Raw genomic sequence first — 72,089 nt, 5'->3', positions numbered from 1 at the left:
TGAATTTGTGCTCCCACAAGATTCACGGGACATTCATAGAGAAAAAAAAATATTTTTTTACCTACATTTCTCAAAATTTCTCTACTGATTTACACCAAATCACAAAAGGCACAATCTGTGAACCAATGTCTAGCTTCCTGGCAATTTCCTGACAATTTTGGTGTAATTTCATTCAGCAGTTTTTGCAACATTGCTTCCTAAAGAAATCTATCGAAAATGCATGGAGATTTTGCATTTTGTGACCCCTCTTTTACTCAGCCCTCACTTGTGTGTGTAAGCAACAGATTGACATCAACGTTAGGTGATGGAATAAGACATAAGCAAACATTAAACAAACACCTGCAAACTCTGAAATATGCCATTTATAGTTTAATGATATAACTCAAACTTACAGCCCATCATGTAATGATCATGATCTCACATATTAAATCACTTGAGAAATCTTAAATAACATCATTGATGATGATATCACTGATTATATTTAATTTATTGTGAGATTCTGCTATATGCTTTGTGAACGTGGAGTAATACAACAACCTAAATCGAAGATTTGACTCTTATGAGCCTGTCTGTACGTTTTCAAAGGTGCCAAAGAAATTGAGCACTTTTGATGGATGTCATTGTCTTATACTTGAATTCATCCAAATGATGGGTGCAGTGGAGATAGGTCTCTTGTGGAGAGCTTGCCACTGAACTTCATTTAACAATAGAACCTTGAGTCATCCTTTGCTGTGGAAGGTTGAACACTGAGGAAGTAGTGTTAGCTTGAGTGTCATTCTTGCACCTAACTATAAAGTCACTTTTTGACAGCGATCCTTGATAAGCGCCTTCCAAGCGTCCAACGAGTAAAAAAGAGTTGTCTCTTTTTTACTCGTTCTACGCTTGGAGGATGCTTAATAAACTTACATAGGGAGCTTATCAAGGCTTGCTGTCAAATTGTGTCCATGGGTGGACAGCAGGAGGATACTACTCACGTGGGGAAACCAATACATTGCTTCACCACAAGAGGAGAATACCTATGCTCTTTCGTACTTTTTTTTAAACCTTATGAGGTCTACCATTGGAATTCCACATTTTTGCCTAACACATAGACTGTGTTTGAGTATCCCAACATTGCATCTCTTGTTTTGGAGGAATCTTTTGGATCGCCTTATGAACCAGCAACCGTTACTTTGACGCTTTAGCCCTGAAAAAGTCACTGTCATGACGAAACACGTGTCTGCTGTTGCTTGTACCATCTTGACTGTTGCTTGTACCATCTGCGAAAAGTATATAAACTTAATCTGAATATTATTGGTTTCTGTAGTGTGGAACATTTCTCCGGTTCATAAGGACTTTGTCACAAATTTGTAAATGTAACTGTTTATAGACTGTTGGCAGGAGTGTGTTGGTCTCTAGTTTAATTTACGATTTTTATTTTTACCATGATAGTATTTTTCTGTAGATCTAAATTACAACTGTTCTGTTGCAAACTGTTTATTTTTGTACTATTATTGTTCACTTGGGTATTTTACACAAGTTATTTTCCAGTCTGTCTTTAGCTTTGATTATTTATGAATCCTTCCTGATTTGGAAGTAGATGTATGTGTACAAGACTCTTTTGAGTCAAAATGCATCATTCTTTTTGCCTTTTAAATACATTTTGTTGCACAGCAACCTGCTTCGGTATTGGATGTCATCAGTGATGTTACTGACCATGTGATGCAATATGTGAGGCCATTATCAGTATATTGTGGGGCCTTAAGCTATAGTTAGCTCAGTTAATTCTAACTGCTGAATTTCACTGGTTTTGTATGAATGAAATTTGAGCCTAACTATAACGTCCCTGCAACCTTTGTTTTTTTAAGTAAAAAACAAATAAGATATATATATATATATAAATATGTATATATATATATATATATATATATATATATATATATATATATATATATATATATATATATATATATATATATATATATATATATATATATATATATATATATATATATATATATATATATATCAAGTTCCACAGGTTACCCCAAAGCAGGGCGCACTCACTCATTGGCGCTACATCAGGACAAGGAAGAGTCAGGTACATCCAGCGTCCGCAGCAACCTGACGCGTTTCGAGTATTTTACCCTTAATCATAGGTTTTCACTGCTGCTCACAAACAAACTGCCAGAAAAAATGGTTTCCAGCAATCGCCCTTTATTTGACAATCAATCCACCTCAGGTGAGTAGAATTTTCAAATTGCACGCTGGGACTGGAAGTCCATACACTAATTCCCCAGTGGGCTGCAGGCAGTTCTTGTGTAAATAATGTCCATCACGGATGCGCCAGAACACACCCTTCCAAAATAACCATACACCTGCAAGTTCTGAACCGCCGAGTTCCAGCGTCAGAGCCGCCTGCTTCGCGGCGGTGCGCCCCCCGGCCGGGTCGGCCGTTAACATCAAGTTCCACAGGTTACCCCAAAGCAGGGCGCACTCACTCATTGGCGCTTCATCAGGACAAGGAAGAGTCAGGTACATCCAGCGTCCGCAGCAACCTGACGCGTTTCGAGTATTGCACCCTTAATCATAGGTTTTCACTGCTGCTCACAAACAAACTGCCAGCAAAAATGGTTTCCAGCAATCGCCCTTTATTTGACAATCAATCCACCTCAGGTGAGTAGAATTTTCAAATTGCACGCTGGGACTGGAAGTCCATACACTAATTCCCCAGTGGGCTGCAGGCAGTTCTTGTGTAAATAATGTCCATCACGGATGCGCCAGAACACACTCTTCCAAAATAACCATACGCCTGCAAGTTCTGAACTGCCGAGTTCCAGCGTCAGAGCCGCCTGCTTCGCGGCGGTGCGCCCCCCGGCCGGGTCGGCTGTTAACATCAAGTTCCACAGGTTACCCCAAAGCAGGGCGCACTCACTCATTGGCGCTACATCAGGACAAGGAAGAGTCAGGTACATCCAGCGTCCGCAGCAACCTGACGCGTTTCGAGTATTGCACCCTTAATCATAGGTTTTCACTGCTGCTCACAAACAAACTGCCAGCAAAAATGGTTTCCAGCAATCGCCCTTTATTTGACAATCAATCCACCTCAGGTGAGTAGAATTTTCAAATTGCACGCTGGGACTGGAAGTCCATACACTAATTCCTCAGTGGGCTGCAGGCAGTTCTTGTGTAAATAATGTCCATCACGGATGCGCCAGAACACACCCTTCCAAAATACCCATACGCCTGCAAGTTCTGAACCGCCGAGTTCCAGCGTCAGAGCCGCCTGCTTCGCGGCGGTGCGCCCCCCGGCCGGGTCGGCCGTTAACATCAAGTTCCACAGGTTACCCCAAAGCAGGGCGCACTCACTCATTGGCGCTACATCAGGACAAGGAAGAGTCAGGTACATCCAGCGTCTGCAGCAACCTGACGCGTTTCGAGTATTTTACCCTTAATCATACGTTTTCACTGCTGCTCACAAACAAACTGCCAGCAAAAATGGTTTCCAGCAATCGCCCTTTATTTGACAATCAATCCACCTCAGGTGAGTAGAATTTTCAAATTGCACGCTGGGACTGGAAGTCCATACACTAATTCCCCAGTGGGCTGCAGGCAGTTCTTGTGTAAATAATGTCCATCACGGATGCGCCAGAACACACCCTTCCAAAATAACCATACACCTGCAAGTTCTGAACCGCCGAGTTCCAGCGTCAGAGCCGCCTGCTTCGCGGCGGTGCGCCCCCCGGCCGGGTCGGCCGTTAACATCAAGTTCCACAGGTTACCCCAAAGCAGGGCGCACTCACTCATTGGCGCTACATCAGGACAAGGAAGAGTCAGGTACATCCAGCGTCCGCAGCAACCTGACGCGTTTCGAGTATTGCACCCTTAATCATAGGTTTTCACTGCTGCTCACAAACAAACTGCCAGCAAAAATGGTTTCCAGCAATCGCCCTTTATTTGACAATCAATCCACCTCAGGTGAGTAGAATTTTCAAATTGCACGCTGGGACTGGAAGTCCATACACTAATTCCCCAGTGGGCTGCAGGCAGTTCTTGTGTAAATAATATCCATCACGGATGCGCCAGAACACACTCTTCCAAAATAACCATACGCCTGCAAGTTCTGAACCGCCGAGTTCCAGCGTCAGAGCCGCCTGCTTCGCGGCGGTGCGCCCCCCGGCCGGGTCGGCCGTTAACATCAAGTTCCACAGGTTACCCCAAAGCAGGGCGCACTCACTCATTGGCGCTACATCAGGACAAGGAAGAGTCAGGTACATCCAGCGTCCGCAGCAACGTGACGCGTTTCGAGTATTGCACCCTTAATCATAGGTTTTCACTGCTGCTCACAAACAAACTGCCAGCAAAAATGGTTTCCAGCAATCGCCCTTTATTTGACAATCAATCCACCTCAGGTGAGTAGAATTTTCAAATTGCACGCTGGGACTGGAAGTCCATACACTAATTCCCCAGTGGGCTGCAGGCAGTTCTTGTGTAAATAATGTCCATCACGGATGCGCCAGAACACACCCTTCCAAAATACCCATACGCCTGCAAGTTCTGAACCGCCGAGTTCCAGCGTCAGAGCCGCCTGCTTCGCGGCGGTGCGCCCCCCGGCCGGGTCGGCCGTTAACATCAAGTTCCACAGGTTACCCCAAAGCAGGGCGCACTCACTCATTGGCGCTACATCAGGACAAGAAAGAGTCAGGTACATCCAGCGTCCACAGCAACCTGACGCGTTTCGAGTATTGCACCCTTAATCATAGGTTTTCATTGCTGCTCACAAACAAACTGCCAGCAAAAATGGTTTCCAGCAATCGCCCTTTATTTGACAATCAATCCACCTCAGGTGAGTAGAATTTTCAAATTGCACGCTGGGACTGGAAGTCCATACACTAATTCCCCAGTGGGCTGCAGGCAGTTCTTGTGTAAATAATGTCCATCACGGATGCGCCAGAACACACCCTTCCAAAATAACCATACGCCTGCAAGTTCTGAACCGCCGAGTTCCAGCGTCAGAGCCGCCTGCTTCGCGGCGGTGCGCCCCCCAGCCGGGTCGGCCGTTAACATCAAGTTCCACAGGTTACCCCAAAGCAGGGCGCACTCACTCATTGGCGCTACATCAGGACAAGGAAGAGTAGGTACATCCAGCGTCCGCAGCAACCTGACGCGTTTCGAGTATTGCACCCTTAATCATAGGTTTTCACTGCTGCTCACAAACAAACTGCCAGCAAAAATGGTTTCCAGCAATCGCCCTTTATTTGACAATCAATCCACCTCAGGTGAGTAGAATTTTCAAATTGCACGCTGGGACTGGAAGTCCATACACTAATTCCCCAGTGGGCTGCAGGCAGTTCTTGTGTAAATAATGTCCATCACGGATGCGCCAGAACACACCCTTCCAAAATACCCATACGCCTGCAAGTTCTGAACCGCCGAGTTCCAGCGTCAGAGCCGCCTGCTTCGCGGCGGTGCGCCCCCCGGCCGGGTCGGCCATTAACATCAAGTTCCACAGGTTACCCCAAAGCAGGGCGCACTCACTCATTGGCGCTACATCAGGACAAGGAAGAGTCAGGTACATCCAGCGTCCGCAGCAACCTGACGCGTTTCGAGTATTTTACCCTTAATCATACGTTTTCACTGCTGCTCACAAACAAACTGCCAGCAAAAATGGTTTCCAGCAATCGCCCTTTATTTGACAATCAATCCACCTCAGGTGAGTAGAATTTTCAAATTGCACGCTGGGACTGGAAGTCCATACACTAATTCCCCAGTGGGCTGCAGGCAGTTCTTGTGTAAATAATGTCCATCACGGATGCGCCAGAACACACCCTTCCAAAATAACCATACACCTGCAAGTTCTGAACCGCCGAGTTCCAGCGTCAGAGCCGCCTGCTTCGCGGCGGTGCGCCCCCCGGCCGGGTCGGCCGTTAACATCAAGTTCCACAGGTTACCCCAAAGCAGGGCGCACTCACTCATTGGCGCTACATCAGGACAAGGAAGAGTCAGGTACATCCAGCGTCCGCAGCAACCTGACGCGTTTTGAGTATTGCACCCTTAATCATAGGTTTTCACTGCTGCTCACAAACAAACTGCCAGCAAAAATGGTTTCCAGCAATCGCCCTTTATTTGACAATCAATCCACCTCAGGTGAGTAGAATTTTCAAATTGCACGCTGGGACTGGAAGTCCATACACTAATTCCCCAGTGGGCTGCAGGCAGTTCTTGTGTAAATAATGTCCATCACGGATGCGCCAGAACACACTCTTCCAAAATAACCATACGCCTGCAAGTTCTGAACCGCCGAGTTCCAGCGTCAGAGCCGCCTGCTTCGCGGCGGTGCGCCCCCCGGCCGGGTCGGCCGTTAACATCAAGTTCCACAGGTTACCCCAAAGCAGGGCGCACTCACTCATTGGCGCTACATCAGGACAAGGAAGAGTCAGGTACATCCAGCGTCCGCAGCAACGTGACGCGTTTCGAGTATTGCACCCTTAATCATAGGTTTTCACTGCTGCTCACAAACAAACTGCCAGCAAAAATGGTTTCCAGCAATCGCCCTTTATTTGACAATCAATCCACCTCAGGTGAGTAGAATTTTCAAATTGCACGCTGGGACTGGAAGTCCATACACTAATTCCCCAGTGGGCTGCAGGCAGTTCTTGTGTAAATAATGTCCATCACGGATGCGCCAGAACACACCCTTCCAAAATACCCATACGCCTGCAAGTTCTGAACCGCCGAGTTCCAGCGTCAGAGCCGCCTGCTTCGCGGCGGTGCGCCCCCCGGCCGGGTCGGCCGTTAACATCAAGTTCCACAGGTTACCCCAAAGCAGGGCGCACTCACTCATTGGCGCTACATCAGGACAAGAAAGAGTCAGGTACATCCAGCGTCCACAGCAACCTGACGCGTTTCGAGTATTGCACCCTTAATCATAGGTTTTCATTGCTGCTCACAAACAAACTGCCAGCAAAAATGGTTTCCAGCAATCGCCCTTTATTTGACAATCAATCCACCTCAGGTGAGTAGAATTTTCAAATTGCACGCTGGGACTGGAAGTCCATACACTAATTCCCCAGTGGGCTGCAGGCAGTTCTTGTGTAAATAATGTCCATCACGGATAGGCCAGAACACACCCTTCCAAAATAACCATACGCCTGCAAGTTCTGAACCGCCGAGTTCCAGCGTCAGAGCCGCCTGCTTCGCGGCGGTGCGCCCCCCGGCCGGGTCGGCCGTTAACATCAAGTTCCACAGGTTACCCCAAAGCAGGGCGCACTCACTCATTGGCGCTACATCAGGACAAGGAAGAGTAGGTACATCCAGCGTCCGCAGCAACCTGACGCGTTTCGAGTATTGCACCCTTAATCATAGGTTTTCACTGCTGCTCACAAACAAACTGCCAGCAAAAATGGTTTCCAGCAATCACCCTTTATTTGACAATCAATCCACCTCAGGTGAGTAGAATTTTCAAATTGCACGCTGGGACTGGAAGTCCATACACTAATTCCCCAGTGGGCTGCAGGCAGTTCTTGTGTAAATAATGTCCATCACGGATGCGCCAGAACACACCCTTCCAAAATACCCATACGCCTGCAAGTTCTGAACCGCCGAGTTCCAGCGTCAGAGCCGCCTGCTTCGCGGCGGTGCGCCCCCTGGACGGGTCGGCCGTTACCATCAAGTTCCACAGGTTACCCCAAAGCAGGGCGCACTCACTCATTGGCGCTACATCAGGACAAGGAAGAGTCAGGTACATCCAGCGTCCGCAGCAACCTGACGCCTTTCGAGTATTTTACCCTTAATCATAGGTTTTCACTGCTGCTCACAAACAAACTGCCAGCAAAAATGGTTTCCAGCAATCGCCCTTTATTTGACAATCAATCCACCTCAGGTGAGTAGAATTTTCAAATTGCACGCTGGGACTGGAAGTCCATACACTAATTCCCCAGTGGGCTGCAGGCAGTTCTTGTGTAAATAATGTCCATCACGGATGCGCCAGAACACACCCTTCCAAAATAACCATACACCTGCAAGTTCTGAACCGCCGAGTTCCAGCGTCAGAGCCGCCTGCTTCGCGGCGGTGCGCCCCCCGGCCGGGTCGGCCGTTAACATCAAGTTCCACAGGTTACCCCAAAGCAGGGCGCACTCACTCATTGGCGCTACATCAGGACAAGGAAGAGTCAGGTACATCCAGCGTCCGCAGCAACCTGACGCGTTTCGAGTATTGCACCCTTAATCATAGGTTTTCACTGCTGCTCACAAACAAACTGCCAGCAAAAATGGTTTCCAGCAATCACCCTTTATTTGACAATCAATCCACCTCAGGTGAGTAGAATTTTCAAATTGCACGCTGGGACTGGAAGTCCATACACTAATTCCCCAGTGGGCTGCAGGCAGTTCTTGTGTAAATAATGTCCATCACGGATGCGCCAGAACACACTCTTCCAAAATAACCATACGCCTGCAAGTTCTGAACCGCCGAGTTCCAGCGTCAGAGCCGCCTGCTTCGCGGCGGTGCGCCCCCCGGCCGGGTCGGCCGTTAACATCAAGTTCCACAGGTTACCCCAAAGCAGGGCGCACTCACTCATTGGCGCTACATCAGGACAAGGAAGAGTCAGGTACATCCAGCGTCCGCAGCAACCTGACGCGTTTCGAGTATTGCACCCATAATCATAGGTTTTCATTGCTGCTCACAAACAAACTGCCAGCAAAAATGGTTTCCAGCAATCGCCCTTTATTTGACAATCAATCCACCTCAGGTGAGTAGAATTTTCAAATTGCACGCTGGGACTGGAAGTCCATACACTAATTCCCCAGTGAGCTGCAGGCAGTTCTTGTGTAAATAATGTCCATCACGGATGCGCCAGAACACACCCTTCCAAAATAACCATACGCCTGCAAGTTCTGAACCGCCGAGTTCCAGCGTCAGAGCCGCCTGCTTCGCGGCGGTGCGCCCCCCGGCCGGGTCGGCCGTTAACATCAAGTTCCACAGGTTACCCCAAAGCAGGGCGCACTCACTCATTGGCGCTACATCAGGACAAGGAAGAGTAGGTACATCCAGCGTCCGCAGCAACCTGACGCGTTTCGAGTATTGCACCCTTAATCATAGGTTTTCACTGCTGCTCACAAACAAACTGCCAGCAAAAATGGTTTCCAGCAATCGCCCTTTATTTGACAATCAATCCACCTCAGGTGAGTAGAATTTTCAAATTGCACGCTGGGACTGGAAGTCCATACACTAATTCCCCTTTGGGCTGCAGGCAGTTCTTGTGTAAATAATGTCCATCACGGATGCGCCAGAACACACTCTTCCAAAATAACCATACGCCTGCAAGTTCTGAACTGCCGAGTTCCAGCGTCAGAGCCGCCTGCTTCGCGGCGGTGCGCCCCCCGGCCGGGTCGGCCGTTAACATCAAGTTCCACAGGTTACCCCAAAGCAGGGCGCACTCACTCATTGGCGCTACATCAGGACAAGGAAGAGTAGGTACATCCAGCGTCCGCAGCAACCTGACGGGTTTTGAGTATTGCACCCTTAATCATAGGTTTTCACTGCTGCTCACAAACAAACTGCCAGCAAAAATGGTTTCCAGCAATCGCCCTTTATTTGACAATCAATCCACCTCAGGTGAGTAGAATTTTCAAATTGCACGCTGGGACTGGAAGTCCATACACTAATTCCCCAGTGGGCTGCAGGCAGTTCTTGTGTAAATAATGTCCATCACGGATGCGCCAGAACACACCCTTCCAAAATACCCATACGCCTGCAAGTTCTGAACCGCCGAGTTCCAGCGTCAGAGCCGCCTGCTTCGCTGCGGTGCGCCCCCCGGCCGGGTCGGCCGTTAACATCAAGTTCCACAGGTTACCCCAAAGCAGGGCGCACTCACTCATTGGCGCTACATCAGGACAAGGAAGAGTCAGGTACATCCAGCGTCCGCAGCAACCTGACGCGTTTCGAGTATTTTACCCTTAATCATAGGTTTTCACTGCTGCTCACAAACAAACTGCCAGCAAAAATGGTTTCCAGCAATCGCCCTTTATTTGACAATCAATCCACCTCAGGTGAGTAGAATTTTCAAATTGCACGCTGGGACTGGAAGTCCATACACTAATTCCCCAGTGGGCTGCAGGCAGTTCTTGTGTAAATAATGTCCATCACGGATGCGCCAGAACACACCCTTCCAAAATAACCATACACCTGCAAGTTCTGAACCGCCGAGTTCCAGCGTCAGAGCCGCCTGCTTCGCGGCGGTGCGCCCCCCGGCCGGGTCGGCCGTTAACATCAAGTTCCACAGGTTACCCCAAAGCAGGGCGCACTCACTCATTGGCGCTACATCAGGACAAGGAAGAGTCAGGTACATCCAGCGTCCGCAGCAACCTGACGCGTTTCGAGTATTTTACCCTTAATCATAGGTTTTCACTGCTGCTCACAAACAAACTGCCAGCAAAAATGGTTTCCAGCAATCGCCCTTTATTTGACAATCAATCCACCTCAGGTGAGTAGAATTTTCAAATTGCACGCTGGGACTGGAAGTCCATACACTAATTCCCCAGTGGGCTGCAGGCAGTTCTTGTGTAAATAATGTCCATCACGGATGCGCCAGAACACACCCTTTCAAAATAACCATACACCTGCAAGTTCTGAACCGCCGAGTTCCAGCGTCAGAGCCGCCTGCTTCGCGGCGGTGCGCCCCCCGGCCGGGTCGGCCGTTAACATCAAGTTCCACAGGTTACCCCAAAGCAGGGCGCACTCACTCATTGGCGCTACATCAGGACAAGGAAGAGTCAGGTACATCCAGCGTCCGCAGCAACCTGACGCGTTTCGAGTATTGCACCCTTAATCATAGGTTTTCACTGCTGCTCACAAACAAACTGCCAGCAAAAATGGTTTCCAGCAATCGCCCTTTATTTGACAATCAATCCACCTCAGGTGAGTAGAATTTTCAAATTGCACGCTGGGACTGGAAGTCCATACACTAATTCCCCAGTGGGCTGCAGGCAGTTCTTGTGTAAATAATGTCCATCACGGATGCGCCAGAACACACTCTTCCAAAATAACCATACGCCTGCAAGTTCTGAACTGCCGAGTTCCAGCGTCAGAGCCGCCTGCTTCGCGGCGGTGCGCCCCCCGGCCGGGTCGGCCGTTAACATCAAGTTCCACAGGTTACCCCAAAGCAGGGCGCACTCACTCATTGGCGCTACATCAGGACAAGGAAGAGTCAGGTACATCCAGCGTCCGCAGCAACCTGACGCGTTTCGAGTATTGCACCCTTAATCATAGGTTTTCACTGCTGCTCACAAACAAACTGCCAGCAAAAATGGTTTCCAGCAATCGCCCTTTATTTGACAATCAATCCACCTCAGGTGAGTAGAATTTTCAAATTGCACGCTGGGACTGGAAGTCCATACACTAATTCCCCAGTGGGCTGCAGGCAGTTCTTGTGTAAATAATGTCCATCACGGATGCGCCAGAACACACCCTTCCAAAATACCCATACGCCTGCAAGTTCTGAACCGCCGAGTTCCAGCGTCAGAGCCGCCTGCTTCGCGGCGGTGCGCCCCCCGGCCGGGTCGGCCGTTAACATCAAGTTCCACAGGTTACCCCAAAGCAGGGCGCACTCACTCATTGGCGCTTCATCAGGACAAGGAAGAGTCAGGTACATCCAGCGTCCGCAGCAACCTGACGCGTTTCGAGTATTTTACCCTTAATCATACGTTTTCACTGCTGCTCACAAATAAACTGCCAGCAAAAATGGTTTCCAGCAATCGCCCTTTATTTGACAATCAATCCACCTCAGGTGAGTAGAATTTTCAAATTGCACGCTGGGACTGGAAGTCCATACACTAATTCCCCAGTGGGCTGCAGGCAGTTCTTGTGTAAATAATGTCCATCACGGATGCGCCAGAACACACCCTTCCAAAATAACCATACACCTGCAAGTTCTGAACCGCCGAGTTCCAGCGTCAGAGCCGCCTGCTTCGCGGCGGTGCGCCCCCCGGCCGGGTCGGCCATTAACATCAAGTTCCACAGGTTACCCCAAAGCAGGGCGCACTCACTCATTGGCGCTACATCAGGACAAGGAAGAGTCAGGTACATCCAGCATCCGCAGCAACCTGACGCGTTTCGAGTATTGCACCCTTAATCATAGGTTTTCACTGCTGCTCACAAACAAACTGCCAGCAAAAATGGTTTCCAGCAATCGCCCTTTATTTCACAATCAATCCACCTCAGGTGAGTAGAATTTTCAAATTGCACGCTGGGACTGGAAGTCCATACACTAATTCCCCAGTGGGCTGCAGGCAGTTCTTGTGTAAATAATGTCCATCACGGATGCGCCAGAACACACTCTTCCAAAATAACCATACGCCTGCAAGTTCTGAACCGCCGAGTTCCAGCGTCAGAGCGGCCTGCTTCCCGGCGGTGCGCCCCCCGGCCGGGTCGGCCGTTAACATCAAGTTCCACAGGTTACCCCAAAGCAGGGCGCACTCACTCATTGGCGCTACATCAGGACAAGGAAGAGTCAGGTACATCCAGCGTCCGCAGCAACCTGACGCGTTTCGAGTATTGCACCCTTAATCATAGGTTTTCACTGCTGCTCACAAACAAACTGCCAGCAAAAATGGTTTCCAGCAATCGCCCTTTATTTGACAATCAATCCACCTCAGGTGAGTAGAATTTTCAAATTGCACGCTGGGACTGGAAGTCCATACACTAATTCCCCAGTGGGCTGCAGGCAGTTCTTGTGTAAATAATGTCCATCACGGATGCGCCAGAACACACCCTTCCAAAATACCCATACGCCTGCAAGTTCTGACCCGCCGAGTTCCAGCGTCAGAGCCGCCTGCTTCGCGGCGGTGCGCCCCCCGGCCGGGTCGGCCGTTAACATCAAGTTCCACAGGTTACCCCAAAGCAGGGCGCACTCACTCATTGGCGCTACATCAGGACAAGAAAGAGTCAGGTACATCCAGCGTCCGCAGCAACCTGACGCGTTTCGAGTATTGCACCCTTAATCATAGGTTTTCATTGCTGCTCACAAACAAACTGCCAGCAAAAATGGTTTCCAGCAATCGCCCTTTATTTGACAATCAATCCACCTCAGGTGAGTAGAATTTTCAAATTGCACGCTGGGACTGGAAGTCCATACACTAATTCCCCAGTGGGCTGCAGGCAGTTCTTGTGTAAATAATGTCCATCACGGACGCGCCAGAACACACCCTTCCAAAATAACCATACGCCTGCAAGTTCTGAACTGCCGAGTTCCAGCGTCAGAGCCGCCTGCTTCGCGGCGGTGCGCCCCCCGGCCGGGTCGGCCGTTAACATCAAGTTCCACAGGTTACCCCAAAGCAGGGCGCACTCACTCATTGGCGCTACATCAGGACAAGGAAGAGTAGGTACATCCAGCGTCCGCAGCAACCTGACGCGTTTCGAGTATTGCACCCTTAATCATAGGTTTTCACTGCTGCTCACAAACAAACTGCCAGAAAAAATGGTTTCCAGCAATCGCCCTTTATTTGACAATCAATCCACCTCAGGTGAGTAGAATTTTCAAATTGCACGCTGGGACTGGAAGTCCATACACTAATTCCCCAGTGGGCTGCAGGCAGTTCTTGTGTAAATAATGTCCATCACGGATGCGCCAGAACACACCCTTCCAAAATACCCATACGCCTGCAAGTTCTGAACCGCCGAGTTCCAGCGTCAGAGCCGCCTGCTTCGCGGCGGTGCGCCCCCCGGCCGGGTCGGCCGTTAACATCAAGTTCCACAGGTTACCCCAAAGCAGGGCGCACTCACTCATTGGCGCTACATCAGTACAAGGAAGAGTCAGGTACATCCAGCGTCCGCAGCAACCTGACGCGTTTCGAGTATTTTACCCTTAATCATAGGTTTTCACTGCTGCTCACAAACAAACTGCCAGCAAAAATGGTTTCCAGCAATCGCCCTTTATTTGACAATCAATCCACCTCAGGTGAGTAGAATTTTCAATTTGCACGCTGGGACTGGAAGTCCATACACTAATTCCCCAGTGGGCTGCAGGCAGTTCTTGTGTAAATAATGTCCATCACGGATGCGCCAGAACACACCCTTCCAAAATAACCATACACCTGCAAGTTCTGAACCGCCGAGTTCCAGCGTCAGAGCCGCCTGCTTCGCGGCGGTGCGCCCCCCGGCCGGGTCGGCCGTTAACATCAAGTTCCACAGGTTACCCCAAAGCAGGGCGCACTCACTCATTGGCGCTACATCAGGACAAGGAAGAGTCAGGTACATCCAGCGTCCGCAGCAACCTGACGCGTTTCGTGTATTGCACCCTTAATCATAGGTTTTCACTGCTGCTCACAAACAAACTGCCAGCAAAAATGGTTTCCAGCAATCACCCTTTATTTGACAATCAATCCACCTCAGGTGAGTAGAATTTTCAAATTGCACGCTGGGACTGGAAGTCCATACACTAATTCCCCAGTGGGCTGCAGGCAGTTCTTGTGTAAATAATGTCCATCACGGATGCGCCAGAACACACTCTTCCAAAATAACCATACGCCTGCAAGTTCTGAACCGCCGAGTTCCAGCGTCAGAGCCGTCTGCTTCGCGGCGGTGCGCCCCCCGGCCGGGTCGGCCGTTAACATCAAGTTCCACAGGTTACCCCAAAGCAGGGCGCACTCACTCATTGGCGCTACATCAGGACAAGGAAGAGTCAGGTACATCCAGCGTCCGCAGCAACCTGACGCGTTTCGAGTATTGCACCCTTAATCATAGGTTTTCATTGCTGCTCACAAACAAACTGCCAGCAAAAATGGTTTCCAGCAATCGCCCTTTATTTGACAATCAATCCACCTCAGGTGAGTAGAATTTTCAAATTGCACTCTGGGACTGGAAGTCCATACACTAATTCCCCAGTGGGCTGCAGGCAGTTCTTGTGTAAATAATGTCCATCACGGATGCGCCAGAACACACTCTTCCAAAATAACCATACGCCTGCAAGTTCTGAACTGCCGAGTTCCAGCGTCAGAGCCGCCTGCTTCGCGGCGGTGCGCCCCCCGGCCGGGTCGGCCGTTAACATCAAGTTCCACAGGTTACCCCAAAGCAGGGCGCACTCACTCATTGGCGCTACATCAGGACAAGGAAGAGTAGGTACATCCAGCGTCCGCAGCAACCTGACGCGTTTCGAGTATTGCACCCTTAATCATAGGTTTTCACTGCTGCTCACAAACAAACTGCCAGCAAAAATGGTTTCCAGCAATCGCCCTTTATTTGACAATCAATCCACCTCAGGTGAGTAGAATTTTCAAATTGCACGCTGGGACTGGAAGTCCATACACTAATTCCCCAGTGGGCTGCAGGCAGTTCTTGTGTAAATAATGTCCATCACGGATGCGCCAGAACACACCCTTCCAAAATACCCATACGCCTGCAAGTTCTGAACCGCCGAGTTCCAGCGTCAGAGCCGCCTGCTTCGCGGCGGTGCGCCCCCCGGCCGGGTCGGCCGTTAACATCAAGTTCCACAGGTTACCCCAAAGCAGGGCGCACTCACTCATTGGCGCTACATCAGGACAAGGAAGAGTCAGGTACATCCAGCGTCCGCAGCAACCTGACGCGTTTCGAGTATTTTACCCTTAATCATAGGTTTTCACTGCTGCTCACAAACAAACTGCCAGCAAAAATGGTTTCCAGCAATCGCCCTTTATTTGACAATCAATCCACCTCAGGTGAGTAGAATTTTCAAATTGCACGCTGGGACTGGAAGTCCATACACTAATTCCCCAGTGGGCTGCAGGCAGTTCTTGTGTAAATAATGTCCATCACGGATGCGCCAGAACACACCCTTCCAAAATAACCATACACCTGCAAGTTCTGAACCGCCGAGTTCCAGCGTCAGAGCCGCCTGCTTCGCGGCGGTGCGCCCCCCGGCCGGGTCGGCCGTTAACATCAAGTTCCACAGGTTACCCCAAAGCAGGGCGCACTCACTCATTGGCGCTACATCAGGACAAGGAAGAGTCAGGTACATCCAGCGTCCGCAGCAACCTGACGCGTTTCGAGTATTGCACCCTTAATCATAGGTTTTCACTGCTGCTCACAAACAAACTGCCAGCAAAAATGGTTTCCAGCAATCACCCTTTATTTGACAATCAATCCACCTCAGGTGAGTAGAATTTTCAAATTGCACGCTGGGACTGGAAGTCCATACACTAATTCCCCAGTGGGCTGCAGGCAGTTCTTGTGTAAATAATGTCCATTACGGATGCGCCAGAACACACTCTTCCAAAATAACCATACGCCTGCAAGTTCTGAACCGCCGAGTTCCAGCGTCAGAGCCGCCTGCTTCGCGGTGGTGCGCCCCCCGGCCGGGTCGGCCGTTAACATCAAGTTCCACAGGTTACCCCAAAGCAGGGCGCACTCACTCATTGGCGCTACATCAGGACAAGGAAGAGTCAGGTACATCCAGCGTCCGCAGCAACCTGACGCGTTTCGAGTATTGCACCCTTAATCATAGGTTTTCACTGCTGCTCACAAACAAACTGCCAGCAAAAATGGTTTCCAGCAATCGCCCTTTATTTGACAATCAATCCACCTCAGGTGAGTAGAATTTTCAAATTGCACGCTGGGACTGGAAGTCCATACACTAATTCCCCAGTGGGCTGCAGGCAGTTCTTGTGTAAATAATGTCCATCACGGATGCGCCAGAACACACCCTTCCAAAATACCCATACGCCTGCAAGTTCTGAACCGCCGAGTTCCAGCGTCAGAGCCGCCTGCTTTGCGGCGGTGCGCCCCCCGGCCGGGTCGGCCATTAACATCAAGTTCCACAGGTTACCCCAAAGCAGGGCGCACTCACTCATTGGCGCTACATCAGGACAAGGAAGAGTCAGGTACATCCAGCGTCCGCAGCAACCTGACGCGTTTCGAGTATTGCACCCTTAATCATAGGTTTTCACTGCTGCTCACAAACAAACTGCCAGCAAAAATGGTTTCCAGCAATCGCCCTTTATTTGACAATCAATCCACCTCAGGTGAGTAGAATTTTCAAATTGCACGCTGGGACTGGAAGTCCATACACTAATTCCCCAGTGGGCTGCAGGCAGTTCTTGTGTAAATAATGTCCATCACGGATGCGCCAGAACACACCCTTCCAAAATAACCATACGCCTGCAAGTTCTGAACCGCCGAGTTCCAGCATCAGGGCCGCCTGCTTCGCGGCGGTGCGCCCCCCGGCCGGGTCGGCCGTTAACATCAAGTTCCACAGGTTACCCCAAATCAGGGCGCACTCACTAATTGGCGCTACATCAGGACAAGGAAGAGTCAGGTACATCCAGCGTCTGCAGCAACCTGACGCGTTTCGAGTATTGCACCCTTAATCATAGGTTTTCACTGCTGCTCACAAACAAACTGCCAGCAAAAATGGTTTCCAGCAATCGCCCTTTATTTGACAATCAATCCACCTCAGGTGAGTAGAATTTTCAAATTGCACGCTGGGACTGGAAGTCCATACACTAATTCCCCAGTGGGCTGCAGGCAGTTCTTGTGTAAATAATGTCCATCACGGATGCGCCAGAACACACCCTTCCAAAATAACCATACGCCTGCAAGTTCTGAACCGCCGAGTTCCAGCGTCAGAGCCGCCTGCTTCGCGGCGGTGCGCCCCCCGGCCGGGTCGGCCGTTAACATCAAGTTCCCCAGGTTACTCTAAAGCAGGGCGCACTCACTCATTGGCGCTACATCAGGACAAGGAAGAGTCAGGTACATCCAGCGTCCGCAGCAGCCTGACGCGTTTCGAGTATTGCACCCTTAATCATAGGTTTTCACTGCTGCTCACAAACAAACTGCCAGTAAAAATGGTTTCCAGCAATCGCCCTTTATTTGACAATCAATCCACCTCAGGTGAGTAGAATTTTCAAATTGCACGCTGGGACTGGAAGTCCATACATTAATTCCCCAGTGGGCTGCAGGCAGTTCTTGTGTAAATAATGTCCATCACGGATGCGCCAGAACACACCCTTCCAAAATAACCATAAGCCTGCAAGTTCTGAACCGCCGAGTTCCCGCGTCAGAGCCGCCTGCCTCGCGGCGGTGCGCCCCCCGGCCGGGTCCGCCGTTAACATCAAGTTCCACAGGTTACCCCTAAGCAGGGCGCACTAGCAACCTGACGCGTTTCGAGTATTGCACCCTTAATCATAGGTTTTCACTGCTGCTCACAAACAAACTGCCAGCAAAAATGGTTTCCAGCAATCGCCCTTTATTTGACAATCAATCCACCTCAGGTGAGTAGAATTTTCAAATTGCACGCTGGGACTGGAAGTCCATACACTAATTCCCCAGTGGGCTGCAGGCAGTTCTTGTGTAAATAATGTCCATCACGGATGCGCCAGAACACACCCTTCCAAAATAACCATACGCCTGCAAGTTCTGAACCGCCGAGTTCCAGCGTCAGAGCCGCCTGCTTCGCAGCGGTGCGCCCCCCGGCCGGGTCGGCCGTTAACATCAAGTTTCCCACGTTACCCCAAAGCAGGGGGCACTCACTCATTGGCGCTACATCAGGACAAGGAAGAGTCAGGTACATCCAGCGTCCGCAGCAACCTGAAGCGTTTCGAGTATTGCACCCTTAATCATAGGTTTTCACTGCTGCTCACAAACAAACTGCCAGAAAAAATGGTTTCCAGCAATCGCCCTTTATTTGACAATCAATCCACCTCAGGTGAGTAGAATTTTCAAATTGCACGCTGGGACTGGAAGTCCATACACTAATTCCCCAGTGGGCTCCAGGCAGTTCTTGTGTAAATAATGTCCATCACGGATGCGCCAGAACACACCCTTCCAAAATAACCATACACCTGCAAGTTCTGAACCGCCGAGTTCCAGCGTCAGAGCCGCCTGCTTCGCGGCGGTGCGCCCCCCGGCCGGGTCGGCCGTTAACATCAAGTTCCACAGGTTACCCCAAAGCAGGGCGCACTCACTCATTGGCGCTACATCAGGACAAGGAAGAGTCAGGTACATCCAGCGTCCGCAGCAACCTGACGCGTTTCGAGTATTGCACCCTTAATCATAGGTTTTCACTGCTGCTCACAAACAAACTGCCAGCAAAAATGGTTTCCAGCAATCGCCCTTTATTTGACAATCAATCCACCTCAGGTGAGTAGAATTTTCAAATTGCACGCTGGGACTGGAAGTCCATACACTAATTCCCCAGTGGGCTGCAGGCAGTTCTTGTGTAAATAATGTCCATCACGGATGCGCCAGAACACACCCTTCCAAAATAACCATACGCCTGCAAGTTCTGAACCACCGAGTTCCAGCGTCAGAGCCGCCTGCTTCGCGGCGGTGCGCCCCCCCCGCCGGGTCGGCCGTTAACATCAAGTTCCACAGGTTACCCCAAAGCAGGGCGCACTCACTCATTGGCGCTACATCAGGACAAGGAAGAGTCAGGTACATCCAGCGTCCGCAGCAACCTGACGCGTTTCGAGTATTGCACCCTTAATCATAGGTTTTCACTGCTGCTCACAAACAAACTGCCAGCAAAAATGGTTTCCAGCAATCGCCCTTTATTTGACAATCAATCCACCTCAGGCGAGTAGAATTTTCAAATTGCACGCTGGGACTGGAAGTCCATACACTAATTCCCCAGTGGGCTGCAGGCAGTTCTTGTGTAAATAATGTCCATCACGGATGCGCCAGAACACACTCTTCCAAAATAACCATACGCCTGCAAGTTCTGAACTGCCGAGTTCCAGCGTCAGAGCCGCCTGCTTCGCGGCGGTGCGCCCCCCGGCCGGGTCGGCCGTTAACATCAAGTTCCACAGGTTACCCCAAAGCAGGGCGCACTCACTCATTGGCGCTACATCAGGACAAGGAAGAGTCAGGTACATCCAGCGTCCGCAGCAACCTGACGCGTTTCGAGTATTGCACCCTTAATCATAGGTTTTCACTGCTGCTCACAAACAAACTGCCAGCAAAAATGGTTTCCAGCAATCGCCCTTTATTTGACAATCAATCCACCTCAGGTGAGTAGAATTTTCAAATTGCACGCTGGGACTGGAAGTCCATACACTAATTCCCCAGTGGGCTGCAGGCAGTTCTTGTGTAAATAATGTCCATCACGGATGCGCCAGAACACACCCTTCCAAAATACCCATACGCCTGCAAGTTCTGAACCGCCGAGTTCCAGCGTCAGAGCCGCCTGCTTCGCGGCGGTGCGCCCCCCGGCCGGGTCGGCCGTTAACATCAAGTTCCACAGGTTACCCCAAAGCAGGGCGCACTCACTCATTGGCGCTTCATCAGGACAAGGAAGAGTCAGGTACATCCAGCGTCCGCAGCAACCTGACGCGTTTCGAGTATTTTACCCTTAATCATACGTTTTCACTGCTGCTCACAAATAAACTGCCAGCAAAAATGGTTTCCAGCAATCGCCCTTTATTTGACAATCAATCCACCTCAGGTGAGTAGAATTTTCAAATTGCACGCTGGGACTGGAAGTCCATACACTAATTCCCCAGTGGGCTGCAGGCAGTTCTTGTGTAAATAATGTCCATCACGGATGCGCCAGAACACACCCTTCCAAAATAACCATACACCTGCAAGTTCTGAACCGCCGAGTTCCAGCGTCAGAGCCGCCTGCTTCGCGGCGGTGCGCCCCCCGGCCGGGTCGGCCATTAACATCAAGTTCCACAGGTTACCCCAAAGCAGGGCGCACTCACTCATTGGCGCTACATCAGGACAAGGAAGAGTCAGGTACATCCAGCATCCGCAGCAACCTGACGCGTTTCGAGTATTGCACCCTTAATCATAGGTTTTCACTGCTGCTCACAAACAAACTGCCAGCAAAAATGGTTTCCAGCAATCGCCCTTTATTTCACAATCAATCCACCTCAGGTGAGTAGAATTTTCAAATTGCACGCTGGGACTGGAAGTCCATACACTAATTCCCCAGTGGGCTGCAGGCAGTTCTTGTGTAAATAATGTCCATCACGGATGCGCCAGAACACACTCTTCCAAAATAACCATACGCCTGCAAGTTCTGAACCGCCGAGTTCCAGCGTCAGAGCGGCCTGCTTCCCGGCGGTGCGCCCCCCGGCCGGGTCGGCCGTTAACATCAAGTTCCACAGGTTACCCCAAAGCAGGGCGCACTCACTCATTGGCGCTACATCAGGACAAGGAAGAGTCAGGTACATCCAGCGTCCGCAGCAACCTGACGCGTTTCGAGTATTGCACCCTTAATCATAGGTTTTCACTGCTGCTCACAAACAAACTGCCAGCAAAAATGGTTTCCAGCAATCGCCCTTTATTTGACAATCAATCCACCTCAGGTGAGTAGAATTTTCAAATTGCACGCTGGGACTGGAAGTCCATACACTAATTCCCCAGTGGGCTGCAGGCAGTTCTTGTGTAAATAATGTCCATCACGGATGCGCCAGAACACACCCTTCCAAAATACCCATACGCCTGCAAGTTCTGACCCGCCGAGTTCCAGCGTCAGAGCCGCCTGCTTCGCGGCGGTGCGCCCCCCGGCCGGGTCGGCCGTTAACATCAAGTTCCACAGGTTACCCCAAAGCAGGGCGCACTCACTCATTGGCGCTACATCAGGACAAGAAAGAGTCAGGTACATCCAGCGTCCGCAGCAACCTGACGCGTTTCGAGTATTGCACCCTTAATCATAGGTTTTCATTGCTGCTCACAAACAAACTGCCAGCAAAAATGGTTTCCAGCAATCGCCCTTTATTTGACAATCAATCCACCTCAGGTGAGTAGAATTTTCAAATTGCACGCTGGGACTGGAAGTCCATACACTAATTCCCCAGTGGGCTGCAGGCAGTTCTTGTGTAAATAATGTCCATCACGGACGCGCCAGAACACACCCTTCCAAAATAACCATACGCCTGCAAGTTCTGAACTGCCGAGTTCCAGCGTCAGAGCCGCCTGCTTCGCGGCGGTGCGCCCCCCGGCCGGGTCGGCCGTTAACATCAAGTTCCACAGGTTACCCCAAAGCATGGCGCACTCACTCATTGGCGCTACATCAGGACAAGGAAGAGTAGGTACATCCAGCGTCCGCAGCAACCTGACGCGTTTCGAGTATTGCACCCTTAATCATAGGTTTTCACTGCTGCTCACAAACAAACTGCCAGAAAAAATGGTTTCCAGCAATCGCCCTTTATTTGACAATCAATCCACCTCAGGTGAGTAGAATTTTCAAATTGCACGCTGGGACTGGAAGTCCATACACTAATTCCCCAGTGGGCTGCAGGCAGTTCTTGTGTAAATAATGTCCATCACGGATGCGCCAGAACACACCCTTCCAAAATACCCATACGCCTGCAAGTTCTGAACCGCCGAGTTCCAGCGTCAGAGCCGCCTGCTTCGCGGCGGTGCGCCCCCCGGCCGGGTCGGCCGTTAACATCAAGTTCCACAGGTTACCCCAAAGCAGGGCGCACTCACTCATTGGCGCTACATCAGTACAAGGAAGAGTCAGGTACATCCAGCGTCCGCAGCAACCTGACGCGTTTCGAGTATTTTACCCTTAATCATAGGTTTTCACTGCTGCTCACAAACAAACTGCCAGCAAAAATGGTTTCCAGCAATCGCCCTTTATTTGACAATCAATCCACCTCAGGTGAGTAGAATTTTCAATTTGCACGCTGGGACTGGAAGTCCATACACTAATTCCCCAGTGGGCTGCAGGCAGTTCTTGTGTAAATAATGTCCATCACGGATGCGCCAGAACACACCCTTCCAAAATAACCATACACCTGCAAGTTCTGAACCGCCGAGTTCCAGCGTCAGAGCCGCCTGCTTCGCGGCGGTGCGCCCCCCGGCCGGGTCGGCCGTTAACATCAAGTTCCACAGGTTACCCCAAAGCAGGGCGCACTCACTCATTGGCGCTACATCAGGACAAGGAAGAGTCAGGTACATCCAGCGTCCGCAGCAACCTGACGCGTTTCGTGTATTGCACCCTTAATCATAGGTTTTCACTGCTGCTCACAAACAAACTGCCAGCAAAAATGGTTTCCAGCAATCACCCTTTATTTGACAATCAATCCACCTCAGGTGAGTAGAATTTTCAAATTGCACGCTGGGACTGGAAGTCCATACACTAATTCCCCAGTGGGCTGCAGGCAGTTCTTGTGTAAATAATGTCCATCACGGATGCGCCAGAACACACTCTTCCAAAATAACCATACGCCTGCAAGTTCTGAACCGCCGAGTTCCAGCGTCAGAGCCGTCTGCTTCGCGGCGGTGCGCCCCCCGGCCGGGTCGGCCGTTAACATCAAGTTCCACAGGTTACCCCAAAGCAGGGCGCACTCACTCATTGGCGCTACATCAGGACAAGGAAGAGTCAGGTACATCCAGCGTCCGCAGCAACCTGACGCGTTTCGAGTATTGCACCCTTAATCATAGGTTTTCATTGCTGCTCACAAACAAACTGCCAGCAAAAATGGTTTCCAGCAATCGCCCTTTATTTGACAATCAATCCACCTCAGGTGAGTAGAATTTTCAAATTGCACTCTGGGACTGGAAGTCCATACACTAATTCCCCAGTGGGCTGCAGGCAGTTCTTGTGTAAATAATGTCCATCACGGATGCGCCAGAACACACCCTTCCAAAATAACCATACGCCTGCAAGTTCTGAACCGCCGAGTTCCAGCGTCAGAGCCGCCTGCTTCGCGGATGTGCGCCCCCCGGCCGGGTCGGCCGTTAACATCAAGTTCCACAGGTTACCCCAAAGCAGGGCGCACTCACTCATTGGCACTACATCAGGACAAGGAAGAGTCAGGTACATCCAGCGTCCGCAGCAACCTGACGCGTTTCGAGTATTGCACCCTTAATCATAGGTTTTCACTGCTGCTCACAAACAAACTGCCAGCAAAAATGGTTTCCACCAATCGCCCTTTATTTGACAATCAATCCACCTTAGGTGAGTAGAATTTTCAAATTGCACGCTGGGACTGGAAGTCCATACACTAATTCCCCAGTGGGCTGCAGGCAGTTCTTGTGTAAATAATGTCCATCACGGATGCGCCAGAACACACTCTTCCAAAATAACCATACGCCTGCAAGTTCTGAACTGCCGAGTTCCAGCGTCAGAGCCGCCTGCTTCGCGGCGGTGCGCCCCCCGGCCGGGTCGGCCGTTAACATCAAGTTCCACAGGTTACCCCAAAGCAGGGCGCACTCACTCATTGGCGCTACATCAGGACAAGGAAGAGTAGGTACATCCAGCGTCCGCAGCAACCTGACGCGTTTCGAGTATTGCACCCTTAATCATAGGTTTTCACTGCTGCTCACAAACAAACTGCCAGCAAAAATGGTTTCCAGCAATCGCCCTTTATTTGACAATCAATCCACCTCAGGTGAGTAGAATTTTCAAATTGCACGCTGGGACTGGAAGTCCATACACTAATTCCCCAGTGGGCTGCAGGCAGTTCTTGTGTAAATAATGTCCATCACGGATGCGCCAGAACACACCCTTCCAAAATACCCATACGCCTGCAAGTTCTGAACCGCCGAGTTCCAGCGTCAGAGCCGCCTGCTTCGCGGCGGTGCGCCCCCCGGCCGGGTCGGCCGTTAACATCAAGTTCCACAGGTTACCCCAAAGCAGGGCGCACTCACTCATTGGCGCTACATCAGGACAAGGAAGAGTCAGGTACATCCAGCGTCCGCAGCAACCTGACGCGTTTCGAGTATTTTACCCTTAATCATAGGTTTTCACTGCTGCTCACAAACAAACTGCCAGCAAAAATGGTTTCCAGCAATCGCCCTTTATTTGACAATCAATCCACCTCAGGTGAGTAGAATTTTCAAATTGCACGCTGGGACTGGAAGTCCATACACTAATTCCCCAGTGGGCTGCAGGCAGTTCTTGTGTAAATAATGTCCATCACGGATGCGCCAGAACACACCCTTCCAAAATAACCATACACCTGCAAGTTCTGAACCGCCGAGTTCCAGCGTCAGAGCCGCCTGCTTCGCGGCGGTGCGCCCCCCGGCCGGGTCGGCTGTTAACATCAAGTTCCACAGGTTACCCCAAAGCAGGGCGCACTCACTCATTGGCGCTACATCAGGACAAGGAAGAGTCAGGTACATCCAGCGTCCGCAGCAACCTGACGCGTTTCGAGTATTGCACCCTTAATCATAGGTTTTCACTGCTGCTCACAAACAAACTGCCAGCAAAAATGGTTTCCAGCAATCACCCTTTATTTGACAATCAATCCACCTCAGGTGAGTAGAATTTTCAAATTGCACGCTGGGACTGGAAGTCCATACACTAATTCCCCAGTGGGCTGCAGGCAGTTCTTGTGTAAATAATGTCCATTACGGATGCGCCAGAACACACTCTTCCAAAATAACCATACGCCTGCAAGTTCTGAACCGCCGAGTTCCAGCGTCAGAGCCGCCTGCTTCGCGGTGGTGCGCCCCCCGGCCGGGTCGGCCGTTAACATCAAGTTCCACAGGTTACCCCAAAGCAGGGCGCACTCACTCATTGGCGCTACATCAGGACAAGGAAGAGTCAGGTACATCCAGCGTCCGCAGCAACCTGACGCGTTTCGAGTATTGCACCCTTAATCATAGGTTTTCACTGCTGCTCACAAACAAACTGCCAGCAAAAATGGTTTCCAGCAATCGCCCTTTATTTGACAATCAATCCACCTCAGGTGAGTAGAATTTTCAAATTGCACGCTGGGACTGGAAGTCCATACACTAATTCCCCAGTGGGCTGCAGGCAGTTCTTGTGTAAATAATGTCCATCACGGATGCGCCAGAACACACCCTTCCAAAATACCCATACGCCTGCAAGTTCTGAACCGCCGAGTTCCAGCGTCAGAGCCGCCTGCTTTGCGGCGGTGCGCCCCCCGGCCGGGTCGGCCATTAACATCAAGTTCCACAGGTTACCCCAAAGCAGGGCGCACTCACTCATTGGCGCTACATCAGGACAAGGAAGAGTCAGGTACATCCAGCGTCCGCAGCAACCTGACGCGTTTCGAGTATTGCACCCTTAATCATAGGTTTTCACTGCTGCTCACAAACAAACTGCCAGCAAAAATGGTTTCCAGCAATCGCCCTTTATTTGACAATCAATCCACCTCAGGTGAGTAGAATTTTCAAATTGCACGCTGGGACTGGAAGTCCATACACTAATTCCCCAGTGGGCTGCAGGCAGTTCTTGTGTAAATAATGTCCATCACGGATGCGCCAGAACACACCCTTCCAAAATAACCATACGCCTGCAAGTTCTGAACCGCCGAGTTCCAGCATCAGGGCCGCCTGCTTCGCGGCGGTGCGCCCCCCGGCCGGGTCGGCCGTTAACATCAAGTTCCACAGGTTACCCCAAATCAGGGCGCACTCACTAATTGGCGCTACATCAGGACAAGGAAGAGTCAGGTACATCCAGCGTCTGCAGCAACCTGACGCGTTTCGAGTATTGCACCCTTAATCATAGGTTTTCACTGCTGCTCACAAACAAACTGCCAGCAAAAATGGTTTCCAGCAATCGCCCTTTATTTGACAATCAATCCACCTCAGGTGAGTAGAATTTTCAAATTGCACGCTGGGACTGGAAGTCCATACACTAATTCCCCAGTGGGCTGCAGGCAGTTCTTGTGTAAATAATGTCCATCACGGATGCGCCAGAACACACCCTTCCAAAATAACCATACGCCTGCAAGTTCTGAACCGCCGAGTTCCAGCGTCAGAGCCGCCTGCTTCGCGGCGGTGCGCCCCCCGGCCGGGTCGGCCGTTAACATCAAGTTCCCCAGGTTACTCTAAAGCAGGGCGCACTCACTCATTGGCGCTACATCAGGACAAGGAAGAGTCAGGTACATCCAGCGTCCGCAGCAGCCTGACGCGTTTCGAGTATTGCACCCTTAATCATAGGTTTTCACTGCTGCTCACAAACAAACTGCCAGTAAAAATGGTTTCCAGCAATCGCCCTTTATTTGACAATCAATCCACCTCAGGTGAGTAGAATTTTCAAATTGCACGCTGGGACTGGAAGTCCATACATTAATTCCCCAGTGGGCTGCAGGCAGTTCTTGTGTAAATAATGTCCATCACGGATGCGCCAGAACACACCCTTCCAAAATAACCATAAGCCTGCAAGTTCTGAACCGCCGAGTTCCCGCGTCAGAGCCGCCTGCCTCGCGGCGGTGCGCCCCCCGGCCGGGTCCGCCGTTAACATCAAGTTCCACAGGTTACCCCTAAGCAGGGCGCACTAGCAACCTGACGCGTTTCGAGTATTGCACCCTTAATCATAGGTTTTCACTGCTGCTCACAAACAAACTGCCAGCAAAAATGGTTTCCAGCAATCGCCCTTTATTTGACAATCAATCCACCTCAGGTGAGTAGAATTTTCAAATTGCACGCTGGGACTGGAAGTCCATACACTAATTCCCCAGTGGGCTGCAGGCAGTTCTTGTGTAAATAATGTCCATCACGGATGCGCCAGAACACACCCTTCCAAAATAACCATACGCCTGCAAGTTCTGAACCGCCGAGTTCCAGCGTCAGAGCCGCCTGCTTCGCAGCGGTGCGCCCCCCGGCCGGGTCGGCCGTTAACATCAAGTTTCCCACGTTACCCCAAAGCAGGGGGCACTCACTCATTGGCGCTACATCAGGACAAGGAAGAGTCAGGTACATCCAGCGTCCGCAGCAACCTGAAGCGTTTCGAGTATTGCACCCTTAATCATAGGTTTTCACTGCTGCTCACAAACAAACTGCCAGCAAAAATGGTTTCCAGCAATCGCCCTTTATTTGACAATCAATCCACCTCAGGTGAGTAGAATTTTCAAATTGCACGCTGGGACTGGAAGTCCATACACTAATTCCCCAGTGGGCTCCAGGCAGTTCTTGTGTAAATAATGTCCATCACGGATGCGCCAGAACACACCCTTCCAAAATAACCATACACCTGCAAGTTCTGAACCGCCGAGTTCCAGCGTCAGAGCCGCCTGCTTCGCGGCGGTGCGCCCCCCGGCCGGGTCGGCCGTTAACATCAAGTTCCACAGGTTACCCCAAAGCAGGGCGCACTCACTCATTGGCGCTACATCAGGACAAGGAAGAGTCAGGTACATCCAGCGTCCGCAGCAACCTGACGCGTTTCGAGTATTGCACCCTTAATCATAGGTTTTCACTGCTGCTCACAAACAAACTGCCAGCAAAAATGGTTTCCAGCAATCGCCCTTTATTTGACAATCAATCCACCTCAGGTGAGTAGAATTTTCAAATTGCACGCTGGGACTGGAAGTCCATACACTAATTCCCCAGTGGGCTGCAGGCAGTTCTTGTGTAAATAATGTCCATCACGGATGCGCCAGAACACACCCTTCCAAAATAACCATACGCCTGCAAGTTCTGAACCACCGAGTTCCAGCGTCAGAGCCGCCTGCTTCGCGGCGGTGCGCCCCCCCCGCCGGGTCGGCCGTTAACATCAAGTTCCACAGGTTACCCCAAAGCAGGGCGCACTCACTCATTGGCGCTACATCAGGACAAGGAAGAGTCAGGTACATCCAGCGTCCGCAGCAACCTGACGCGTTTCGAGTATTGCACCCTTAATCATAGGTTTTCACTGCTGCTCACAAACAAACTGCCAGCAAAAATGGTTTCCAGCAATCGCCCTTTATTTGACAATCAATCCACCTCAGGCGAGTAGAATTTTCAAATTGCACGCTGGGACTGGAAGTCCATACACTAATTCCCCAGTGGGCTGCAGGCAGTTCTTGTGTAAATAATGTCCATCACGGATGCGCCAGAACACACCCTTCCAAAATAACCATACGCCTGCAAGTTCTGAACCGCCGAGTTCCAGCATCAGGGCCGCCTGCTTCGCGGCGGTGCGCCCCCCGGCCGGGTCGGCCGTTAACATCAAGTTCCACAGGTTACCCCAAAGCAGGGCGCACTCACTCATTGGCGCTACATCAGTACAAGGAAGAGTCAGGTACATCCAGCGTCCGCAGCAACCTGACGCGTTTCGAGTATTTTACCCTTAATCATAGGTTTTCACTGCTGCTCACAAACAAACTGCCAGCAAAAATGGTTTCCAGCAATCGCCCTTTATTTGACAATCAATCCACCTCAGGTGAGTAGAATTTTCAAATTGCACGCTGGGACTGGAAGTCCATACACTAATTCCCCAGTGGGCTGCAGGCAGTTCTTGTGTAAATAATGTCCATCACGGATGCGCCAGAACACACCCTTCCAAAATAACCATACACCTGCAAGTTCTGAACCGCCGAGTTCCAGCGTCAGAGCCGCCTGCTTCGCGGCGGTGTGCCCCCCGGCCGGGTCGGCCGTTAACATCAAGTTCCACAGGTTACCCCAAAGCAGGGCGCACTCACTCATTGGCGCTACATCAGGACAAGGAAGAGTCAGGTACATCCAGCGTCCGCAGCAACCTGACGCGTTTCGTGTATTGCACCCTTAATCATAGGTTTTCACTGCTGCTCACAAACAAACTGCCAGCAAAAATGGTTTCCAGCAATCACCCTTTATTTGACAATCAATCCACCTCAGGTGAGTAGAATTTTCAAATTGCACGCTGGGACTGGAAGTCCATACACTAATTCCCCAGTGGGCTGCAGGCAGTTCTTGTGTAAATAATGTCCATCACGGATGCGCCAGAACACACTCTTCCAAAATAACCATACGCCTGCAAGTTCTGAACCGCCGAGTTCCAGCGTCAGAGCCGTCTGCTTCGCGGCGGTGCGCCCCCCGGCCGGGTCGGCCGTTAACATCAAGTTCCACAGGTTACCCCAAAGCAGGGCGCACTCACTCATTGGCGCTACATCAGGACAAGGAAGAGTCAGGTACATCCAGCGTCCGCAGCAACCTGACGCGTTTCGAGTATTGCACCCTTAATCATAGGTTTTCATTGCTGCTCACAAACAAACTGCCAGCAAAAATGGTTTCCAGCAATCGCCCTTTATTTGACAATCAATCCACCTCAGGTGAGTAGAATTTTCAAATTGCACTCTGGGACTGGAAGTCCATACACTAATTCCCCAGTGGGCTGCAGGCAGTTCTTGTGTAAATAATGTCCATCACGGATGCGCCAGAACACACCCTTCCAAAATAACCATACGCCTGCAAGTTCTGAACCGCCGAGTTCCAGCGTCAGAGCCGCCTGCTTCGCGGATGTGCGCCCCCCGGCCGGGTCGGCCGTTAACATCAAGTTCCACAGGTTACCCCAAAGCAGGGCGCACTCACTCATTGGCACTACATCAGGACAAGGAAGAGTCAGGTACATCCAGCGTCCGCAGCAACCTGACGCGTTTCGAGTATTGCACCCTTAATCATAGGTTTTCACTGCTGCTCACAAACAAACTGCCAGCAAAAATGGTTTCCACCAATCGCCCTTTATTTGACAATCAATCCACCTTAGGTGAGTAGAATTTTCAAATTGCACGCTGGGACTGGAAGTCCATACACTAATTCCCCAGTGGGCTGCAGGCAGTTCTTGTGTAAATAATGTCCATCACGGATGCGCCAGAACACACTCTTCCAAAATAACCATACGCCTGCAAGTTCTGAACTGCCGAGTTCCAGCGTCAGAGCCGCCTGCTTCGCGGCGGTGCGCCCCCCGGCCGGGTCGGCCGTTAACATCAAGTTCCACAGGTTACCCCAAAGCAGGGCGCACTCACTCATTGGCGCTACATCAGGACAAGGAAGAGTAGGTACATCCAGCGTCCGCAGCAACCTGACGCGTTTCGAGTATTGCACCCTTAATCATAGGTTTTCACTGCTGCTCACAAACAAACTGCCAGCAAAAATGGTTTCCAGCAATCGCCCTTTATTTGACAATCAATCCACCTCAGGTGAGTAGAATTTTCAAATTGCACGCTGGGACTGGAAGTCCATACACTAATTCCCCAGTGGGCTGCAGGCAGTTCTTGTGTAAATAATGTCCATCACGGATGCGCCAGAACACACCCTTCCAAAATACCCATACGCCTGCAAGTTCTGAACCGCCGAGTTCCAGCGTCAGAGCCGCCTGCTTCGCGGCGGTGCGCCCCCCGGCCGGGTCGGCCGTTAACATCAAGTTCCACAGGTTACCCCAAAGCAGGGCGCACTCACTCATTGGCGCTACATCAGGACAAGGAAGAGTCAGGTACATCCAGCGTCCGCAGCAACCTGACGCGTTTCGAGTATTTTACCCTTAATCATAGGTTTTCACTGCTGCTCACAAACAAACTGCCAGCAAAAATGGTTTCCAGCAATCGCCCTTTATTTGACAATCAATCCACCTCAGGTGAGTAGAATTTTCAAATTGCACGCTGGGACTGGAAGTCCATACACTAATTCCCCAGTGGGCTGCAGGCAGTTCTTGTGTAAATAATGGCCATCACGGATGCGCCAGAACACACCCTTCCAAAATAACCATACACCTGCAAGTTCTGAACCGCCGAGTTCCAGCGTCAGAGCCGCCTGCTTCGCGGCGGTGCGCCCCCCGGCCGGGTCGGCCGTTAACATCAAGTTCCACAGGTTACCCCAAAGCAGGGCGCACTCACTCATTGGCGCTACATCAGGACAAGGAAGAGTCAGGTACATCCAGCGTCCGCAGCAACCTGACGCGTTTCGAGTATTGCACCCTTAATCATAGGTTTTCACTGCTGCTCACAAACAAACTGCCAGCAAAAATGGTTTCCAGCAATCACCCTTTGTTTGACAATCAATCCACCTCAGGTGAGTAGAATTTTCAAATTGCACGCTGGGACTGGAAGTCCATACACTAATTCCCCAGTGGGCTGCAGGCAGTTCTTGTGTAAATAATGTCCATTACGGATGCGCCAGAACACACTCTTCCAAAATAACCATACGCCTGCAAGTTCTGAACCGCCGAGTTCCAGCGTCAGAGCCGCCTGCTTCGCGGTGGTGCGTCCCCCGGCCGGGTCGGCCGTTAACATCAAGTTCCACAGGTTACCCCAAAGCAGGGCGCACTCACTCATTGGCGCTACATCAGGACAAGGAAGAGTCAGGTACATCCAGCGTCCGCAGCAACCTGACGCGTTTCGAGTATTGCACCCTTAATCATAGGTTTTCACTGCTGCTCACAAACAAACTGCCAGCAAAAATGGTTTCCAGCAATCGCCCTTTATTTGACAATCAATCCACCTCAGGTGAGTAGAATTTTCAAATTGCACGCTGGGACTGGAAGTCCATACACTAATTCCCCAGTGGGCTGCAGGCAGTTCTTGTGTAAATAATGTCCATCACGGATGCGCCAGAACACACCCTTCCAAAATACCCATACGCCTGCAAGTTCTGAACCTCCGAGTTCCAGCGTCAGAGCCGCCTGCTTTGCGGCGGTGCGCCCCCCGGCCGGGTCGGCCATTAACATCAAGTTCCACAGGTTACCCCAAAGCAGGGCGCACTCACTCATTGGCGCTACATCAGGACAAGGAAGAGTCAGGTACATCCAGCATCCGCAGCAACCTGACGCGTTTCGAGTATTGCACCCTTAATCATAGGTTTTCACTGCTGCTCACAAACAAACTGCCAGCAAAAATGGTTTCCAGCAATCGCCCTTTATTTCACAATCAATCCACCTCAGGTGAGTAGAATTTTCAAATTGCACGCTGGGACTGGAAGTCCATACACTAATTCCCCAGTGGGCTGCAGGCAGTTCTTGTGTAAATAATGTCCATCACGGATGCGCCAGAACACACTCTTCCAAAATAACCATACGCCTGCAAGTTCTGAACCGCCGAGTTCCAGCGTCAGAGCGGCCTGCTTCCCGGCGGTGCGCCCCCCGGCCGGGTCGGCCGTTAACATCAAGTTTCACAGGTTACCCCAAAGCAGGGCGCACTCACTCATTGGCGCTACATCAGGACAAGGAAGAGTCAGGTACATCCAGCGTCCGCAGCAACCTGACGCGTTTCGAGTATTGCACCCTTAATCATAGGTTTTCACTGCTGCTCACAAACAAACTGCCAGCAAAAATGGTTTCCAGCAATCGCCCTTTATTTGACAATCAATCCACCTCAGGTGAGTAGAATTTTCAAATTGCACGCTGGGACTGGAAGTCCATACACTAATTCCCCAGTGGGCTGCAGGCAGTTCTTGTGTAAATAATGTCCATCACGGATGCGCCAGAACACACCCTTCCAAAATACCCATACGCCTGCAAGTTCTGACCCGCCGAGTTCCAGCGTCAGAGCCGCCTGCTTCGCGGCGGTGCGCCCCCCGGCCGGGTCGGCCGTTAACATCAAGTTCCACAGGTTACCCCAAAGCAGGGCGCACTCACTCATTGGCGCTACATCAGGACAAGAAAGAGTCAGGTACATCCAGCGTCCGCAGCAACCTGACGCGTTTCGAGTATTGCACCCTTAATCATAGGTTTTCATTGCTGCTCACAAACAAACTGCCAGCAAAAATGGTTTCCAGCAATCGCCCTTTATTTGACAATCAATCCACCTCAGGTGAGTAGAATTTTCAAATTGCACGCTGGGACTGGAAGTCCATACACTAATTCCCCAGTGGGCTGCAGCAGTTCTTGTGTAAATAATGTCCATCACGGACGCGCCAGAACACACCCTTCCAAAATAACCATACGCCTGCAAGTTCTGAACTGCCGAGTTCCAGCGTCAGAGCCGCCTGCTTCGCGGCGGTGCGCCCCCCGGCCGGGTCGGCCGTTAACATCAAGTTCCACAGGTTACCCCAAAGCAGGGCGCACTCACTCATTGGCGCTACATCAGGACAAGGAAGAGTAGGTACATCCAGCGTCCGCAGCAACCTGACGCGTTTCGAGTATTGCACCCTTAATCATAGGTTTTCACTGCTGCTCACAAACAAACTGCCAGAAAAAATGGTTTCCAGCAATCGCCCTTTATTTGACAATCAATTCACCTCAGGTGAGTAGAATTTTCAAATTGCACGCTGGGACTGGAAGTCCATACACTAATTCCCCAGTGGGCTGCAGGCAGTTCTTGTGTAAATAATGTCCATCACGGATGCGCCAGAACACACCCTTCCAAAATACCCATACGCCTGCAAGTTCTGAACCGCCGAGTTCCAGCGTCAGAGCCGCCTGCTTCGCGGCGGTGCGCCCCCCGGCCGGGTCGGCCGTTAACATCAAGTTCCACAGGTTACCCCAAAGCAGGGCGCACTCACTCATTGGCGCTACATCAGTACAAGGAAGAGTCAGGTACATCCAGCGTCCGCAGCAACCTGACGCGTTTCGAGTATTTTACCCTTAATCATAGGTTTTCACTGCTGCTCACAAACAAACTGCCAGCAAAAATGGTTTCCAGCAATCGCCCTTTATTTGACAATCAATCCACCTCAGGTGAGTAGAATTTTCAATTTGCACGCTGGGACTGGAAGTCCATACACTAATTCCCCAGTGGGCTGCAGGCAGTTCTTGTGTAAATAATGTCCATCACGAATGCGCCAGAACACACCCTTCCAAAATAACCATACACCTGCAAGTTCTGAACCGCCGAGTTCCAGCGTCAGAGCCGCCTGCTTCGCGGCGGTGCGCCCCCCGGCCGGGTCGGCCGTTAACATCAAGTTCCACAGGTTACCCCAAAGCAGGGCGCACTCACTCATTGGCGCTACATCAGGACAAGGAAGAGTCAGGTACATCCAGCGTCCGCAGCAACCTGACGCGTTTCGTGTATTGCACCCTTAATCATAGGTTTTCACTGCTGCTCACAAACAAACTGCCAGCAAAAATGGTTTCCAGCAATCACCCTTTATTTGACAATCAATCCACCTCAGGTGAGTAGAATTTTCAAATTGCACGCTGGGACTGGAAGTCCATACACTAATTCCCCAGTGGGCTGCAGGCAGTTCTTGTGTAAATAATGTCCATCACGGATGCGCCAGAACACACTCTTCCAAAATAACCATACGCCTGCAAGTTCTGAACCGCCGAGTTCCAGCGTCAGAGCCGTCTGCTTCGCGGCGGTGCGCCCCCGGCCGGGTCGGCCGTTAACATCAAGTTCCACAGGTTACCCCAAAGCAGGGCGCACTCACTCATTGGCGCTACATCAGGACAAGGAAGAGTCAGGTACATCCAGCGTCCGCAGCAACCTGACGCGTTTCGAGTATTGCACCCTTAATCATAGGTTTTCATTGCTGCTCACAAACAAACTGCCAGCAAAAATGGTTTCCAGCAATCGCCCTTTATTTGACAATCAATCCACCTCAGGTGAGTAGAATTTTCAAATTGCACTCTGGGACTGGAAGTCCATACACTAATTCCCCAGTGGGCTGCAGGCAGTTCTTGTGTAAATAATGTCCATCACGGATGCGCCAGAACACACCCTTCCAAAATAACCATACGCCTGCAAGTTCTGAACCGCCGAGTTCCAGCGTCAGAGCCGCCTGCTTCGCGGATGTGCGCCCCCCGGCCGGGTCGGCCGTTAACATCAAGTTCCACAGGTTACCCCAAAGCAGGGCGCACTCACTCATTGGCACTACATCAGGACAAGGAAGAGTCAGGTACATCCAGCGTCCGCAGCAACCTGACGCGTTTCGAGTATTGCACCCTTAATCATAGGTTTTCACTGCTGCTCACAAACAAACTGCCAGCAAAAATGGTTTCCACCAATCGCCCTTTATTTGACAATCAATCCACCTTAGGTGAGTAGAATTTTCAAATTGCACGCTGGGACTGGAAGTCCATACACTAATTCCCCAGTGGGCTGCAGGCAGTTCTTGTGTAAATAATGTCCATCACGGATGCGCCAGAACACACTCTTCCAAAATAACCATACGCCTGCAAGTTCTGAACTGCCGAGTTCCAGCGTCAGAGCCGCCTGCTTCGCGGCGGTGCGCCCCCCGGCCGGGTCGGCCGTTAACATCAAGTTCCACAGGTTACCCCAAAGCAGGGCGCACTCACTCATTGGCGCTACATCAGGACAAGGAAGAGTCAGGTACATCCAGCGTCCGCAGCAACCTGACGCGTTTCGAGTATTGCACCCTTAATCATAGGTTTTCACTGCTGCTCACAAACAAACTGCCAGCAAAAATGGTTTCCAGCAATCACCCTTTATTTGACAATCAATCCACCTCAGGTGAGTAGAATTTTCAAATTGCACGCTGGGACTGGAAGTCCATACACTAATTCCCCAGTGGGCTGCAGGCAGTTCTTGTGTAAATAATGTCCATTACGGATGCGCCAGAACACACTCTTCCAAAATAACCATACGCCTGCAAGTTCTGAACCGCCGAGTTCCAGCGTCAGAGCCGCCTGCTTCGCGGTGGTGCGCCCCCCGGCCGGGTCGGCCGTTAACATCAAGTTCCACAGGTTACCCCAAAGCAGGGCGCACTCACTCATTGGCGCTACATCAGGACAAGGAAGAGTCAGGTACATCCAGCGTCCGCAGCAACCTGACGCGTTTCGAGTATTGCACCCTTAATCATAGGTTTTCACTGCTGCTCACAAACAAACTGCCAGCAAAAATGGTTTCCAGCAATCGCCCTTTATTTGACAATCAATCCACCTCAGGTGAGTAGAATTTTCAAATTGCACGCTGGGACTGGAAGTCCATACACTAATTCCCCAGTGGGTTGCAGGCAGTTCTTGTGTAAATAATGTCCATCACGGATGCGCCAGAACACACCCTTCCAAAATACCCATACGCCTGCAAGTTCTGAACCGCCGAGTTCCAGCGTCAGAGCCGCCTGCTTTGCGGCGGTGCGCCCCCCGGCCGGGTCGGCCATTAACATCAAGTTCCACAGGTTACCCCAAAGCAGGGCGCACTCACTCATTGGCGCTACATCAGGACAAGGAAGAGTCAGGTACATCCAGCGTCCGCAGCAACCTGACGCGTTTCGAGTATTGCACCCTTAATCATAGGTTTTCACTGCTGCTCACAAACAAACTGCCAGCAAAAATGGTTTCCAGCAATCGCCCTTTATTTGACAATCAATCCACCTCAGGTGAGTAGAATTTTCAAATTGCACGCTGGGACTGGAAGTCCATACACTAATTCCCCAGTGGGCTGCAGGCAGTTCTTGTGTAAATAATGTCCATCACGGATGCGCCAGAACACACCCTTCCAAAATAACCATACGCCTGCAAGTTCTGAACCGCCGAGTTCCAGCATCAGGGCCGCCTGCTTCGCGGCGGTGCGCCCCCCGGCCGGGTCGGCCGTTAACATCAAGTTCCACAGGTTACCCCAAATCAGGGCGCACTCACTAATTGGCGCTACATCAGGACAAGGAAGAGTCAGGTACATCCAGCGTCTGCAGCAACCTGACGCGTTTCGAGTATTGCACCCTTAATCATAGGTTTTCACTGCTGCTCACAAACAAACTGCCAGCAAAAATGGTTTCCAGCAATCGCCCTTTATTTGACAATCAATCCACCTCAGGTGAGTAGAATTTTCAAATTGCACGCTGGGACTGGAAGTCCATACACTAATTCCCCAGTGGGCTGCAGGCAGTTCTTGTGTAAATAATGTCCATCACGGATGCGCCAGAACACACCCTTCCAAAATAACCATACGCCTGCAAGTTCTGAACCGCCGAGTTCCAGCGTCAGAGCCGCCTGCTTCGCGGCGGTGCGCCCCCCGGCCGGGTCGGCCGTTAACATCAAGTTCCCCAGGTTACTCTAAAGCAGGGCGCACTCACTCATTGGCGCTACATCAGGACAAGGAAGAGTCAGGTACATCCAGCGTCCGCAGCAGCCTGACGCGTTTCGAGTATTGCACCCTTAATCATAGGTTTTCACTGCTGCTCACAAACAAACTGCCAGTAAAAATGGTTTCCAGCAATCGCCCTTTATTTGACAATCAATCCACCTCAGGTGAGTAGAATTTTCAAATTGCACGCTGGGACTGGAAGTCCATACATTAATTCCCCAGTGGGCTGCAGGCAGTTCTTGTGTAAATAATGTCCATCACGGATGCGCCAGAACACACCCTTCCAAAATAACCATAAGCCTGCAAGTTCTGAACCGCCGAGTTCCCGCGTCAGAGCCGCCTGCCTCGCGGCGGTGCGCCCCCCGGCCGGGTCCGCCGTTAACATCAAGTTCCACAGGTTACCCCTAAGCAGGGCGCACTAGCAACCTGACGCGTTTCGAGTATTGCACCCTTAATCATAGGTTTTCACTGCTGCTCACAAACAAACTGCCAGCAAAAATGGTTTCCAGCAATCGCCCTTTATTTGACAATCAATCCACCTCAGGTGAGTAGAATTTTCAAATTGCACGCTGGGACTGGAAGTCCATACACTAATTCCCCAGTGGGCTGCAGGCAGTTCTTGTGTAAATAATGTCCATCACGGATGCGCCAGAACACACCCTTCCAAAATAACCATACGCCTGCAAGTTCTGAACCGCCGAGTTCCAGCGTCAGAGCCGCCTGCTTCGCAGCGGTGCGCCCCCCGGCCGGGTCGGCCGTTAACATCAAGTTTCCCACGTTACCCCAAAGCAGGGGGCACTCACTCATTGGCGCTACATCAGGACAAGGAAGAGTCAGGTACATCCAGCGTCCGCAGCAACCTGAAGCGTTTCGAGTATTGCACCCTTAATCATAGGTTTTCACTGCTGCTCACAAACAAACTGCCAGCAAAAATGGTTTCCAGCAATCGCCCTTTATTTGACAATCAATCCACCTCAGGTGAGTAGAATTTTCAAATTGCACGCTGGGACTGGAAGTCCATACACTAATTCCCCAGTGGGCTCCAGGCAGTTCTTGTGTAAATAATGTCCATCACGGATGCGCCAGAACACACCCTTCCAAAATAACCATACACCTGCAAGTTCTGAACCGCCGAGTTCCAGCGTCAGAGCCGCCTGCTTCGCGGCGGTGCGCCCCCCGGCCGGGTCGGCCGTTAACATCAAGTTCCACAGGTTACCCCAAAGCAGGGCGCACTCACTCATTGGCGCTACATCAGGACAAGGAAGAGTCAGGTACATCCAGCGTCCGCAGCAACCTGACGCGTTTCGAGTATTGCACCCTTAATCATAGGTTTTCACTGCTGCTCACAAACAAACTGCCAGCAAAAATGGTTTCCAGCAATCGCCCTTTATTTGACAATCAATCCACCTCAGGTGAGTAGAATTTTCAAATTGCACGCTGGGACTGGAAGTCCATACACTAATTCCCCAGTGGGCTGCAGGCAGTTCTTGTGTAAATAATGTCCATCCCGGATGCGCCAGAACACACCCTTCCAAAATAACCATACGCCTGCAAGTTCTGAACCACCGAGTTCCAGCGTCAGAGCCGCCTGCTTCGCGGCGGTGCGCCCCCCCCGCCGGGTCGGCCGTTAACATCAAGTTCCACAGGTTACCCCAAAGCAGGGCGCACTCACTCATTGGCGCTACATCAGGACAAGGAAGAGTCAGGTACATCCAGCGTCCGCAGCAACCTGACGCGTTTCGAGTATTGCACCCTTAATCATAGGTTTTCACTGCTGCTCACAAACAAACTGCCAGCAAAAATGGTTTCCAGCAATCGCCCTTTATTTGACAATCAATCCACCTCAGGCGAGTAGAATTTTCAAATTGCACGCTGGGACTGGAAGTCCATACACTAATTCCCCAGTGGGCTGCAGGCAGTTCTTGTGTAAATAATGTCCATCACGGATGCGCCAGAACACACCCTTCCAAAATAACCATACGCCTGCAAGTTCTGAACCGCCGAGTTCCAGCATCAGGGCCGCCTGCTTCGCGGCGGTGCGCCCCCCGGCCGGGTCGGCCGTTAACATCAAGTTCCACAGGTTACCCCAAAGCAGGGCGCACTCACTCATTGGCGCTACATCAGTACAAGGAAGAGTCAGGTACATCCAGCGTCCGCAGCAACCTGACGCGTTTCGAGTATTTTACCCTTAATCATAGGTTTTCACTGCTGCTCACAAACAAACTGCCAGCAAAAATGGTTTCCAGCAATCGCCCTTTATTTGACAATCAATCCACCTCAGGTGAGTAGAATTTTCAAATTGCACGCTGGGACTGGAAGTCCATACACTAATTCCCCAGTGGGCTGCAGGCAGTTCTTGTGTAAATAATGTCCATCACGGATGCGCCAGAACACACCCTTCCAAAATAACCATACACCTGCAAGTTCTGAACCGCCGAGTTCCAGCGTCAGAGCCGCCTGCTTCGCGGCGGTGCGCCCCCCGGCCGGGTCGGCCGTTAACATCAAGTTCCACAGGTTACCCCAAAGCAGGGCGCACTCACTCATTGGCGCTACATCAGGACAAGGAAGAGTCAGGTACATCCAGCGTCCGCAGCAACCTGACGCGTTTCGTGTATTGCACCCTTAATCATAGGTTTTCACTGCTGCTCACAAACAAACTGCCAGCAAAAATGGTTTCCAGCAATCACCCTTTATTTGACAATCAATCCACCTCAGGTGAGTAGAATTTTCAAATTGCACGCTGGGACTGGAAGTCCATACACTAATTCCCCAGTGGGCTGCAGGCAGTTCTTGTGTAAATAATGTCCATCACGGATGCGCCAGAACACACTCTTCCAAAATAACCATACGCCTGCAAGTTCTGAACCGCCGAGTTCCAGCGTCAGAGCCGTCTGCTTCGCGGCGGTGCGCCCCCCGGCCGGGTCGGCCGTTAACATCAAGTTCCACAGGTTACCCCAAAGCAGGGCGCACTCACTCATTGGCGCTACATCAGGACAAGGAAGAGTCAGGTACATCCAGCGTCCGCAGCAACCTGACGCGTTTCGAGTATTGCACCCTTAATCATAGGTTTTCATTGCTGCTCACAAACAAACTGCCAGCAAAAATGGTTTCCAGCAATCGCCCTTTATTTGACAATCAATCCACCTCAGGTGAGTAGAATTTTCAAATTGCACTCTGGGACTGGAAGTCCATACACTAATTCCCCAGTGGGCTGCAGGCAGTTCTTGTGTAAATAATGTCCATCACGGATGCGCCAGAACACACCCTTCCAAAATAACCATACGCCTGCAAGTTCTGAACCGCCGAGTTCCAGCGTCAGAGCCGCCTGCTTCGCGGATGTGCGCCCCCCGGCCGGGTCGGCCGTTAACATCAAGTTCCACAGGTTACCCCAAAGCAGGGCGCACTCACTCATTGGCACTACATCAGGACAAGGAAGAGTCAGGTACATCCAGCGTCCGCAGCAACCTGACGCGTTTCGAGTATTGCACCCTTAATCATAGGTTTTCACTGCTGCTCACAAACAAACTGCCAGCAAAAATGGTTTCCACCAATCGCCCTTTATTTGACAATCAATCCACCTTAGGTGAGTAGAATTTTCAAATTGCACGCTGGGACTGGAAGTCCATACACTAATTCCCCAGTGGGCTGCAGGCAGTTCTTGTGTAAATAATGTCCATCACGGATGCGCCAGAACACACTCTTCCAAAATAACCATACGCCTGCAAGTTCTGAACTGCCGAGTTCCAGCGTCAGAGCCGCCTGCTTCGCGGCGGTGCGCCCCCCGGCCGGGTCGGCCGTTAACATCAAGTTCCACAGGTTACCCCAAAGCAGGGCGCACTCACTCATTGGCGCTACATCAGGACAAGGAAGAGTAGGTACATCCAGCGTCCGCAGCAACCTGACGCGTTTCGAGTATTGCACCCTTAATCATAGGTTTTCACTGCTGCTCACAAACAAACTGCCAGCAAAAATGGTTTCCAGCAATCGCCCTTTATTTGACAATCAATCCACCTCAGGTGAGTAGAATTTTCAAATTGCACGCTGGGACTGGAAGTCCATACACTAATTCCCCAGTGGGCTGCAGGCAGTTCTTGTGTAAATAATGTCCATCACGGATGCGCCAGAACACACCCTTCCAAAATACCCATACGCCTGCAAGTTCTGAACCGCCGAGTTCCAGCGTCAGAGCCGCCTGCTTCGCGGCGGTGCGCCCCCCGGCCGGGTCGGCCGTTAACATCAAGTTCCACAGGTTACCCCAAAGCAGGGCGCACTCACTCATTGGCGCTACATCAGGACAAGGAAGAGTCAGGTACATCCAGCGTCCGCAGCAACCTGACGCGTTTCGAGTATTTTACCCTTAATCATAGGTTTTCACTGCTGCTCACAAACAAACTGCCAGCAAAAATGGTTTCCAGCAATCGCCCTTTATTTGACAATCAATCCACCTCAGGTGAGTAGAATTTTCAAATTGCACGCTGGGACTGGAAGTCCATACACTAATTCCCCAGTGGGCTGCAGGCAGTTCTTGTGTAAATAATGTCCATCACGGATGCGCCAGAACACACCCTTCCAAAATAACCATACACCTGCAAGTTCTGAACCGCCGAGTTCCAGCGTCAGAGCCGCCTGCTTCGCGGCGGTGCGCCCCCCGGCCGGGTCGGCCGTTAACATCAAGTTCCACAGGTTACCCCAAAGCAGGGCGCACTCACTCATTGGCGCTACATCAGGACAAGGAAGAGTCAGGTACATCCAGCGTCCGCAGCAACCTGACGCGTTTCGAGTATTGCACCCTTAATCATAGGTTTTCACTGCTGCTCACAAACAAACTGCCAGCAAAAATGGTTTCCAGCAATCACCCTTTGTTTGACAATCAATCCACCTCAGGTGAGTAGAATTTTCAAATTGCACGCTGGGACTGGAAGTCCATACACTAATTCCCCAGTGGGCTGCAGGCAGTTCTTGTGTAAATAATGTCCATTACGGATGCGCCAGAACACACTCTTCCAAAATAACCATACGCCTGCAAGTTCTGAACCGCCGAGTTCCAGCGTCAGAGCCGCCTGCTTCGCGGTGGTGCGTCCCCCGGCCGGGTCGGCCGTTAACATCAAGTTCCACAGGTTACCCCAAAGCAGGGCGCACTCACTCATTTGTGCTACATCAGGACAAGGAAGAGTCAGGTACATCCAGCGTCCGCAGCAACCTGACGCGTTTCGAGTATTGCACCCTTAATCATAGGTTTTCACTGCTGCTCACAAACAAACTGCCAGCAAAAATGGTTTCCAGCAATCGCCCTTTATTTGACAATCAATCCACCTCAGGTGAGTAGAATTTTCAAATTGCACGCTGGGACTGGAAGTCCATACACTAATTCCCCAGTGGGCTGCAGGCAGTTCTTGTGTAAATAATGTCCATCACGGATGCGCCAGAACACACCCTTCCAAAATACCCATACGCCTGCAAGTTCTGAACCGCCGAGTTCCAGCGTCAGAGCCGCCTGCTTTGCGGCGGTGCGCCCCCCGGCCGGGTCGGCCATTAACATCAAGTTCCACAGGTTATCCCAAAGCAGGGCGCACTCACTCATTGGCGCTACATCAGGACAAGGAAGAGTCAGGTACATCCAGCGTCCGCAGCAACCTGACGCGTTTCGAGTATTGCACCCTTAATCATAGGTTTTCACTGCTGCTCACAAACAAACTGCCAGCAAAAATGGTTTCCAGCAATCGCCCTTTATTTGACAATCAATCCACCTCAGGTGAGTAGAATTTTCAAATTGCACGCTGGGACTGGAAGTCCATACACTAATTCCCCAGTGGGCTGCAGGCAGTTCTTGTGTAAATAATGTCCATCACGGATGCGCCAGAACACACCCTTCCAAAATAACCATACGCCTGCAAGTTCTGAACCGCCGAGTTCCAGCATCAGGGCCGCCTGCTTCGCGGCGGTGCGCCCCCCGGCCGGGTCGGCCGTTAACATCAAGTTCCACAGGTTACCCCAAATCAGGGCGCACTCACTAATTGGCGCTACATCAGGACAAGGAAGAGTCAGGTACATCCAGCGTCTGCAGCAACCTGACGCGTTTCGAGTATTGCACCCTTAATCATAGGTTTTCACTGCTGCTCACAAACAAACTGCCAGCAAAAATGGTTTCCAGCAATCGCCCTTTATTTGACAATCAATCCACCTCAGGTGAGTAGAATTTTCAAATTGCACGCTGGGACTGGAAGTCCATACACTAATTCCCCAGTGGGCTGCAGGCAGTTCTTGTGTAAATAATGTCCATCACGGATGCGCCAGAACACACCCTTCCAAAATAACCATACGCCTGCAAGTTCTGAACCGCCGAGTTCCAGCGTCAGAGCCGCCTGCTTCGCGGCGGTGCGCCCCCCGGCCGGGTCGGCCGTTAACATCAAGTTCCCCAGGTTACCCTAAAGCAGGGCGCACTCACTCATTGGCGCTACATCAGGACAAGGAAGAGTCAGGTACATCCAGCGTCCGCAGCAGCCTGACGCGTTTCGAGTATTGCACCCTTAATCATAGGTTTTCACTGCTGCTCACAAACAAACTGCCAGCAAAAATGGTTTCCAGCAATCGCCCTTTATTTGACAATCAATCCACCTCAGGTGAGTAGAATTTTCAAATTGCACGCTGGGACTGGAAGTCCATACATTAATTCCCCAGTGGGCTGCAGGCAGTTCTTGTGTAAATAATGTCCATCACGGATGCGCCAGAACACACCCTTCCAAAATAACCATAAGCCTGCAAGTTCTGAACCGCCGAGTTCCCGCGTCAGAGCCGCCTGCCTCGCGGCGGTGCGCCCCCCGGCCGGGTCGGCCGTTAACATCAAGTTCCACAGGTTACCCCAAAGCAGGGCGCACTCACTCATTGGCGCTACATCAGGACAAGGAAGAGTCAGGTACATCCAGCGTCCGCAGCAACCTGACGCGTTTCGAGTATTGCACCCTTAATCATAGGTTTTCACTGCTGCTCACAAACAAACTGCCAGCAAAAATGGTTTCCAGCAATCGCCCTTTATTTGACAATCAATCCACCTCAGGTGAGTAGAATTTTCAAATTGCACGCTGGGACTGGAAGTCCATACACTAATTCCCCAGTGGGCTGCAGGCAGTTCTTGTGTAAATAATGTCCATCACGGATGCGCCAGAACACACCCTTCCAAAATAACCATACGCCTGCAAGTTCTGAACCACCGAGTTCCAGCGTCAGAGCCGCCTGCTTCGCGGCGGTGCGCCCCCCCGCCGGGTCGGCCGTTAACATCAAGTTCCACAGGTTACCCCAAAGCAGGGCGCACTCACTCATTGGCGCTACATCAGGACAAGGAAGAGTCAGGTACATCCAGCGTCCGCAGCAACCTGACGCGTTTCGAGTATTGCACCCTTAATCATAGGTTTTCACTGCTGCTCACAAACAAACTGCCAGCAAAAATGGTTTCCAGCAATCGCCCTTTATTTGACAATCAATCCACCTCAGGCGAGTAGAATTTTCAAATTGCACGCTGGGACTGGAAGTCCATACACTAATTCCCCAGTGGGCTGCAGGCAGTTCTTGTGTAAATAATGTCCATCACGGATGCGCCAGAACACACCCTTCCAAAATAACCATACGCCTGCAAGTTCTGAACCACCGAGTTCCAGCATCAGGGCCGCCTGCTTCGCGGCGGTGCGCCCCCCGGCCGTGTCGGCCGTTAACATCAAGTTCCACAGGTTACCCCAAAGCAGGGCGCACTCACTCATTGGCGCTACATCAGGACAAGAAAGAGTCAGGTATATCCAGCGTCCGCAGCAACCTGACGCGTTTCGAGTATTGCACCCTTAATCATAGGTTTTCATTGCTGCTCACAAACAAACTGCCAGCAAAAATGGTTTCCAGCAATCGCCCTTTATTTGACAATCAATCCACCTCAGGTGAGTAGAATTTTCAAATTGCACGCTGGGACTGGAAGTCCATACACTAATTCCCCAGTGGGCTGCAGGCAGTTCTTGTGTAAATAATGTCCATCACGGATGCGCCAGAACACACCCTTCCAAAATAACCATACGCCTGCAAGTTCTGAACCGCCGAGTTCCAGCGTCAGAGCCGCCTGCTTTGCGGCGGTGCGCCCCCCGGCCGGGTCGGCCGTTAACATCAAGTTCCACAGGTTACCCCAAAGCAAGGCGCACTCACTCATTGGCGCTACATCAGGACAAGGAAGAGTCAGGTACATCCAGCGTCCGCAGCAACCTGACGCGTTTCGAGTATTGCACCCCTAATCATAGGTTTTCACTGCTGCTCACAAACAAACTGCCAGCAAAAATGGTTTCCAGCAATCGCCCTTTATTTGACAATCAATCCACCTCAGGTGAGTAGAATTTTCAAATTGCACGCTGGGACTGGAAGTCCATACACTAATTCCCCAGTGGGCTGCAGGCAGTTCTTGTGTAAATAATGTCCATCACGGATGCGCCAGAACACACTCTTCCAAAATAACCATACGCCTGCAAGTTCTGAACTGCCGAGTTCCAGCGTCAGAGCCGCCTGCTTCGCGGCGGTGCGCCCCCCGGCCGGGTCGGCCGTTAACATCAAGTTCCACAGGTTACCCCAAAGCAGGGCGCACTCACTCATTGGCGCTACATCAGGACAAGGAAGAGTAGGTACATCCAGCGTCCGCAGCAACCTGACGCGTTTCGAGTATTGCACCCTTAATCATAGGTTTTCACTGCTGCTCACAAACAAACTGCCAGCAAAAATGGTTTCCAGCAATCGCCCTTTATTTGACAATCAATCCACCTCAGGTGAGTAGAATTTTCAAATTGCACGCTGGGACTGGAAGTCCATACACTAATTCCCCAGTGGGCTGCAGGCAGTTCTTGTGTAAATAATGTCCATCACGGATGCGCCAGAACACACTCTTCCAAAATAACCATACGCCTGCAAGTTCTGAACCGCCGAGTTCCAGCGTCAGAGCCGCCTGCTTCGAGGCGGTGCGCCCCCCGGCCGGGTCGGCCGTTAACATCAAGTTCCACAGGTTACCCCAAAGCAGGGCGCACTCACTCATTGGCGCTACATCAGGACAAGGAAGAGTCAGGTACATCCAGCATCCGCAGCAACCTGACGCGTTTCGAGTATTGCACCCTTAATCATAGGTTTTCACTGCTGCTCACAAACAAACTGCCAGCAAAAATGGTTTCCAGCAATCGCCCTTTATTTGACAATCAATCCACCTCAGGTGAGTAGAATTTTCAAATTGCACGCTGGGACTGGAAGTCCATACACTAATTCCCCAGTGGGCTGCAGGCAGTTCTTGTGTAAATAATGTCCATCACGGATGCGCCAGAACACACCCTTCCAAAATACCCATACGCCTGCAAGTTCTGAACCGCCGAGTTCCAGCGTCAGAGCCGCCTGCTTCGCGGCGGTGCGCCCCCCGGCCGGGTCGGCCGTTAACATCAAGTTCCACAGGTTACCCCAAAGCAGGGCGCACTCACTCATTGGCGCTACATCAGGACAAGAAAGAGTCAGGTACATCCAGCGTCCGCAGCAACCTGACGCGTTTCGAGTATTGCACCCTTAATCATAGGTTTTCACTGCTGCTCACAAACAAACTGCCAGCAAAAATGGTTTCCAGCAATCGCCCTTTATTTGACAATCAATCCACCTCAGGTGAGTAGAATTTTCAAATTGCACGCTGGGACTGGAAGTCCATACACTAATTCCCCAGTGGGCTGCAGGCAGTTCTTGTGTAAATAATGTCCATCACGGATGCGCCAGAACACACCCTTCCAAAATAACCATACGCCTGCAAGTTCTGAACCGCCGAGTTCCAGCGTCAGAGCCGCCTGCTTCGCGGCGGTGCGCCCCCCGGCCGGGTCGGCCGTTAACATCAAGTTCCACAGGTTACCCCAAAGCAGGGCGCACTCACTCATTGGCGCTACATCAGGACAAGGAAGAGTCAGGTACATCCAGCGTCCGCAGCAACCTGACGCGTTTCGAGTATTGCACCCTTAATCATAGGTTTTCACTGCTGCTCACAAACAAACTGCCAGCAAAAATGGTTTCCAGCAATCGCCCTTTATTTGACAATCAATCCACCTCAGGTGAGTAGAATTTTCAAATTGCACGCTGGGACTGGAAGTCCATACACTAATTCCCCAGTGGGCTGCAGGCAGTTCTTGTGTAAATAATGTCCATCACGGATGCGCCAGAACACACCCTTCCAAAATAACCATACGCCTGCAAGTTCTGAACCGCCGAGTTCCAGCATCAGGGCCGCCTGCTTCGCGGCGGTGCGCCCCCGGCCGGGTCGGCCGTTAACATCAAGTTCCACAGGTTACCCCAAATCAGGGCGCACTCACTAATTGGCGCTACATCAGGACAAGGAAGAGTCAGGTACATCCAGCGTCCGCAGCAACCTGACGCGTTTCGAGTATTGCACCCTTAATCATAGGTTTTCACTGCTGCTCACAAACAAACTGCCAGCAAAAATGGTTTCCAGCAATCGCCCTTTATTTGACAATCAATCCACCTCAGGTGAGTAGAATTTTCAAATTGCACGCTGGGACTGGAAGTCCATACACTAATTCCCCAGTGGGCTGCAGGCAGTTCTTGTGTAAATAATGTCCATCACGGATGCGCCAGAACACACCCTTCCAAAATAACCTTACGCCTGCAAGTTCTGAACCGCCGAGTTCCACAGTCAGAGCCACCTGCTTCGCGGCGGTGCGCCCCCCGGCCGGGTCGGCCGTTAACATCAAGTTCCCCAGGTTACCCCAAAGCAGGGCGCACTCACTCATTGGCGCTACATCAGGACAAGGAAGAGTCAGGTACATCCAGCGTCCGCAGCAGCCTGACGCGTTTCGAGTATTGCACCCTTAATCATAGGTTTTCACTGCTGCTCACAAACAAACTGCCAGCAAAAATGGTTTCCAGCAATCGCCCTTTATTTGACAATCAATCCACCTCAGGTGAGTAGAATTTTCAAATTGCACGCTGGGACTGGAAGTCCATACACTAATTCCCCAGTGGGCTGCAGGCAGTTCTTGTGTAAATAATGTCCATCACGGATGCGCCAGAACACACCCTTCCAAAATAACCATAAGCCTGCAAGTTCTGAACCACCGAGTTCCCGCGTCAGAGCCGCCTGCCTCGCGGCGGTGCGCCCCCCGGCCGGGTCGGCCGTTAACATCAAGTTCCACAGGTTACCCCAAAGCAGGGCGCACTAGCAACCTGACGCGTTTCGAGTATTGCACCCTTAATCATAGGTTTTCACTGCTGCTCACAAACAAACTGCCAGCAAAAATGGTTTCCAGCAATCGCCCTTTATTTGACAATCAATCCACCTCAGGTGAGTAGAATTTTCAAATTGCACGCTGGGACTGGAAGTCCATACACTAATTCCCCAGTGGGCTGCAGGCAGTTCTTGTGTAAATAATGTCCATCACGGATGCGCCAGAACACACCCTTCCAAAATAACCATACGCCTGCAAGTTCTGAACCGCCGAGTTCCAGCATCAGAGCCGCCTGCTTCGCAGCGGTGCGCCCCCCGGCCGGGTCAGCCGTTAACATCAAGTTCTCCAGGTTACCCCAAAGCAGGGGGCACTCACTCATTGGCGCTACATCAGGACAAGGAAGAGTCAGGTACATCCAGCGTCCGCAGCAACCTGACGCGTTTCGAGTATTGCACCCTTAATCATAGGTTTTCACTGCTGCTCACAAACAAACTGCCAGCAAAAATGGTTTCCAGCAATCGCCCTTTATTTGACAATCAATCCACCTCAGGTGAGTAGAATTTTCAAATTGCACGCTGGGACTGGAAGTCCATACACTAATTCCCCAGTGGGCTCCAGGCAGTTCTTGTGTAAATAATGTCCATCACGGATGCGCCAGAACACACCCTTCCAAAATAACCATACACCTGCAAGTTCTGAACCGCCGAGTTCCAGCGTCAGAGCCGCCTGCTTCGCGGCGGTGCGCCCCCCGGCCGGGTCGGCCGTTAACATCAAGTTCCACAGGTTACCCCAAAGCAGGGCGCACTCACTCATTGGCGCTACATCAGGACAAGGAAGAGTCAGGTACATCCAGCGTCCGCAGCAACCTGACGCGTTTCGAGTATTGCACCCTTAATCATAGGTTTTCACTGCTGCTCACAAACAAACTGCCAGCAAAAATGGTTTCCAGCAATCGCCCTTTATTTGACAATCAATCCACCTCAGGTGAGTAGAATTTTCAAATTGCACGCTGGGACTGGAAGTCCATACACTAATTCCCCAGTGGGCTGCAGGCAGTTCTTGTGTAAATAATGTCCATCACGGATGCGCCAGAACACACCCTTCCAAAATAACCATACGCCTGCAAGTTCTGAACCGCCGAGTTCCAGCGTCAGAGCCGCCTGCTTCGCGGCGGTGCGCCCCCCAGCCGGGTCGGCCGTTAACATCAAGTTCCACAGGTTACCCCAAAGCAGGGCGCACTCACTCATTGGCGCTACATCAGGACAAGGAAGAGTCAGGTACATCCAGCGTCCGCAGCAACCTGACGCGTTTCGAGCATTGCACCCTTAATCATAGGTTTTCACTGCTGCTCACAAACAAACTGCCAGCAAAAATGGTTTCCAGCAATCGCCCTTTATTTGACAATCAATCCACCTCAGGCGAATAGAATTTTCAAATTGCACGCTGGGACTGGAAGTCCATACACTAATTCCCCAGTGGGCTGCAGGCAGTTCTTGTGTAAATAATGTCCATCACGGATGCGCCAGAACACACCCTTCCAAAATAACCATACGCCTGCAAGTTCTGAACCGCCGAGTTCCAGCATCAGGGCCGCCTGCTTCGCGGCGGTGCGCCCCCCGGCCGGGTCAGCCGTTAACATCAAGTTCCACAGGTTACCCCAAAGCAGGGCGCACTCACTAATTGGCGCTACATCAGGACAAGGAAGAGTCAGGTACATCCAGCGTCTGCAGCAACCTGACGCGTTTCGAGTATTGCACCCTTAATCATAGGTTTTCACTGCTGCTCATAAACAAACTGCCAGCAAAAATGGTTTCCAGCAATCGCCCTTTATTTGACAATCAATCCACCTCAGGTGAGTAGAATTTTCAAATTGCACGCTGGGACTGGAAGTCCATACACTAATTCCCCAGTGGGCTGCAGGCAGTTCTTGTGTAAATAATGTCCATCACGGATGCGCCAGAACACACCCTTCCAAAATAACCATACGCCTGCAAGTTCTGAACCGCCGAGTTCCAGCGTCAGAGCCGCCTGCTTCGCGGCGGTGCGCCCCCCGGCCGGGTCGGCCGTTAACATCAAGTTCCCCAGGTTACCCCAAAGCAGGGTGCACTCACTCTTTGGCGCTACATCAGGACAAGGAAGAGTCAGGTACATCCAGCGTCCGCAGCAACCTGACGCGTTTCGAGTATTGCACCCTTAATCATAGGTTTTCACTGCTGCTCACAAACAAACTGCCAGCAAAAATGGTTTCCAGCAATCGCCCTTTATTTGACAATCAATCCACCTCAGGTGAGTAGAATTTTCAAATTGCACGCTGGGACTGGAAGTCCATACACTAATTCCCCAGTGGGCTGCAGGCAGTTCTTGTGTAAATAATGTCCATCACGGATGCGCCAGAACACACCCTTCCAAAATAACCATACGCCTGCAAGTTCTGAACCGCCGAGTTCCAGCGTCAGAGCCGCCTGCTTCGCGGCGGTGCGCCCCCCGGCCGGGTCGGCCGTTAACATCAAGTTCCACAGGTTACCCCACAGGAGGATACTACTCACGTGGGGAAACCAATACATTGCTTCACCACAAGAGGAGAATACCTATGCTCTTTCATACTTTCTTTTAAACCTTATGAGGTCTACCATTGGAATTCCACATTTTTGCCTAACACATAGACTGTGTTTGAGTATCCCAACATTGCATCTCTTGTTTTGGAGGAATCTTTTGGATCGCCTTATGAACCAGCAACCGTTACTTTGACGCTTTAGCCCTGAAAAAGTCACTGTCATGACGAAACACGTGTCTGCTGTTGCTTGTACCATCTTGACTGTTGCTTGTACCATCTGCGAAAAGTATATAAACTTAATCTGAATATTATTGGTTTCTGTAGTGTGGAACATTTCTCCGGTTCATAAGGACTTCGTCACAAATTTGTAAATGTAACTGTTTATAGACTGTTGGCAGGAGTGTGTTGGTCTCTAGTTTAATTTACGATTTTTATTTTTACCTTGATAGTATTTTTCTGCAGATCTAAATTACAACTGTTCTGTTGCAAACTGTTTATTTATGTACTATTATTGTTCACTTGGGTATTTTACACAAGTTATTTTCCAGTCTGTCTTTAGCTTTGATTATTTATTAATCCTTCCTGATTTGGAAGTAGATGTATGTGTACAAGACTCTTTTGAGTCAAAATGCATCATTCTTTCTGCCTTTTAAATACATTTTGTTGCACAGCAACCTGCTTCGGTATTGGATGTCATCAGTGATGTTACTGACCATGTGATGCAATATGTGAGGCCATTATCAGTATAGTGTGGGGCCTTAAGCTATAGTTAGCTCAGTTAATTCTAACTGCTGAATTTCACTGGTTTTGTATGAATGAAATTTGAGCCTAACTATAACGTCCCTGCAACCTTTGTTTTTTTAAGTAAAAAACAAATAAGATATATATATATAAATATGTATATATATATATATATATATATATATATATATATATATATATATATATATTCAACACTCCTCCGTTTACACGAAAGTAATGGGCGCACTCCCTTTAAGTTCCACAAGTTAATTTATTACAATCCTTCAGCCATGATAACAGACTCGATCTACGCGTTTCGGTGCTGCAAGCACCTTGCTCACGATCGTGAGCAAGGTGCTTGCAGCACCGAAACGCGTAGATCGAGTCTGTTATCATGGCTGAAGGATTGTAATAAATTAACTTGTGGAATTTAAAGGGAGTGCGCCCATTACTTTCGTGTAAACGGAGGAGTGTTGAATAAATAACGGCGAGGTTCTGCCGTAGGGACTGCACCCACATTGAGCGCTTAATGGTCGGGAAACCGGGAACCGGCGTTTTGGAGATATATATATATATATATATATATATATTCCCGAACAGTCCACTCCAAATACGGCTAGACATAAGCAGCACACCATACCTTCGGCTTTACAAGAGTTTATTAAATTAAAGCCCCTACCCCCACAACAGACGCGTTTCGCCCGGAGGCTTCGTCAGTGTTCACCCGTGTGACATTTCCAAACGCCATTTAAAGCTCACTCGTCATAGACATGAACGACGGCATGTTATCTTCAATTGCAATGTGTAGCAGCCATCTTGTAATGTGCAAATAAGCAAAAATTCAACATTTCATGGCGTAAACATCAAATAAAGTGCTCAGTGCAAGTTTAAAAACATGAGGTGATCAATGAATACAATTTTCTAAAGTGCATGCAAGTTATTATATATTGGCAAACATTCAAAATTCTGCCTATTGTGCAATAATGCTCTTTCTCATTACAGCTTTGTTGTTGTTACATATTGGCAGAATTATATCCCCAAAATTGAGCCCTGTATGGGCTTATACACCCTTTCTCATTTTATTCCAACATACTGCCCTGGATGGGCTAGGGTGAGAAGGGGAAGGGAAGGGAGGGAGTTTTCGTATTATTGGATGCGAAGATGTCATAGAGAGTACAGAGAATATAGAGATGCAAGGCAGTGCCTGAGGAGTCTGGAAATTGTAAAATATTATACAATGCTTAAGGTCTTCTTCCAGATGTATCCACATCTCCTCATTGTTGTTCAGACCCCAGGGGACTGTGGTCTTTAGCCCGATTATGTATTTTGACTCTTAAGTCCGGAGTTTTTTTTTCTCTGTCCCCACCCCTCTCATTGCGTTCCACTTGATCTATGCAATAAAAGCTTAACAGGTCCCTGTCGCTTTGGTGGAACTCAGCGAAGTGTCTCGCTATGGGGTAGGCCTTATCCCTGTTGGTGATTGCGTGAAGGTGTTCTAATATTCGCATTTTTGCAAGCTTGATCGTACTGCCTATATAGCGTTTTTTGCAGGGACAAGTAAGACAATAAATGGTATACTCAGAATTGCAATTGAGTAGTTTCTTAATACATCTCTCGGGTTCATTTTCGTCAGTTTTCCCTGGGTACATTTTGGCTATCTTACTGTTTTTACATGCCTTGCATGCTCTGCACGGAAAGAACCCCGTAGATTTTGTGATTTGGACAGGTTTTTTCTTTTGTGGGACAAAATGACTGTGGACAAGATGGTCCCCCAGAGATTGGCTCCTTTTGTATGTTAGAATGGGTCTCTCTGGAAGGATTTTACTCATTACCTGATCTGTTTTAAGGATATGCCAATTTTTTTGAAAAATGTGCATAATCCTACCTGACTTGGAATTGAATGTGGTGATCATTCTGGGGTTGTCCTCATTTTTCAGCACCTGTTTGGGTATCAATAGATCGTTCCTTTGGATTTTGTTTGATTTCTCTTCAACATTTAATAATGCGTTCCGAGAGTATCCTCTGATCTGGAACCTTTTTATGGCATCTTCCTTTGCCCGAACGTACTCCTCCTCAGCCGAGCAGTTTCTTTTCAGGCGAAGGAATTCGCCATATGGTATGCTGCCTAAAAGACATTTTGGATGTTGGCTTGCTGCATGCAGGACAGCATTACCGGCCGTCGGTTTTCTATACAGCCTGGTCTGTATTAAGCCATTCTCTACACAGACTTCCAGGTCGAGGTAGTATACCCTGGTGTCACTTATTTCATGGGTGAATTTGAGGTTCCAGTTGTTATTGTTCAATTCGGCGATGTATTCCTCAGCCGAGGATCTACTACCGCGCCACACCACAAACAGATCATCTATGTATCTTGTCCATAGAAGAATGTTGTCTGTCCAGCGGTCGTTTGCCACCCCCCAGGCCTCGTGCTTCTCCCACCAGCCCACGAAAAGATTCGCGTAGCTGGGAGAGAAGCACGATCCCATAGAAGTCCCTATAACCAGTCTGTACAGTTGTCCTGCAAACAAAAATATGTTGTTGTAAAGACAAAAAGTTATTAATTGTACAAGTATTTCATTATGGTCCCGATATTGAATATGTTTTTGATCAAGGAACCATTTGGCTGCAGAAATGCCATTGTCATGTGCTATGCAGGTATAGAGGTTGACAACGTCCAGAGTTATTAGTAGGAAACCAGGCTCCCAAGCAATGTTATTTATCAACCGAAGAAAGTCCTGTGTATCCCTCACATAGGAGGGGAGTTCCTTGACAATTGGTGCGATAAATCCATCAATGAATCCGGAGGCATTCTCCAGCAAGCTACCAATAGCCGAGACTATTGGCCTCCCAGGTGGTCTAGTGGGGTCTTTATGGACTTTTGGCAAGTGGTAAAATGTTGGAAGGATCGGTGAATCGCATTGTAAATACTGCAGTTCATCAATGCTCAGCATCCCCTTTTCCCTCCAAAATGCCAGTAGTTTGATGTATTCCAGGATGCTCTTATTATATTCCTGTCTGTTGATTGTTTCATAGCAGTCTTTATCCGTTAGTTGTCTTAGGGCCTCCTCCTGATATTTTTCCTTAGAAAAAATTACGATGTTTCCACCTTTATCGGAGGGTTTGATTTCAATTGTTTCATCGCTGCTCAGGGATTTGATCGCTTCACATTCTTTTCTGGTTATATTAGATTTTTTTCATATCTAGTTTCTCTTTTGCCAGTTTTTCTAGGTCCATAGTATTGCATCATTAAAAACATCAATCGCATCAAATTGCGTTTTGGGAAGTTTCTTCGATTTTTTCTTCATGTTGCTTGGGTCCCTCATTTGTTTGCTTGCCTTGTATGAAGTTTGTGCTTCAGTGTCCCGGTCGTTTGTTATATTTTCGGCAGTGTCATTCAGTGTCTCTATAAGTTGTGTTAGTGTGACAGTGTCATCGCCTTCATTTTGTGTTGCTTCATTTTCATTGATTGCATTCGTGGGATGTAGAGCGAAGATCTTTTGGAATTTGAGTTTCCGAATAAATTTAAAGAGGTCAATTTTAGTATCTACCAGGTCAAAGTCATTGGTAGGGCAGAAGCTCAGACCCTTTTTAAGTATCCGTTCCTCATCTTTTGTTAATTCTCTTGATGAGAGATTGATGATGGTTTTATCTTCTACCGTTTCGTGCCTCTGGAAGCACTCCTGGTTACTCTTGGAGAGGCGGTAGCCGCATTTCCCCCTCTTGCCCCTCCTCGTTTTCCTCTTAGATTTGGAGGGTGATTGCGTTGTTGTGGCCTCTATCTGGTTTCTTTTATTACTTGGAACTCGTCGAAAAAAGCATTATCTTCTTGATCTTCACTCGTAACATTTCTGTCACCATGTGCCCCTGCTCGTTCTTCATCAGAAAGTTCAGATTCCGAGGTTTCTGCGGTGTTTGTTGCAGGGACCCCTTGTGCTAGCCGTTTCCTGGTCGCATCAAACTTGCGAGCAAACGTTAAAATTTTCCCAGATAGATAGTCCTGTTCATCTCTTAAGAATTTGTTTTGTTTCCTTTTTCTAATGCCAAGTTCATACTCTCTTCATCATTGTGGCTCTGAGTTCTTCACTAGTTTGGTATCTTTTTCGTTTGAAATTGTTTGTTCCAGGTCTGCTATCTCCTTTAGACAATCTTCTCTGTCTATCCACGCATACTTTATTAGCATTTTCACCATTCCTTTAGCACTTTCAGCTGTATATTCTGCTCATTCTCTTAATAAGGCTGGATTGGGTTTTTCGTATGATGGTACCGTGTATATGCGGAGACCTCTTGGAACTCGGTCGCAGTCCACATAGCGTTGTAGGGACGTGGCTTCCCACCACTTTCTTACTTCTCTTTCCATTAGTTTCTCTAGCTGCTGAAATAATATGTTTAGATTGGTCGTTGGCGCTGGGGTTGTGGTTTCTTTCCCAGCTTTTGCTTGTTTGTCTTTGTTAGTTTTAAACATTACTTCAGCTGCCGACTCTCTTTCACGCATCCATTCTCCAGTATTTGCCATCGTGTTAATATTGTTCAGTTTGCCGTTTTATAACATGCAATGCACAGAGTTATATGCTTGGGGGTGGTGTCACGTTGTTTAACACGCTTGCGGGGCTGTTTCTATTTTCAAAAGTTCATATTGGTATGTGGTATCGGGACAGGAGCGTATGTAGTTTAAAACGTGATTATCGTCGTCGCTTCACTCACCCAGATTCTGGCGGGGTGTCTCGGTCCGTCTGCCGTATTCCCAGCAGATGCGTCCCAGTCTTCCGCCGTTTCTCCAGGGCTCGGCAATGTTCGATTCTCTTTCCGTTCCTCGCTTTTGCAATTGAGCACTTCGTTCCGCTCAATATTTCGATTGTATGTTCCTCGCTCCGGGGCAAACGGCCATCAAAATTTGCATCACAGGGTCCTCACCGCCGTCGCTCCTCCTCGTCCCGGGTGCTCGGTCAGCGGTGGTGAGCCGCTTACAAATTCCCAAACAGTCCACTCCAAATACGGCTAGACATAAGACCAGCACACCATACCTTCGGCTTCACAAGAGTTTATTAAATTAAAGCCCCTACCCCCACAACAGACGCGTTTCGCCCAGAGGCTTCGTCAGTGTTCACCCGTGTGACATTCCAAACGCCATTTAAAGCTCACTCGTCATAGACATGAACGACGGCATGTTATCTTCAATTGCAATGTGTAGCAGCCATCTTGTAATGTGCAAATAAGCAAAAATTCAACATTTCATGGCGTAAACATCAAATAAAGTGCTCAGTGCAAGTTTAAAAACATGAGGTGATCAATGAATACAATTTTCTAAAGTGCATGCAAGTTATTATATATTGGCAAACATTCAAAATTCTGCCTATTGTGCAATAATGCTCTTTCTCATTACAGCTTTGTTGTTGTTACATATTGGCAGAATTATATCCCCCCCCCAAAAAAAAAAAAAAAATATATATATATATATATATATATATATATATATATATATATATATATATATATATATATATATATATATATACATATATATATATATATATATATATAAAGAACACCAAGTTCCGGTTAGTACTCAGTCTCGCTCACGGGCGGGTCGGCGTAGGGCTACCGGTCACCCAATCCATTCAAAAGTACATTTCTCCATTTGGAAAAAACGTTGCCAACACACGAAAAGTTGCTGTGCACGGTAAATTTAATAGGCAGGAAAACAACGCGTTTCGCTTTGCAGCTTGATCACGTTTACAGTGAAACACCAAACAATTGTCCTTTTACAGTTTCTTTACCTCTAGAGAAAGGACAAACCACCAAGTGTCAAAAGCATAGGTATTCTCATGGCAGCCATGTTTGAAAGGTCAACATTCTATTAATGCGAATCAAATCATGCCTTAGCTGGTTTAATATCAACATAATATTGAAATTGCAGAAAAATAACAGATCCACCAAGCAATTTGTAAATGTTAAATGCATTTTGTGATAATTGCGTGCTCATGTCCCATTTTACATTTGACCATGAAGAGTACTTGGTGTGCACACTAAGATCGATGTGGACAATAATTGAGTATAACAATGACAGTAGTTATAATACCCATGCAGGTCCACGATTGTTATATTTGCACCTCAAGTACTCTTCATGGTCAAATGTAAAATGGGACATGAGCACGCAATTATCACAAAATGCATTTAACATTTACGAATTGCTTGGTGGATCTGTTATTTTTCTGCAATTTCAATATTATGTTGATATTAAACCAGCTAAGGCATGATTTGATTCGCATTAATAGAATGTTGACCTTTCAAACATGGCTGCCATGAGAATACCTATGCTTTTGACACTTGGTGGTTTGTCCTTTCTCTAGAGGTAAAGAAACTGTAAAAGGACAATTGTTTGGTGTTTCACTGTAAACGTGATCAAGCTGCAAAGCGAAACGCGTTGTTTTCCTGCCTATTAAATTTACCGTGCACAGCAACTTTTCGTGTGTTGGCGACGTTTTTTCCAAATGGAGAAATGTACTTTTGAATATATATATATATATACATATTTATATATATATACAACAGATATACATACATACATACATACATATACATTACCTACTGGCGATAGCTACTTGAAGAATCTTCACAACTTTTTGTTTCAGCTTCTGTTTTAAAAGGGGGGTCCTGAAACATATTTTCCCCATGTTATGTCTATGGGTATTTTTCATTTTTTGAACACGACTACACCCACTGCTGAATGAAATTACAGCAAATTTGGCAGAAAGCGAGATATTGGTCCAGCTTTTTGTGATATGGTGTAAATCCGTTCAGTATTTTCAGAGATATTTGGGTTAAAACGCTTCAACCAGGATGGGTTGGCAGCCATCTTGAAACTTGCTTTGACGCTCGGTCTCACATAAAATGTTTTAAAAAAGAAAAGCGTGCAGGGTTGGAATACCCTTACCCACCAGATATGGTGAGGGGGTCCCACAGGGATCCCGCTGGGCCTTAAAAGCATTTTCTGACTAAATTTAGCTGCAAATTTGTGGGTGGAACAATGTTCCTGTTGCAAAATTGGAAAAAAATGGCACGCGTGTCCCGAGCGTCTATTTGATGAAGCTCCCGGGTGGGCCGAATCCCGGGGACAGTGTTTATTAATTATGAGGGGGGCCCACGTGTCACTCCCCGCACCCAAGGGACTGCTACCTCCCCATGGCAAACAATGAAATGATGTGCGAGGCCCACATAACCCCTCCACAGCCCCAGAAACTGCCACTTTGGCTATTTGTAAATATGGCCTCCCCTGCAGCCCCGGGGACCACCACTTTTCCTTTTTAAAGAAATGCGGGGTTGCCTGTTCGGCAAAGCCTGTGCCCTGGGGACCGCTACCTCCCCAGTGCAAAATGTGAAGTTATTGTAGACTATCACCTCTTTGGGCCTAAAATCAAATTACTTAGGGGGGCCTGTGGCGCACTCCCATAGTCCTGGGGACTGCCACCTCCCCAGGGCAATTCTTTACAATTAAAGATGGGGGCCGCTCAGCCCCCCTCCTGGAGTCATAGATGGCCCTGGGGACTGCCAGCCCACTGGGCCAGCTCCTGCTATGTCCTGGGGTGCCTACCCTGGGACATAGCTGTTCGCTATAGCTTGGCGGGAGCTTTACTGCTCCCACCAAGCCATAGCAAAGTGTTCTGCCATTTGAGCAAGCAAGAGCATTTTGCTCTTGCTTGCTTAAAGCGGAGCACAATTGCTTTGACAGAGAGGGAGCTGCATGTTAGCAGCTCCCTCTTTGTCAAAGGAATGCCTGCTCCTGCAGGAGGTGGGGAGCCAGCAGGGGACCCCGGCGACCTTCAGGCTCCCTTCCTGGTCCCCAACATTGCTAAGTGGGTGGTACCAGGGCACTCATAAAAGAGGCCGGGCACCAGGGGATGGGGTCCTCGGGACTGAAATTGGCCCAGGAGGGGGGGTGCAAAGCCTGCCTCCCATTATTTTTTTATTTTTTAAATAAAAAAAGAGGCGGGGCCCTAAGGGAAAGGGTCATCATGAATTAAATCATCCCTGCAGGGGACCATGCATCTCCTTCTCATTTATTTAAAAAAAGAGGCTGGGGAATGGGGGGCAAGGTCCCCCGAGCCAAAATCTGCCTGAGAGGGGGGCTGCCCTTCTAGTTTATTAAAATATTTTTTTTTAAAAAGCTGGTCCCCAGGGTATGGGGTCCCTGGGGCCGGAATTGGCCTGGGAGGGAGGATGCACAGTCCCTCCCCTAATCAAAATAGGTTTGGCCCCTGGGTATGAGGTCCCTGGGATAAAATTGGTCCAGAGAAGGGGTCATGTGGCTCCCTTCCTGAATAATAAAAAATAATAATAACAAGACAGGCAAATCACCCCCTTTCTGTGCCAGTCTGCAAACGCCCCTCCTGACACACTACTGCTTGGGGAATGAAGTCCCCTTGGCTGCAGAGGGTTCTTGAGAGTCAACAACCCTTCCTGTTACCTCCAATAAGTCCTACAGAGGGAGATTGCTGAGAGTTGATCAGAGGGCCTGCCCCCTTTCTGCACTACTCTGCAAACATACCTCCTCATTCACTGATGGTTGGGGGATGACGTCCCTTGGGTCCAAAGGGTCCTTAGGGGCCAACAACCTTCAGTAAGTCCCACACTGTAGGATTGCTCTAAGGTGTTTGGAGTCCACGCCTCCTTTTTCCACCACTCTACAAATACTCTACAAATGCGCCTCCTTGTGCACTACTAGTTGGGGGGTGAAGTCCCCTTGGCTTTTGAGGGACCTTGGGGCAAAGAAGCCCTTCTGTTACCTCCAGTAAGTCCCCTACAGTGGGATTTCTGAGATCTGGTTGGCGGTACCGCCCTGTTCTCCATCACTCTGCAAATGCAACTAGTAGTTAAAAAAACATAGGAATTCACTTACAAAACTAAATGTTACTGGAACATTATACTTAGGAAATAACATTTGAAAAACCTTAGAAATTCACTGAAAAAACAAAGGTTACAGTAACATTATAGTTAGGCTCCGATTTCACTCATAGAAAACCAGTGAAATTCAGCAGTTATAGTTACCTGAGCTAAATATAACTTACACCCCCGCAATGCACTGCTCATGACCTCATATATTACATCACTCAGGGCATGGTCAGTGACATCACTAATGACATCATCCACAGAACCATTCACATACCCACTCACACCCACATAGAACCTCTCATCCAACCATTCACATACCTATTTACAGACCTATATCAGTACTTATTACTTAGTACTCATTCTTCCATAGAGGCACTCACATACCCACTCACTCACTCTCACTTAGTCACACAGCCACCCACACAAGGGTTCACTCACCCTAACAGCCACTTATTCAACCATTCACTCACCCATACAGCCAATCACATAGCCACACACTCATCTATGGAGCTACTGACACACCAACCTATTTACTTATAGAGTCACTTATACATACACTCACTGCCCCATACAGCCTTTCAAAACAGCCAATCACTCACCCATACAAACACTCACACACTCACTCATACACCTACTTACACACCCTTTCAAATATCCATCCAAGCACTCACATCTACTCACTCACCCATACAGCCATTCACACAGAAAGTCTCATAAATAGAAACTCACACACCAATTAACTTAGCAAAACATCCCCTCTCAAACAGCCACTCACTCACCCATACAGCCACTTACACACTGGGTCACTCACTCATACAGCCATTCAGATACCCACTCACTCACGCATACAGTTTTTACACACCCACATACCCACCCATAGAGCCACTCATGCCACCACTTACTTACTCATACAGCTACTCACACACCCACTCACTCACCAATCAAACAGCATGTCACTCACACATCCACATATACACCCATATTGCCACTTACACACCCATACACACAAGGATACATACAGTCACAGAGCCACTCAAATAATATATGTCAGAAGTAGTATCACTAAATTGTAGTGAACCTAGTATACTAATTTAACTTTTAGAGTAGGTTAGTATATATGTTTATTACTCATACTCTTAAAAACACAGGGCCCGATTCACAGAACTAACTTAAGACAAAATGCTAGAACGTACTACCATTTTCGTATTCACAGAAGGCAGTTACTCATTTTGGTATTCACAGAAGACACTCACTCATTTTGGTATTCACAGAAGTTAGGAGTCCTAACTTTAGGACTCCTAAATGCCTTCTGTGAATACCAAAAGTCTGAAAATTAGTTTTTTTCTCAGTTTCGGAGTAGTAAAGTTAGGACTCCTAACTTTCGGACTCCTAAATGCCTTCTGTGAATACCGAAAGTCTTAAAATTAGGATTTTTCGCAATGTAGTAGTAATGAAGTTAGAACACCTAACTTTCAGACTCCTAAATACCTTCTGTGAATACCGAAAGTCTTAAAATTAGGTCGCGTTTTATTTTAATGAGGCCGCTGGGTGGGCTAGGTCTCGGTGGCATTTCCTAAAACATAATAGCGGGGGCTCGCTGGGGCTGTAGGGACCAGCTGGGGTCACTCGTGTTGGGAGGGGAGTTGCACAGCCCCTCTCCTGGAGCACTCCATGTACTTATAATTTAGAGAAGGCTACAGGTCAAACTACGGACTTACGCCAAATTTGGCAGGGAGAATGGTTGTGCTTCAGAAAGCGAGCTTTTGTTGAAATGGTGTACATCCGTTCAGTAGTTTTTGAGAAATATCAAATTTTCCATATATCGATATTTGAGAATTCTGACATGTGATTGGCTGAGGGGTTATGAGCACGAGCTCGTGGCTCATTGGCTGTGAACGGTTGAAACTAGGAAGTGTTGACAGGCATTTTGCGACTTAGTCCGTCAGGTCACATCTCTCTGTGTGGAAGCCATCGGGTGTGTAGTTTTACCTCTGCGAGGCAACACTGGCATATGTGTCTGTGTGAGATACCCCTTTCACGCTGCCTCTACCAACATCACCAGGTGGCTGCTATGCTTTTAGAAGCCAGTCAGTTGGCTCGGAGTTCTGTGAGTTAGTCTGTCAGCACGACCCTCTATACTACCCAAAGACCACTGCACTACCTAACTAAACACTAAACCACTACTGCCAGCACAAACCCCTACACTACAAAAACACCACTCCACTACCTGAAACCCTAAACCACTACCCCTAGGACGACCCCTACAAAACACAAACATCACTGCACTACCCTAATCCCTAAAATACTACACCCTGCACAACCTCCTGCACTACCCAAACACCACTCCACTACCCTAAAACCTAAACCACTACCCCCAGCATGACCTCCTACACTACCTAAACACCACTGTGCTACCCTAAAACACTACCCCAAGCACAACCCCCTACACTATGCAAACACCACTGCACTACCCTAAACCCTAAAACACTACCCCCAGTACAAGCCCCTGCACTACACAATCACCACTGTACTACCCTAAACCCTAAATCTACCCCCAGCATGACTCCCTACACTACCCAAACATCACTACACTATCATAAACCCTAAATCTACCTCCAGCATGACCCCCTATACTATCCAAACACCACTGCACTACCCTAGACCCTAAAACACCACCACCAGCACGACTCCCTACACTACCCAAACCCCACTGCACTACCCTAAACCCTAAAACACCATTCCTCAGCATGACCCCCTACACTACCCAAACACCACTGCACTACCGTACACCGTAAAACGGTACCCCCAGCACATCCCCCTAAACTACCAAAACACCACTTGACTATCCTAAACCATAAAACACTTCCAGACCATTGGCTCACAGTTCTGCGTTTGGGAGCCTACATCCCACAGCTCTCTCTGTGCGAGCCGAGCCCATGGGGCGCAGCTCTCCCTCTGTGAGGACGGCCCGCAGGTCTTCCTGTGCTAGCCGGATGACAGCTGTCACTCTGCAAACTGATATTGGGAGTATAAGGCAGCTCTAAAAAGAGCCTTTGGGGGCGTGGCCTAGATGGAGACCTGATCAGATGCAGGTCTTAATGGCTCCCTGCCCGATCTCCTCTAAAGTCCCTTAATAGCACACTTTGCCCCCCAAAAGTCACACCTTCAACCAGTGAAGTTACAGAGAACGTGTACGACCCCACGAGAGACGTTTCGGAGGGGAGGCAATGCCCGGAGCGACTTTTTGAAGGCAGCTGTGTCTGGCTGCGCCACCTGAAATGGCGGCCACGACGGAGCAGTGAGGGGCTCTGTGATGGCATCAGGCAGGTCCTGGCGAGGGACACAGCTGAGTCGCCCCTATCAGCAGCCCTGCGAGGGGCTGGTCACCTGTAAACTGGGAGAGGAGCGGCTGGAGGATACGGTCGGTGGCCACTGACACCAAGCCGGCGGAGAGACGGAGGGCCAGCAAGGTGTCGCGAAAATCGAGGCCCCGGCTTCGGGCCTTCGCGGAGTGAGGAGCCAGCGCCGGCGTTGCAGACGAGCCCAGCTGTAGAGGCGGATTGGCTTCCAGAGTGGCCTAGATCGGAGCTCAGCTGTTTGGAGCACGGGTCCGCTATCGGGCTGAACGACCGGCGGCCACCATCGTGGCCCACCCAGGGAGCGCAGGGCGGAGGCTCCGGAGGCGTTAAACTAGAGGGCCTGGTCGCGGGCCTGTTGGTGAGAGAAGGCCGGCGCCCCCACCATATCTTGCCTGGGCTGCGCTAAAGCTGTGAGAGGCACAGCCCAGTGAAAGTCTGAAGACCCGGGGAGCTTAGCGGGAGGAAGCGGACCGGCCCCGGGACAGATTGCCACCGGGGAGACCATAGTGGAGCGGTGAGGCACAGAACTTTTCGATAGCGGCAAAATAAAGAACGGGACCCGGTCTTGGGCCTACACAAAGTGTGTGCCCAACCCAGGGTCGAGGTCGTGCCTGGAAGGGGCGGACTGCCAATTATAGAGGCCCCGGCGGAGACCTGCTGCACCGGGCCCAACTCCCTGGTTGATTGGGGACTCAGGCCCAAACCGCGAGTCTGGGCGTGGAGGGCCCGGTATCGGATTGGCACCAGAGGGACAAGAGGCGAGGCCCGGAGGGTCGGGCCCGGCTCGGGCCACTGCAGACAAGAGGGGATAAGGCCGGCAGGCAAATTGCGGCTCCTAGAATACTGGCGGGAAGAGGCAGTGGGGGCAGTAAAGTTGGCAGCTCAGAGCTGTGCCACAATCCCCTCTGGACACGGGAGGAAGGCCTGGAGGCTACAGTAAGGCAGACCGCCCGGGTGATCGAGCCCGGTCCAGCGTTGAGCCCAAGGGTCCCAAGGTGGAGAGGTGCACCACGCCAACAGACTGAGGTGAGAAGCGATACTGAGGGTGGCTGCGGCAGACACTCGGGGAGCGTAATCGAGCTCCCGGCGGGGGGCCTAGTTGGCCACTGAGACAAGGAAGATCGATTGTGCTGGGAGCGGGGGCGCCTTACACACCTACGTAGCGGAGTGCCGCCATAGGCCGGGGTAAAGTGAGGATCTGGAGAGGCCGGCCTAGTACCTAGACTGATTTGGCCACCCCGTCAGCTGATCGAGAGATCTCCTACGCTGCTCTCACCCGGGGATTTCACAAGCTCTGGAGGGACTGTCGCTGGCAGGGAGGTTCACTTAGACGCACTGGGTAGGGGCACCTCAGGATCAGACGAGCACTACATTGACTAGCACGGGAGAAGGCAAAAGACCAAGCAGGTACTCCTGGCATTCCCGGCTGTGCGACACAAAACGGACTTAGGTTGCATCTATATATTCCATTCCATTCCAAAAATCTTTATTTCGATCACAAGATCATAAAAGATGCACATAGTAACACAATTTTTGTTAAAAAGATACAAAATATTACATTTATATGATTAAAAACTCATTAAACAGGAATAGTGATCAAAAGAAATAGTATGCTGAAATTCATGTCTGACGAGTGTCGCCAAGTCTCTTAATACGGCGAATTCGGGTATACCACATTGCAGTTAAAAATTTAGATAGGGCAAATACTGTAATTGGGGCTAAGTCTGTCCTCAGAACTCTATAGGCGGGTAGAAATGTTCTGAATCCCAAATTTTTAAGTAAAGGTACCAGCCAATATTTCCTACTTTTCTCATAGGTGCTACAGAAAAAGACCACATGTACATCGTTCTCCTTTGTGTGGCCACATGCGGGACAAATTTCCGTGGTAGGGGGGCAAGACCATGATGCGATGAAGGATGCCAATGGGAGGGCCCCATATCTCCATTGTAGGAATAATTTCCTAGTTAGTACCGGAGACATGGCGTCAAGGACACTTTCCAGCTGATAGGAATCCTTACTTTTTATGAATTGATTGGTCAATGATCCATCACGGGTGCCCTCAACAGCTCGGGAGAGCATTAGATCGTAGTATGCTCTTGATAGCACCTTTCTGGGGGTCCTTTTGCTTACATTTACTGGATCCGACCAGAGTTCAGGAAGTCCAATAGCCTCGGTAATGTTCTTAATATAGTTCAACCAGGGTATTCTGGTGGCATTGGGCAACAATAAGAATTCCATTAACTCCGCTCTGTAAGTTGAAAGGTCTGGGCTGCTCCATAAGCATCGCCAAAATGCAAGTGGTTTGAGCCCCAGCTCCTCCGTTATGGGTCGGAGGTCCATGTCGAGCCTCAGGGGCAGAATTGGAGTGCTCATCGGAAGGGCGGTGATCTGCCTCAGGAATTTGTTCTCGGTGGTCGCTAATTTTGGTGATGGAATGTGACCCCACAGCTCGCCCCCATATATAACACCCCCCCGAGCTTGCGCCTTGTAGATCTCGATTACAGGGGTGAGTGGGCGGTAGGGAGATTTACTCGCTATTCTCATGGTACCACCTGCCAACTGTGCCAATTTGATGTTTGCTTTTAGCTGGTGTGCCGGCCACGTTAAGTTTTCATTGAGAGTTATCCCCAGGTAATCAATTGTCTGGACCCGTTCCAAACGGACTGTACCTAGAAGAGGGGGCGGGCGATTAAAAGGCATGGGGTTGAGGATCATGAATTTGGTTTTCTGGGGGTTGATCTCAAGTCCCCTTTCTGTACAAAACTCCTGAAAACCGTCCAGGACTCGTTGTATGCCCATCGGGGATTTGGACAACAGCAGGGTGTTGTCCGCAAACATAATTGCGAGCACCCTGCTGCCAGTCAGTTTGGGGGCATCGATGTTGGGGATCCTGGTGAGGTGCGCGATTACCCCGTTCACAAAGAGGCAGAACAGGGTCGGTGCAAGCACGCAGCCCTGTCTTACCCCTCTGCGAATGGGGAACCTTTCCGTCAGATTTCCACCTCTGCCGCACCTAACGCCCGCCAAATTGTTATGGTGTAATCTTATCAGGATTGCCAAGATGTCTCTCGGGACATTCATCTCCTCCATGACCTGCCACAATTTTGCTCTTGGGACCAAGTCGAAGGCGGCACGCAAGTCCACGAAAACCGTGTACAAGGTGCCACCCTCAATCAACGCTGTCCTCCAATATAATAGGTTCAGCCTAAAGATTTGGTTGATTGTGGATACCCCTCGCCTAAATCCCGCCTGGTAAGGGGTCAAGATGTCAGTCTCCTCCATCCAATTCTGTAACCGGTCCAAGATCAGTCTACCAAAGAGCTTTTGGGATACGTCAATGAGACTGATCGGGCGATAGTTGGCTGGGAGCAGTGGGGATCCCTTTTTAAAGATTGGGACCACCTCCGCTCCCAGCCAAGTATCTGGGACCTCCATCCCCCCTAGGACAGCATTAAATAACAGCATGAGGTATGGGGCCCAAATCCCTGGTTCCTGCTTGTACAGGTCGCCTGGGACCCCATCGAGCCCCGGGGCTTTCCCTGATGACAATCCGGCTATAGCCACCCTCAACTCTTTTTCTGTGAAGGGTTTGCCTTCATAATCAGCCACTCCCATATTGTATTGTTCTTGCGAACCCCCTTCCTCTGTATCGTACAGTGACTGGTAATGATTTTGCCATGTAGTGGACCCCCTTCCTCTGTATCGTACAGTGACTGGTAATGATTTTGCCATGTAGTGGGTGCAATATTGGGCTCAATTGCCGAGGATAAATCCTCCGTTCCATTGGACACTATTTGCCAGAATTTACTTGACTCTCTGGTGGCCAGTGTCCTTGAAAGTTCATCCCAATAATGTTGATCCCATTCAGCCTTGGCATTCTCCAGGAGCTTCTTATGAGCCCTTCTCATCAATTGGATCTCATCCCTGGGTTTGTGCGCCTTTATTGCTAGTAACAGTTTACTTTTAGAGTCCCTGCATGTGGCGTTGTACCACGTTCTCTTGGTTGTTGAACCGGTTTTGCTCCCTCTTTTAGAAAAGAGGTCTGACTCCAAGGTATTGATTAGATCTGCATGAATCTGACCTAGCAGGTCTCTGTTTTCCCCTTCGCCTAATTCCTCCCCAATAGAAAATGCCCTCTCTAAAATTGGAGTAATTCTGGCGTACAATTTGGGTAAGTTATCCCCACTACTGGCCAATTTCGCCCATCTAACTCTCCTCCGATTATTCTCCAAAAGTAACCCAGACTTATCTCTATTGAAACCCAGTCCTCTGTCATTAGTGCCTGGAAGAATGTATTCAAGCTCCAGGGCATTGTGGTCACTATCCTGTCTATCAATGAACTTGAAGTCAATGATTTGTGACCACATTGATCATTTGACAAGGATATAGTCTAGTCGTGATTCACTGCCAACTTTGTTATATGTGGACTTACTTGGGATATCTGATTTGCAATGCCCATTGCAGGCCCTTAGACCATGATTCAGGGTAAGGGCAGTTATCTGCAGGGCAAGGGGAGTCCATGCTCTTGGAGGGGGTGCCACTGTGACCGGAACCTGCCACCGTGAATCCTCCTCGCAGGAGGGTCCATCACGGAGACCTGGTAGCGGCTCATAGTGAGAATTTAAATCTCCACCCACCACGTATTGGTATTCCCCTGGGATGGCACTCAAGAAAGCAGAGAGTTCCTCTATGGTGTGTGATTCACATGCCAAGGAAACAGGTCTTGAATATACGTTAACTATCACCAGTTTCGGGGAATTTGGCCACTCTAAGAGGACGGCTAAAATGTCATCTGAATCGGTTGTCAGGCAGCTGGCCTTGCATCCCAGATCAGATGCTACCCAGATTGCAAGACCTCCAGAAGGTCTGCCCCGTCCCCCCCACTTAGCTGGTTTGGAAAATACTGCAAACCCTTGTAATGCTAGTTCTTCACGCGCCCAAGTCTCTTGAAAGAGGCATACACTTTTCGAGTTAATAAAAGAAACCCACTCCTGGTAATCAATTTGGTTTGCCAACCCAGCAACATTCCATGAAGTCAGAATCAAGGATTTTGGACTAATAGAAGGTGGCCCTGTGTTGGAGCGATTAGATTCAGTGATCTCGTGATTGGCCAATCGATACAGGGGCGACTGCCCCTCCACCGGACCAGTGTTGGTGTTGAGCACAACTAGGTCCGCTAAGGGATGCTCTAGATCTTGGTGAAGCGCTTGGTCTATTTGTGCCCGTGGAACCTGCACTTGTTCACAAGGTGTATTGTCTTCAGTCCGATGGAAGGGGGAATGGTCCCTCCCTTGCAACTCAGACTGTCAATTGACCATTTCAAGGGTACTATATCTATTGTAAGTTGGGAGGTAGGCTGGACAGTGCATTTTATGGGGCCCCGGAACTCCTCTCATGCTTCCCCCCCTTCCTCCTCTCCTCCTAATGTTCGTTTCCCATCCTAACTCCTCACCATACGGTACGGAGATATCTGGGACTCCACTCCTATGATGATAAGGTTCCCTTCTCTCCCTACGGCTGCTCTCCCAATCTTCCATCATTTCCTGATGATGGCCCCATCTCTGATCCTCCATATTGTATAAGTTCGAAGGATAGAAGAACGAGAGGGGGAGGGCTTGGATGTCACTGCCTAGATCTTCTGGCGCCCAAGAGCAAATGTAGGAGGCCGTGTTTGGCTCTCTAAAGGTAACTAAAACACAGTCTCCTCTAATTGATTTTCTGGTAAATCCCACCAAGGTGACCCGTCTAACCATAATGATGTCACTGGTGGTACCTCGTGGGAGCGGTCTATGTATAGACAGCCAGCTGATGACTTTATTTTTGAGGGAAGGGATTGATTCTGTGGCGCTGGGTTTTAACTCAGGGACCCCTGCCAGGATGACCGTGTAGGGAGACGCCTCAGGTGGTAAGTTGATAGGTTTACTTTTACGGGGAATGTTTTTTTTTTCTGGAGATGTTGATTCCCTCTGTGTTACAGTCGGGGTTTTAGTAGAGTCTTAAGGTTGTACAGTGGTATTTGTGATTGGGGTCGGTACAGTCTGAGCTATTGGAGGAACAGTATTGGTAGTTGGGTTGGCCGGGGGGTTGGGAATTCTTGTTCTGATTCAATTTAAATTGTGGATCTTGGTTAGCAGCAGCCTTCCCTAGCTCCCCTTGTTAAATCAGGGCTATTCACATTACCATTAGTTGCAGCTATGTTGGGTTCAAATGTAGAGAGCGGTGTTTCAGATGAAATTTGGGGTGTCTGGTCTATGGGTAAAGCCATTAAACTCATGTCCTCGAGATCGCTAGGGGGCTCTATGGTGGAATCTGGGTTAATGGGCAAATGACCGGGTGGCTGGATTTGTCCTTGGTCACCTAGTGCGTGGTTAGTGGCTTCTAACCTCCCATCGGGAGTTCTAGCTTGGGCCATTGGCCCCTTTGAGGATCTCCTAACCCAATCTATTTCTTGGGAAATTCGTCTCTCAAGTACTTCGATCTCCTCAATCAGGAGAGAGCCAGCTTTAACAAAATAATTGTCAATTGTACCTTTTATGTGGCTCCAGACGCCGCCAATGAAGATTTACTCCTGGTTTCTCTGGTGCACATTTCGGTGGCTGGTTACTCTGTTCTACGTGTGGGATAATCGGGCCGGGAGGAGGGGCCCGGTCCGGTCTCTGCCGTCCTCGAACAGCCTCAAACGGCCCGCTGTTTGCCCGGTCTTCGCCCCGCGCGCATCCCGCGGTCTGCGGGAGAGGGCGGGGTTAAGTAGAGAGTGTTGGGGGCGGGAAGAGACACCAGCTGCCCTGTGTTCTTCAAGGCGCTGTGGATGCTGGGTCTCGCAGTCCCGTCCTGGTCCCCGCAGGCAGAAGTCTCTTGTGCAATGCTCCTGGAGCGGAGCTCCTCCGGTAGACAGGCAGGCAAGTGGTGGTTGAAAGCAGTGTCAGCAAACGGCTACCCCGTCAGCTGATCGAGAGATCTATGCTGCTCTCACCCTGGGATTTCACAAGCTCTGGAGGGACTGTCGCTGCCAGGGAGGTTCACTTAGACGCACTGGGTAGGGGCACCTCAGGATCGGACGAGCACTACACTGAATAGCACGGGAGAAGGCAAAATACCAAGCAGGTACTCCTGGCATTCCCGCCTGTGCGACACAAAACGGACTTAGGTTGCATCTATATATTCCTTCGTGCCTAAACAAGATCTACCCCAGCTCTCTCTTCAACAGGACAAATTGTGATCCAGGACTCGGCGGTGTTCTACTGAGGGGCAACGTGCCGGTACTAGAAGAAGGGTTGGTTGTTGTTCGCTAGCTGTACGGGCCAGCACTCATCTGTGGGCACCTTGGGGAGACCCGGAGTACCGAGCCATCTGCACAAGAGAACGGGGCACACCCACGGCCCAGCTACGGTCGAGCTGAGGTGGTGCGGCGCAGGGGCCGGAGACCAAGGAACGCGAGTGCAGGAGATTCATCCGTCGATTCTTCATGGTAGAGGACGTCCCTCTTTGATACGACCGAGGAGCGATTAAATCTAGAAAGACCCACAGAGGTATACCCCTGACCTGACCCTCTGCAACAGGCGAGGACTTAAGACGTGGTGACAACATGGCCAACGCAAGCCGAAGAGGCAACCGTAGCATCACGGATATGCTCAGCAAAAAGCCCCGACAGCTACATCTCCCACGATACACTCCACTGCCCAACAGCAAGAAAAAAGGGAAGCGCCCATCACAAGGTCGCTCCTAGAATCCCTCTTTAAAACTCTCCGGGATGACTTCCAGACGTTGAAGCAAGATCTCGCTGGGGAACAGAGGGAGCTC

Source organism: Lissotriton vulgaris, chromosome 3_1 (assembly GCF_964263255.1).
Source record: "Lissotriton vulgaris chromosome 3_1, aLisVul1.2, whole genome shotgun sequence".
Classification (NCBI taxonomy): Eukaryota; Metazoa; Chordata; class Amphibia; order Caudata; family Salamandridae; genus Lissotriton; species Lissotriton vulgaris.
Note: the sequence above shows the minus strand (reverse complement) of the source record.